Consider the following 72,089-nt stretch of genomic DNA (forward strand, 5'->3'; position numbering starts at 1 on the left):
GGCTTCTTAATGCATTTCCACCATTAAAAATGTGGTGATAATTCCTAATTAAAGGATATCTACCGGATTTATTGGATAATTACATTTAATTATGGATTAATCAAGTTTTGAGTGTACTGCCGGAGCTAGGACGCTAGAAGCTACATGAAAACATTTAGATTAACTTTGGACACATGGAATGACTTATCAAAACGTGGTTTTCTCGTCAAGTAAAGTAGTCCAAAATCTAAGAACTACATGGGACTTGAATTCTATAAATATAGGATATATAGGCACTTTACAAGGGTTGGCAAATATTGATTCTTACTTTATTTTACAAGAATCACGTAAAAAGTGGAACAATAGGCATTTCTAGGCATCCCACGACCGTGTAGGACTTACTCCGCCTCCTATGCCCGGAAACCTTACAAACTCAATGCTGATACTTTAAAATTAACCAAGTAAAATGTTTTTTTTCTTTTCTGCCGCTAAATTCAAGTAGAAGTATTACCTTCTCAACAACTGATTCAACTATTATAATAGCCATGTGTAGAAGCTCTCACTTGAATTGCATTAAGTGCATTTGAGAATAACATAACTTTCGGTCACTGACAGAAGAGCTTAGAAACAATAACCACTCGGCTTTAACAACCCAACCCAGATAGTAACAACAGTAACTTAAACAAAGTATCATTAGAACCAAAAGAGCCTGCAGATATGAGATTGAGACGAAGTTGAGACTTGCGATATAAGTAATCAACGCTTGCAACTCTCACTCTCAGTCAGTATTTGCCTTGCACTGTGTTACCTGTCCCGTCTCTTAATAAAGATTGCCTTGCCACATTCTTTTCTAAAAATTAAAAGACTGATCCTAAAAAGTTCTAAGGTTAAGAAATGAAAGAATGTAATTTCTATTTGTTAGTGTTCTAAATCTTCTAGCTGGGCTATTGTTAGAAACTTGGAGGACCTGAGATGCTGTTACTGATCCTAAAAAGTTCTAAGGTTAAGAAATGAAAGAATGTAATTTCTATTTGTTAGTGTTCTAAATCTTCTAGCTGGGCTATTGTTAGAAACTTGGAGGACCTGAGATGCCTGTGACAGCTTTGCTGATGAAATAGACAACTACCAACAAATTGAGGCAGCTAAATGCCGGACAGAGAGGATATAACCAGTTGCTTGCAGGTATAAATTTCATGTTGCATCATTAAAATTTCTTTTTGTCAAGAATGAACAGTCTGTTCAGAACAGAGACCTGTTCATCCTAAGCAACCTCGAATCGCCAATCCCAGCTAATTTTTAAGCTTCTTCTTAGATTGTTTTATTTAACATGTTGTTGATTCATGGAAAATATGGCTCACTTGACATATTTTTACTTTTTCTGTATATAACTAAAAATTAATTTTCATCTAAACCCTGCTAATCTCAATTTTGTCCTACATATCCCAATTTTTGTCTAAAAACGTTAACATGAAAATATAAACAGGATAGTTTTCTCTCATTGTAAACCACATGAAAGGATTGAATAATTATGATACAAGCAAGGGTCATCTTCAAGTAAAGATTTCATAAAATAAGAAAAAACATCGATAAATTACAATTAGAACATTCAAAAAGCAAAAATATTAAATATCTTCCTAAACATATAGTCTTCACTGGAACTTGTGCCCTAATCTGATTTTAATTTTTCATACATAGAACTATCTTGGAAGCGGGACAGGAAAAAGCCAAAGCCATGTCTTTTACGCCTGGGACGCTGATGCAATGGACTTGGAGACTTAATACGAATATAAAATTTAGCTTCAATCGGATACACAAAAACACTTGAATCGCCACTAGAACCATTACCATTCCTAGGCGTTAATGTAATGTCGCCCACAGCACGATACTCTCTTTCGACGGAGCCATCATAATAAGTCTGCTTTTCATACTCAAACATTCCATCCGAACCATCGTTAGGCATTACTGTTATATGGCAATGATTATCATCCTTTCTCTCCAGCTTTAGTATCTGACTCAAACCATCCATCTGCATTACTTTTACATAACCAACCCACCACACTGCTTCAATGGACTGACCATTGAAACAATCACTCTGCATACTTAAATCAGATGAGTACATGCTTACCCCTCTCCACTCGTAGGAACCAACCATCTTTATATTGTGTATAACAGTTGAAAGATTATCATATGAGCATGCCATGATAACCTGTCCGCAGAAGATTGATTTTAAAATTATCGTGTTTGTAAATTTTACCTTGAGACCCTTTATATAGATCGTCGCCTTTTGCTATACTTCGAATAGGTATAGGACTGAGATGACTGGTCAGTGTGGAAGTTTAGTTCCTAGTTAGATTCTGACATGGTGTCTAACTGAATCCTGCTTTACTTCATAATTTATAATCGGGCTTGCCTTATAAAATATCTCTTATATGAATAAATATTAAAATTATTTAACTTAGAACATATATTTACACATTATATTTAGAAAAAAATTATTCAAGTTAAATCATGAGAATTCTTTCCCTCGTATGAACAAATACTTTTCTCCTAAGCCAACTCCAAAATATTCTGCTTTCATACCGAACTCCAAAACATGTATATCCTGTGTCAACTCCTAAATCCAGAGTATAAATAACACTAGGAAATTTTAAGCTTCTTTTAAGATTTTTTTAACAGGTTGATTTATGAAAATCATGGCTAGCTCACATACATATTTTTACTTATATATAAAATTTAATCTTCCCCTAAAAAAAATCGACCACTTAGATCTGCAAAGGTAACATGTAAACATGTTAGCTAAAAAGATCATTGTCTAAAATTTGTATCGGCTATATTCAAAAAATTATTTTTTTATTAATTTTAACTATACAATTAAAATAAATTTAAGTTAGTTTTAATCAATAATATTGAAAATAAAACATGTATTTTATAAAAAGATATTCAAATATTAATATTTTTATATTTTCATATTTATGTAAATATTTTTTAAGTAAATATTATAAATAAAAAATATTACAATTATAAATATATAACATATTTAAAAATAGAAAAAAAATTGACAAACATTACTTATATAAATTCTAAAATATATAATTAAGATATAATTTATTATATAAGAATTTTAAAATTTTTGTTAACAATTAAATAATATTTAAAAAAAATTGAAGTAGTATTTTAATTTTAAAAAAAATAAAAAGAGCACCCGATAGGATTAAGTTAGGTTTACAAGAAAAGTTAAACAATAACGGTGTAGATTATTTTAGTTGATATGAGCAGAGTCAACGGAGGAGTATCTTATGTGATAGTTTTGGTGATGAAATAAACAACTACCAAGAAATTGAGGAAGCTACACGCGGGATTTGTTTCCAGGTATTAAACTCACAGTAATTTTCTCTCACGGTGAACCCTACAAAAAGAAGGATCACTTGGATATAAAGATAATAGTTCATTCGCCAATAACACCAACAATTTTACTGAATAAAAAAGCACTAACTAACAGCATATTGAAGGAAAAACAGATAACTGTGTATTTTATTAATATCAAAAAATGTCTATTAAGCTTAAGTTGAGCACCCTCTGTATATATATTAATATGACCTCTACATATAAAGGCTATATCTCTAAACTTGCAACTAACTAACAGCTGTCAAAACTACTCTCCACTACTCTTATTTGCCAGCTCACTCTCTTGACTTTCCAGATCAGCTGTTGTTTGACTTGAGTTAGAACTATATACTGTAACATCCCCCCTCAAGTTAGGAGAAGAGAATAAATTCGAAACCCCCAACTTGGACAACAGATAAGCTAATTGCCGAGATGACAATGTTTTAGTAAGAAAATCAGCTGGTTGCTCCGCAGAACGTATATGAAATGTTTCAATAAAACCTTGTTGCAGCTTTTGACGAATGAAATGACAGTCAATTTCTATATGTTTCGTTCGCTCATGAAACACCGGGTTAGAGGCAATGTACAACGCAGACTTATTGTCACAATGCAGAGAAATGGGAGCAGTAATAGGACGCCCAAGAGAACGAAGAACAGAGGTGATCCACAGAAGCTCACATGTAGTATCTCCCAAGGCACGATACTCAGCCTCATTGGATGATTTAGAAACTGTATTTTGCTTTTTACATTTCCATGAAACCAAAGCATTACCCAACATCACACAATAACCAGTTAATGAACACCGGGTGTTGACACAACCCCCCCCCCAATCTGCATCACAGTAGGCAAGAGGAACCAGGTCATTGTTAGAGGGAAATAAAAGACCTTGACCAGGAGATTGCTTTAAGTAGCGAACAATCCGAAAAGCAGCATCTAGATGATCTTGTAAAGGAGAGGCAATGAACTGCGCTAAGGTATGCACGGCATAACCGATATCAGGACGGGTGATAGTTAAGTAGATAAGACGGCCAACCAAACATCGAAACACTTTAACATCAGCAACCACTAGCGAACACGATGTAGATTTTTGTAAATTGTGATTTTGTTCGATTGGAATCAACGAGGGTTTAGCAGCTTCAAGTCCAGTGTCCTTAAGAATGTCCAGATAATATTTTCGCTGATGTAAGTATATACCAGAGTCAGACCTTGTAATTTCCAACCCAAGAAAGTAGTGCATATGCCCCAGATCTTTAATATTAAACTTTGTTTTAAGAAAAGCCTGCACTTGAGCAATAAGAGTAGGAGATGACCCAGTAATCATGAGATCATCCACATATACCAATACAGCAACAAAATGACCCTCTTTGTGAATTATAAACAGACTATGATCAATAGGACACTGTTTTAAACCAAAGCCAGCAAGAGCATTAGCAAGTTTTAAATATCAAGTACGAGGAGACTGTTTAAGTCCATAAATCGACTTAATGAGCTTGCACACCCATGGAACAGAAGCAGCAGCTGGAAAAGAATTACCAGTTAACTGAGATAGACCAGGAGGCAAGCGCATATAAAGAACTTCTTGAAGATCACCATGAAGAAACGCATTGGTGACGTCCATTTGATGAAGAGGCCAATTATAAGCAGCAGCAAACGCTAATAGAATACGGACAGTGGTCATTTTAACCACGGGGGCAAACGTCTCAAAGTAATCGAGACCTTCAGTTTGCGTGAATCATTTGGCTACAAGACGAGCCTTATATCTCTCCACTTCACCACTTGCTTTATATTTAATTTTATAAAGCCACTTACAATCAACAATATTAGTGTTGGCAGGCATAGGAACTATCTCCCAAGTTTTATTGGATTCCAACGCCAAAATCTCCTCTCGCATTGCTTGACACCAAACAGGGTACTTAACAGCTTGAGCATAAGTATAAGGAGTAGGCACATTAGCTGTAGCAGTAAGAAAACTGGCATAATGAGGTCGAAACACATGATACGACAAGTAATTTTGTAATGGATATGTAACAGCATGAGCAGCTTTATCCGAAGAAGAAAGAAAAAATGGAAGACCTGTATAATCACCAAACTTGGCAGGAATAGTGCGATGTCGAGTGGGACGACCAGATGGAACAATAGTGGAAGAGTTATCTGGTGAAGATGCAACTGTAGGTAACTCCTCTGTTATAGACAGTATAGGAACCACCACATGATCTGTAGATGCAGATCCATAATTATCAGCATCAACAGGGGTAATAACTGTAGAAGGCGAAGCAGACAAATCCAAGAATGGAAGACTATGTTCCACAAAATAAACATCCCTGGAAATGAAAGTTTTCCTGGTTTGCATCTCCATAACCCGATAACCTTTCTTACCAAATGGGTAGCCAAGAAAAACACAAGTAACTACTTTAGGAGCTAACTTGTCTTTAGGACCAGCAACTTGAGTCATGTAACACAAACAACCGAAAACCTTAAGCTCATCATATTTAGGAGGATTTTTGAACAACGTTTCATATGGACACTTAAAATCTAAAAGCTTTGAAGGAGTACGATTAATTAAATGAGTTGCAGTTAATAAACAATCTCCCCAAAGAGAATCAGGAATGTGAGCTTGAATTTTGAGAGCTCTGGCAACATTCAGGAGATGTTGATGTTTCCTCTCAGCAACCCTATTCTGCTGAGGGGTATATGAACAAGATGTTTGCTGAATAATGCCTAAATTCAGCAGATGAGTACTTAAATCTTTGTTGATAAATTCCATTCCATTATCAGTACGTATAGTCTGAACAGTAACAAGAAACTGTGTTTGCACATAAGCAATAAACTGTTTGATCAACAAAGGAACCTGAGTTTTATCAACAATCAAAAACACTCATGTACTTTTAGAAAAATCCTCCAATATAGTCAAGAACATATTACATTTGCCATGAGTACATGTTTTGTACGGCCCCCAAAGGTCACAATGGATTAAGCTAAACAAAGAGCTACTTGTAGAAGTACTAGTAGGAAAGACTAATCTGTTTAGTTTAGCCTAATGACACCCACTATAATCTTTAAACAAAGTAGTATCACACTTAGGAAATATCTATAAATGAGTAAGAACTGAAGTGGAAGGATGCCCCAATCTTGAATGCCATAACTTGCACTGATCCCCACCAGATTGTTGAACGGACAGAGTAATATATGGGTTGACAGTAGAATCAGACTTCAGATGCCATGGCAGAATCTTGTACAGACCCCCAGAGAGCTCACCAATCTCTATCATCCTCTTCTGGGGTTGGGCCTGCATAATGCATTTATTCACAGAAAAACTAACATGACAGTTAGAATGTGCTGCCAGTTTAGGAATGGATATAAGGTTGCACCTGAAGTTAGGTACACACAAAACTTGTTGAAGCATAATATCATTGGTCAATTTCACAGATCCATAATGAGTAATAGATGTAATTGTGCCATCAGGTAAGTACAAGCTAGCTTGCATTGGTATAGGATCAACTAACAAGTGTAACTGACATGTAATATGATCAGTTGCACCTGAATCTAAAATCCACTCAACAGGTTGAGAAGTATTCAAAGCTTGTAAAGTATGCACAGAAGAGACAGAGCAAAACACGTTACCTTGTAGTAAAGTAGATGAGTTGCCAGTCAAAGGTGTTGTTGAAACGTGATGACTCTGCCAATGAGGAAGAGTCTTGAGACTTGCCTGGATCATAGCGGCAATTTGTTGACATTGAGAATCAGTAAAACCAGAAACAGAAGCATCAGATGTAGCACCTTGAGTAGCACCTTGTAGGGAAACTTGAGCAGCCTGTTTACCAGAAGCAACAGATGCAGGTCTAGTACTAGAGTTGTAAGAATTGCCAGTAGCAGAACGTGGCTTAGGCTTAGGATGTCCAAATAACCGATGCCACTCCAGATATCCATGAAGACGGAAACATTTCTCTTTAGAATGTCCATTAAGATGACAGAAATCACAATATAAGAGAGTCTGAGGCTCATTGATAACATTAGGCTTCCGTGTACCAGTAGCAAAATTGTTTCTGAATTTGTTGTTATTAGTCTTAGCATGCATTGCAACATTCCCAACAACAGGAGTACGACTATGACACTCCCTCTGCACTTCCTCTTGTAACAACAAAGAGTATGCCTGACTTAAACTAGGCAAAGGCTTCATCATTAGTAATTGCCCCCTCACTGCAGTAAATTGATCTTCGAGTCTCATTAAGAACTGACTCAATTTGTGAATTTGTTTATACAAATCCAGTTTTCCAGAAACATCACATTGACAAGTACTATCCACACAAATACAGCGAGGAATAGGAGACAAATCATCCATTTCATCGATTAGAGATCGAAACTTAGTGAAATAAGTAGTGATAGACATAGAACCTTGAGATAATGACATCAATTCCTTTTTCAATTAAAAAACCCTAGGTAAATTGCTCTGAGCAAATCTTACAGCCAAATCATCCCAAATTAGCTTTCCAGTATTCAAGTAAACAACACTTCCTCTAATTTCAGGAATAATTGAAGTCAACAACCATGATACAACCATATCATTGCAACGTTTCCACATAGCATAAAGAGCAGAAGTTTATTCAGGTTTAATAAGAGATCCATCAATAAATCCTAGCTTGAGCTTAGCAGATAATGCAAGAGTAATTGCATGACTCCATTGCGGATAATTATGTTCAGTAAGGAGTTGAGAGACAATAGTCATACCTGGATTATCACCATTATGTAAGAAAAATGGATGATTCACATCAATAACAGTGGAAACAGATGTTGTTGAAGATGTTGAAGAGGACGTCGTTGAAGCTGATGAGTTCGTCATGTTCGTCGGAACAAATGAAGCAGTGTGAATGATATTAGATCGAGTTACAGCGGAATAAGAGCGATTATTCATGTGACATGATGTAATTGAAACCCTAGATGATCGAGAAATTGCTCTGATACCATCTCAGAATATATGCATATTGAAGAAGAAAAACAGATAACTGTGTATTTTATTGATATCAAAAAATGTCTATTAAGCTTAAGCTGAGCACCCTCTGTATATATATACTAATATGACCTCTACATATAAAGGCTATATCTCTAAACTTGCAACTAACTAACAGCTGTCAAAACTACTCTCCACTGCTCTTATTTGTCAGCTCACTCTCTTGACTTTCCAGATCAGCTGTTGTTTGACTTGAGTTAGAACTATATACTGTAACAATTTTCTCTCACGGTGAACCCCACAAAAAGAAGGATCACTTGGATATAAAGATAATGGTTCATTCGCCAATAACACCAACAATTTTACTGAATAAAAAAGCACTAACAAATTACAATTTGAAGTACACAATAAATAATTATATAAATATATTATTGATTAAAACAAACTTGTGTTCTAATGAAAAATGTTAAAAATAACATTTTTTTGATGCAAAATGATGAAAATACTCATTTTGGTATTGTTGTGCTGAAAATACCCGTTTGGATACCCATTTGCCATTTGGGTATCCTATTTTGTACTAGATACTCATTTGTCAAATGGGTATCCAGTTTTTTTTCTGTTTTTTTTGTGATACGTATCCCAATGATAATACCCTAATCAGAAATGCGTATCTTTAGTAATTTTTTTACATACCCAATTCTCAAATGCGTATTACACCTACCTAATTTCAAAATATATAACCAAAACGGTATTTTCAGCATATTTTTTGAAAATGGGTATCTTGAGCAAATTGAACCCCAAAAATGGGTATTTTTAACCATTGTCCTGTTCTAATCTAATTTTAATCCTTCTCCTTTGTAGTTGAAAGAGAGGACCTGAGAAAGCGAAAGAAACGCAGTAGTAGACTTGGATAACAGATATAAAACTTAGCTTTAACCAAATCACCACTAGAACTATGGCTAGGCGTTACTGTCATATGGCCAACAGCATGACACTCTCTTTCCAAGGAGCCATGGTAAGGCCAACTCCAAGAGTGGCCTAAAGGTCCAAATTTTGACCGATTTCGGTCCAAATTCACCCAATAGTGGCCTAAATCTCGGTCCAAATTTGGACCGAGATTAAAATAACAGTTTTTAATGTATTTCTTTTAATTTTTTACGTAAAGTTTTGATTTCGAGTATTTATAAATGCAATTAACCGATATTAGGATATTATTATCTATTTAAATAATAATTTAAATTAAAAAATATTTAAACGTAAATAAATATCATTGCATTTCTTGAATTCAAATTACGAATACATTCAAACATTAAAATAAAGATTACAACACATAAAATTAATTTAAAACACAACATAAATGAAAATGCGATGAGAACTAAATTATTAATTTAGTCCGATAAATTAAATCGACTTCCTCCAAAATAGTCAAAATATTGCCCGTAACTATGTGTTTACTATTTTTCATATATATTTGAAGTTTATTTAGAATTCTATTATTCATTTATTAACAATTTTAAAATAAAACAAGTAATTAATAATAATAATAAAATATACAGATAATATCTTACATCATACAAAAATAATATATTTATTATTATAAGACCCTAAAATAATTAAATAAATATTTTGAGATTTGGACCGAAATTTAGACCAAACTATTGGAGTTGGAGAGGGGTTCGGTCCAAATTTGGACCGAGGTTTTCGGTCCAAATTTGGACCAAACTCTTGGAGTTGCTTCAATAAACCCGCTTTTCATCGTCTCCCTCACCGCAACCATCACTAGGCAATACTGTTACATTGCCCTGATGTGCCTCCTTTCTTTAGCATACACACACGACCTTGACCAAATCAACTTTTAGCAATGAATGAGCTTGAAGGAATGTATTAGTTCATAGATAAAGCTGAATTATACCAAATATCGTTGCTGTCATCAGTGTACCACTGGAATTATAAAATAATGAACTTAGTCTCAGTGTAGCTTCATCCATGTACAAATTGTGTTCTGTATACAAAATGAATGGGAAAATAATTAACGAAAATTGAGTTTGAAATAGCCTTACAAAGCACCAGTATGCTTGCAGTTCTCTGAAATGTGTGAATTCAATCAATACTGACACTTGGTATTTTAACCAAGTTCTATTTTTCGTTTTTTGCTGCTAATTAAATTCAAGTAGACGTATTACCTTCTCAACAAATGATTCAAATACTCCCTCCATCCCGTTAAACGTTCCCCCTTTTAACTTTTTGTACTGTTCAGGGTAATTGATTGACTACTAATTTACGATTAATCTATAATATCAAACATAGTCATGAGTGATTTTGTTGGATTCGTATTTATAAGTACTTTAATAGAAATGAAGTTTTTATATTTAATACTAATACGAACTTAAAGATATTAACAATCAAAAGTGTGCATTGGCAAACGTGTCCAACACAATTAGGAAACGTTTTTAGGGACGGAGGGAGTATTACAATAGCCCTGTGTAGAAGCTATAGCTTGACTTGCAATTAAATGTAGGGGTGTACACAGTTCGAGTTGGTCAGGTTTAAAGATTTTAACAACCCAAACCAATTAAATCGGGTTTATAAATTTCCAAACCAACCCATAAAATATAAATTTATAATCCAACCCATTTAACGTACTTCGGTTTGGATCGGTTTGGGTTGGAGTGTTCGGGTTAATAAACAAGTAACAAACTTTTATGGAACAATAAATAAACTTGAAATTAATAGTCAAACTACAAGATAACTAAATTATCGACCACAAACAAGTCTCGAATATTAAACCATTACATACCAAAACACTGAATAAATATTGAACATAATCTTTAGATTTAAAGAGAAAATAGTCTTTAGCTTTAAAGAGAACATAACAGTGATGAATCACTCATCAACTTCAATTATGCTAATGCTCCTGGTCTTCTTGATAGCCTGATCCTCCATCTTGTTCTTGTCTTCGATGTCTACAATATATAAATATAAAATACTTTTCAGCCCCTTTATTAGGAATAAAAGTTACAAGAATTTTTTTATGAGAATAGCTTAATCTATACGAATTATTATATAGCCCAGTCACATACCTTCTTCAAGAAATTGGTAAGTATGTGTTTCATCAACAAAGTTATCTAATTTCAGTAGTCCTCCATTCTGACCTTTCAACCAACTTTGTGTACATACTAAAGCCTCTAGCATTTTCGGACTCAGAGAACTCCTTAAAGGGTCCAAAATACGTCCACTAGTGCTAAAGGCAGATTCAGAAGCAATGGTAGAAACTTGAATAGCAAGTACATCTCTAGCAACGATTGATACAATTTTATACCTTTCAAAATTGTCCTTCCACCAAATTAAAATATCAAAAGAAAAGGTCATCGGATTAATAGGTTCATCAGCCAAGTAGCGATCAACATCGTTCTTCTTTTCAGTAATATCCATCTTTTGTTGATGCAAGTAGCTTTCCAATAACCTCCTCTTATTTGTTTCATTGCCAACATTTGGTGTCGTTTTGCTTTCATGAGTCTGTTAGGGATAAAATAAGCAGGGGAGTATATGAATTATTAAACAATTTAATGATGGAAACAGATATAGCAGATACAACAATTAGCTATCACAGAACATCATACTGGAAAAGGTATGTCAACTGTGACTAACGTACTACTACAATTTTTACACAGTAAAGCTTTGTGTTACTTTGAGCGTGCAGTTCAAGCTGCTCCAGAAGATAGGTACATTGTTACTTAATGCTCCCGTAAAATTTACGTGTCTTGCTAAAAAGTTCTTGATTCTTAACAAGCTGGTGATTTGTATTCAGCCATGTTCTAGCAGCATATGCTAGATTCTCTGGGAAACTGATGACGCAGATGAAGATAGTAGTCTACAGAATGGCATCACCCTCCACAACTCTAAATGCTTGTTCGTCCTTCACCACAAATTTAGCCAATGCAGTTCGACACATCACCTTGTTAAAGGTAACAGCCAACAAATTTGAAGCTCCGTTAGTCTCCTTTTTAAAGCTAAGTAATTTATGCTTCTTATCCACCACCCTTTCTGGATTCTTCTTGCATTTTCTTAAGTGAGCCCATAAACTACTCGTTCCATTGGTACTGTGACAAGCATAATCAGCCCCGCAGTAGTTACAATTGCATCTTGGATTCAATGGATTTCCTCCTAGGACTTTAGTAAAATGCTCCCAAATATCTGACGTCCTTGTTGGCTTCCGCTTTTGTGTGAGAGGTTCATCATCAACTTCTTTTTTAGGTGATTTAAGCTCAATTGAAGTGGTATTTTGGATGGGTTCTGGGGTTATATTTGGGATGGGATTCGTTGAAGTGTCTGGGTCCTTCGAGAAGTGATTTGGAGGAGTGTTTTGGATGGGATTGTGAGGAGTGTTTAGGTTCATGTCTGAAGAGTTGAAGAAAGGCGCGAGAGAGATAACTAGATTAGGGTTGTGAGGAGTTTAAGTGATAGTCAACAAAATTAGGGTTGGATATAAATGGGCTGTGACGCTGTGTATTGTAATACTAACGGGCTAAACTCTAAAGTCCAAAGATGTGTAGGTAAACTCAGGAAAGTGGTAACAGATTAATGTATATATATTTTCTAATCGGGTTGGGTTGGTTCGGTTAAAAAAAATCGAAACCCATATCCAACCCATTTAATTCGGGTTTACCGTTTTTCAATCCAATTATATTCGGTTTAAAAATTTTCGGTTTGGATCGGGTTAAATAGTGTCGGTTTGGATCGGGTTGGTCGGTTTAACCCGAACCGTGTACACCCCTAATTAAGTGCATTTGAGAACATCATTAAAACCAACAGAACCTGCGGCTTTTGAGATATAAACTGAGGTAGCTACATGCAGGACATAGTAGATACAACTAGTTGCTCCCAGATATAAATTTCATGTCACATCATTAAAATTCTTAATTGGCATGAACAAAGACATGTTCATTCTAAGCCAACATAGAGACTTCTTGCTATCAGACCAAAGTCCACTCCGAGACTTGTTTATCCCGTCTAATATAAACTTTTTTCACTTTCTAATTTATCCAACAAATCCCAGTTTTTGTCTAAAAACGTACAATTGTACCAATAACACCAAAATAAAACCAGATAATTTACTCTGATGGTAAACAAAATGAAAGAAAGGAAGGATTGACTCTAATATTAAAATAATTTCCTAAAAATAGTCTTGATTGGGCTTTGTGCCCTGATCTGATTTTAAACTTCATACACCGAAGCAGGCCAGGGAAAAGCCAAAGCCAAAGCGACTTGGATGCTTAATGTGGATATAAAACTTAGCCTCAACCGGATACACCCTTATACCAACATTAGGAGAATCAGCAACAGGTGTAACTGTCATCTGGCCAACAGCATGAAACTCTCTTATAATGGAGCCATCATTAAAATTCTGCTCTCCCTGCCCGGAACCATCATCACGCAAGAATTTAATTCTAACCTGATTCTTGTTGATCTTCTGTATCTTCATTCTCCGAGTAGAACCATCCGGGTACTTTATTGTCAGAAAAATAAGGTACCACCCTGTTTCTTCGAAATTCTGGATTTTATTAATAATCTGTATGTTTAGAGCAGAGGCACGAGATTTCATTGCCATCTGAGGCCTACTATTCTTTGTTTTTCCTGGTACAAAATAATACGAAAAATGCATTTTTATATCATATATAACAGACGATGGATTATCACATAAGCCTGCCATGATAATTTAGAAAACTACAGGACTTGTTCGAGTAGGAAGATTTCGTATGAGTTGTTAACAAGATTTTTCCTCATTCTTTACATAATTTACATACTTTACATGCTCCCTCCGTCCCACTATATTCTTTACATACTTTTTCCTCATACTTGGCACGCATTTTAATGCTACTATAACACTACATGAAAAACTGGAATAGACATCACACTTTTTATATCGGTTACAAAAAAACCAATATAAAAACAATTTTTGACATCAGTTGCTCTCTTACTTTATACTTACTATTCCGTCTGGTTTTTGGTTCCTAGTCTGATTTTATTAGTAGCCATGATTGGGGCTATAGTACTGACTATGCATAGGACTACTAAGGTCCGATATGAAACAGCATTATTCACATCAGTTTCATGGCCTACCGTTGTATATAACTGCTTTTTAAAAAATTAAAAAAATATGGAACAAATTGTTCCCCCTTTACAACTAAAAAAACACGGGGGAAATTTTTACTTAAACAAAATTCATTTCCCCCCTTCTCTCTCACTGCTCTACCTCCCCGACCTCTCTCTCTCGGTACACTCTCCCTCCCCGACTTCTCTCTCTCTCTCTCCATCTTCGTCTCCGTCTCTCACCTCTCAACTATCACTCTCCCCTCTCTTTCACCTCTACCCGTTACAAGCCCTAAAACAAAGTTAAACCCTCTAATTACAGATCGAGCAAGAAGGTTGACATGCAGCCCTGAGAAGTGTTCATACAACCCAAATCAAGCAAGTTTTACACAAATCGAGCTTTGTTTCACCTAAATCGAACCCTAATTTGTAAGTGTATTTTCAATTAAATTTGATTTTTTGGGACTTTCGATTGGTGTGTATGTCTTACGGTCAGATTATTACTGAATTTGTGTATCTTTGTGAATTGATGTGTATGCATTGTTTTTAATTGTGTGAAATGGGGCTTTGTTGATATATTTGTGCTAATGTTATTTAAAATGATTGTAATCCTCTTTCTTTTTTGATTGTATGTTTTAAAATGTGTATGTATTTTAGTAATCCTCTTTCTGTTTTGATTTTCTGTTTATGCTGATATGGGACTTTACAATTTTTTTATTTATATAAACTGTGCAATTTATGGAAGGCAGTTGTGTTGTGTATGAGCTTGTGAACAAGTTCACAAGCTTAATTAGATATTTGTTAAAAAAGGTATAAAATTAGTGAAATACAGAAGAGATGTTAATGATTTTGAGGAGAACTAGTCGTAATTGTAATTTAGGTATTCGTTAAAAAAAGGTATAAAATTAGTGAAACGCAATGTAATTGTATATGGTATGATAGGTTTATCATAATTTGTTAAATGGTTAACCATGATAATTTAATAACTGCCATTATCCAAATAAAATTATGCGTAGTTATTATATACTCAAGAAAATGATTAGGTGTTAGTAAATTATGAATTTTTATTTAATATTTGAAATTATGATTAGGTAGGTTATATGGATAAGTCATGGATATCTGCAGATAGGGATTCATTAGACTATGAAATTGGGGTTAAAAAGTTTTTGATATTTGCTGAAGAAAACTGTAAGGATCCTAAGATGATACCCTGTCCATGTGCACGTTGCTGCAATTTTAAGAAATTTTCAGTAAAAATCATTAGGGGGCATCTATATGAAAAGGGTTTTAGTTTAGGGTACGTCGATTGGATTTGGCATGGAGCTAAAGCTAGCTGTAGGTCATCGGCTGGTAGCACAATGCCACCTCCGTGTTCGGAAAATATTGAACAGAACGTTGAAGAAAATTTTGAGCATATAATAACCGGGGTAATTTGGGTGATGATTGTGCTAAGGATTCAGAGGAGTTTAAGAGGTTTTTGGCCGATGCTAAGCAACCTTTGTTTGAAGGCATCGATTCTAGTAAATTAGATTCGATACTCAAGTTACATAACTGGAAAGCAAGATTTGGTATTAGTGATAGTGCGTTTACGGATTTACTTTCTTCCGTTGGCTCCTTACTTCCTAAAGATCACGTCTTGCCAAGTAATGCATACATAGCTAAGAAAACGTTAACCGATTTAGGTCTTGAATATATTAAGATCCATGCATGTCCGAACGAATGCATTCTATATAGAGGTGTAAATTCTGATTTTGTCGAGTGTCTCAAGTGCCACATATCTTGCTGGAAGTTAGGCAAGGATGGTAAAGTGAGAGTTAACGTCCCGGCTAAAGTTATGTGGTATTTTCCAATCATTCCAAGATTTAAACGGATGTTTAAGTCAAATTCTACCGCTGAGCTTCTGACTTGGCATGCTAACCAAAGAAGTCAAGATGGGAAAATGCGTCATCCAGCCGACTCTCCTTCATGGCGGAATGTCGATTATAAATGGACAGAATTCAGTAATGAGTCGAGAAATCTTCGATTAGCCATGGCGGCAGATGGTATAAGCCCCCATAACAATGGCATGAACAATAGGTATAGCTGCTGGCCAGTAGTGTTGACAACATATAACCTTCCTCCGTGGTTGTGCATGAAAAGAAAGTTCTTGATGTTAACAATATTAGTGTCTGGTCCGCAAGAGCCAGGTAATAATATTGACGTCTTTTTACAACCACTTATTGATGATCTCAAAAAGCTCTGGAAAGAAGGTGAACCACATGTGTACGACGCTCATACTAAATCTTCTTTCACTTTGAGGACAATATTAATGTGGACAATAAATGATTTTCCCGCTTATGGGAACTTGTCTGGTTGTGTCAACAAGGGTTATATGTGTTGTCCAGTTTGTGGCGACGATACCATAGGCAAGTATTTACCTCATACCAAGAAAATGTGGTTTCAAGGCCATCGTCGATATTTACCTAGGAATCATCCTTATAGGAGGAAAAAGACGGCTTTTAATGGTGAGCAAGAGTAAGGAAATGCTCGTCAAATCCTTTCTGGAGAAGAGGTGTTAAGGCAGCAGGAGCGAATTAAATTTGCTTTCGGGAATGCAATAAAGAAGTCCAAAAAGGTCGACTGTCCGTGGAAGAAAAAGTCAGTTTTCTTTGAGTTAGAATATTGGAAGTTTCATCATGTTCGTCACTGTATCGATATTATGCACGTCGAGAAGAATGTGTGTGACAATCTTATTGGGACACTCCTAAATATGAAATTTAAAACTAAAGACAGCGAGGCCTCCCGATTTGATATGGTTGAAATGGGCATTAGGACAGATTTGGCTCCACAAAAAGTAGGAGCACGGAGAACGTACCTGCCCCCTGCTGCTTATACTCTTTCAAAGGAAGAAAAAAGAAAACTGTTAAAGTCATTGTCATCAATGAAACTTCCTTATGGACATTCATCAAATATAAAAAATTGTGTCTCGATGCCTGATATGAAGTTATTTGGGTTGAAGTCTCACGACTGTCACATACTACTTCAACAGCTGCTCCTAGTTGTAATTCGTGGAATTCTCCCAAAAATGTCTGGGTTAGCATCATTAGGCTGTGTTTCTTTTTCAATTCTTTGTGCACTAAAGTTGTCGAGGTATCAAAATTGGATAAATTACAGTCAGATATAATATTAACCTTGTGCGAGCTGGAGAAAATATTCCCTCCCTCTTTTTTCGATGTAATGATACATCTTACGGTTCACTTGGTTAGAGAATTGCATTTGTGTGGTCCGGTTTTGTACAAATGGATGTATCCATTTGAACGGTTTAATAAGGTGCTGAAAAGTTATGTACGAAACCGTTTATATCCGGAAGGTTGTATAGCTGAAAGCTATCTCGGAGAAGAATCTGTAGAATTTTGCAGCGAGTTTGTTCGGCAGAGTTGCACAACTACAGGTCTTACGAAGGACAAAGCCAAACTTGATGGTTCGTTATCTCCTGCAATAATAAAGTAAGTCGAAGAAAAAGAGCGAGATGAGGCACACCTACATGTTCTTCAAAATAACTCGGAAGTGTATCCATACATCACGTAAGTTAAATTAATTAACCCTTGTCTCAATCTTCTTTTAGCGAGTATTTATGGTATTTCCTTATCAATACTTTTATTTCTAGGATGCACAAGGAATTATTAGAAGAAACCTATCGAGGAAAAAAAAGATCGTGCAATGGCTAATCGGAGAGCACAATCGGTTATTTTCTAGTTGGTTTGAAAAAAAGGTCAGTGAAATGATAAGGAATGGAGAAGATGTTCCTGAAACGATAAGATGGCTTGCAGCAAACCGTCTTTTTCCGTATTGACTTATGAAGGCTTTCTCGTTGATGGGGTTCGATATTTCACAAAAGACCGAGATAATGCGTGGGTGGTCCAAAACAGCGGCGTGTCGTTAGTTGCTAAGACTGTCCAAGTGAGTAGTGCCAAGGATTTAAATCCCGTGGAGAGCGATATGACATTTTTGGTGTTATTGAAGAAATTTGGGAGTTGGATTACCGTGCATTTAAGGCTCCGCTGTTCTTGTGCAGATGGGCAGATAGCGATAGAGGTGTCAAGGTCGACGATCTCGGCTTCACACTTGTGGACCTTAGTTGACAAGGTCACAAAAATGATAAGTACGTATCGGTTGACCAGGTCAAGCAAGTTTTCTATATCGACGATGCAGTCGATATTACCTGGTCAGTTGTATTAACTTCCACGAATCGAGATTACCATGAGGTGTATAATGACGACGATTTAGGGGACACAACACTGGAAAATCGTCCATTCTGCTCTCAAATCCCTAAAGTAGATGTCCCAGTAGATGTAGATCATGGTGCAGATGAGCCTAGTCTTGGAAATCAATGAGAGGATGTCGAGGGAATTTGGATTAGAAAATGATTACATTTTGAATTTGGATGTCGATGTATTTTTAATTAATTTCGATATTTGTATTATTGTGAGAGACGGAAGTATGGTTTTGGGACATGTTTAAAATTGTACTTTTGCTAAACCCTGGATAATTTGTCTTTGATTTTCGGTTGTTTCAAAGTTATAATGCATTTTACATTTGTTACATTCGTGTTATTTCTATATAATTGTCTGCTCTTTATTTTATTTATTTTTTTATGTTTTACTATAATGCATTTAGAACGCTTATTCCCACTGTTGATTATTATATATAGCTAATTATGTACACCATGTATTTCAGGAATTGCAAGCACAGGAATGGGGAAGAAGCAACCCAGAACACTGATATCTAAAAAAGCAGTGACAGAGGAGGACGGTGAGAAAAATGAAGAAAAGCAACTGGAAGTGAAGCAATTGACACCTGAAAAGAAAACTGATGTGAAGCAATTGACACCAGAAAAGCAACTGGATGCCGCACAACCTACAGATGACCCTGGAGAAGATGGAAAAAAGGTAGACTCTGATGTACCACAAGAGACGGTTACAAATACAGAATCTAGGAAAAGAAAAACTGGAGCAGCACGTGTTGTTTGTGCTATGCACAAGGTCGTGACAAAGAAAGCTCAAGGGTAAAAGTTCAAAATCAGATACAACAGAATCGAAATTCCCATTGGTGACACAAGGCACACCTTGCAGTCTTATATTGGCATGTTGGCGAGGATGATGGTGCCAATTGATCTTGAAAATTGGCTAACAGTGGATGAGGAGTTAAAAGCGAAGATATGGAGTGATGTGCAGGTAAAATAAATCATGTTTATTTTACCTAAATATTGTAACTTTTTTAGTATATGAGTTTTTACCTTGTACATGGTTATTTTTTTCTCTCAGGATACTTTCAAAGTAGCTCTGGAAAGTAAGGGGTTGGTCTTAAAGTCAGCGGGTACGAAGTGGAGACAATTCAAGTCTGAATTAACCTGAAAATTTGTGAAGCCGTATATTGGAAAGAAGAAGAAGCTAAGCAAGCCCCCTCCAAAATATGCGTATGTTGGCAAGGACTGTTGGAGAAGATTTGTGGCTGTGAGGACCGGTAAAAGCTGGGAGGTATATCTTTCATATTTATATCTTTCACATTTATCGTGGTTTATTTGAATTAGTGTTGAATTTAATATATCTTGTGTGCAGGAGATTAGTAAAGTGCAAAGCGAGCGAGTTAGCGAGCGAAAATATCCACACAGAACCTCAAGGAAAGGATATATTGGTTTGGAGGAAGATGAAGTATGGGTTTTTTGCTATCTCTGAAATTTAGTATAGTATTGCACTTATTTTTTTAAATATTTTTATTTCTTCATTTTGTAACAGATCAAAGCAGGGCGGCTGGCCCCTGAAGAATTACCTGATCGAGCAATTTTTCGGAAAAAAGCTCGTACGCCGCTAGACGGAGTTATTGATGAAGAGTTGGCTAAGACATTTGAAAAAATTGTAAGTTCCAGATTTAATTGAACTTCTTTTTATTTTAGTTGCACCATTTTTCAATTTAATTACATTTTTAAATTCATATGCAGTTTTAAATTTAATTGTACTACCTTTCAATTTAATTGCATTTTTAATTGCATCTGAGTTCAATTTAATTGTATTTAAAAATTTAGTTGCAATTTTAATTTTAATTGCGCTTCTTTTTAATTTTATGTGCACTTCTTTTTAATTTTAATTGCACTTCTTTTTAATTTACTTGCACTGCTTTTTAATTTACTTGCTTTAATTTTAATTGTACATGTTTCCAATTTAATTGCATTTTTAAAATTTAGTTTTAATTGCACTCAAGTTTAATTTGTTTAATTTTAACAGGATGAACTACTTGAAAAGAAACGCAAGGGTGAGTTTGTACCGTCTGGAAGCGAGGATGTGCTTTATGTTGCACTGGAAACTCCTGAACATTCTGGTAGAGTTCGAGGAGTTGGAAGCTTTGTAAATCCATCGACGTACTTTAATTTACCGAAAGGGAAAGACAAGAAGAGCAGAGTGAAGCAGAGTTTGAACAAACAAAGAATGACTTTGAGAAAAGAAATGAGGATCTTATGTTGCAGATTGTTGAGCTGAAGAATGCGATGAAGGAAATGGCTAGTGTAGCCAAACTCCACTCACCGATGTTGTCTGATAAGGCAAGTTATCGAGTAGAAGAAAAAGAAGGAGTTGCTGAAATGAAGCAAAAGTGTGGTCTTACTGCTGTACGTGAATTGATGGTTGAAAACAATAATGGTAATGGTGATAACTGTGTGGACATTAATCATTTTGACCCTCCGCCTGGGAAAAAGGTAAAAAAGTATTGTACGTATATCTCTCAATACTTTTGCAATTATTGCCAGACTTATTATTTGACAATGCTTATAAATGTAATGTAGGATCCGCGAAAGTGCGAGCTGGCAGTGGATGTAATTGAAAATAAGGTAGCTTTTGGTATGGTATTCTCCGAGGATGGAATGTCTACGTTAGTACATTGAGTGCCTCTTGAGCCCAGATATGCTCGTGTCCAGGGAGACGGAACCATCAAGGAAGACGCCTTAGTTCCGGTACCAATAGCTGGTGAAATCGAGACAGTCCGCCAAGCGGTTGGCTCCCTTGTAGCATGGCCTAAAAATTTGATCATCTTCAGTCCCCCCACTGCTGAGGTATTTTCTTAAAAATCAGAGAATTATAAATACATTTTCTAAAAACTGTTAAGGTTTATGGAATACTTGTTTATTTGTTTATTTGTTTGTAGAAAAAGAAGGAAGTGAAGCCAAGGAAAACAAAGATTGTCAATGCGTATCAGAAACTGTCGGCTGAGATGAAGAGTGTGAAACCTACTGACAATGTTCCTCGAAGGTTTATGTTGTTGTACAGACATGCCATGGTCATATTGAAAGAAAGTGGAGACTCAATACAAATACCGTGTGGTGCTGAGGTGTTTGGAGTCGAAAAAGTCATTTTTTATTGCACGAGAATGTTATGGCCTTGTTGGAGTTTAAAATGATTGGTCAGGGCATAATATCCACATATATGGCGTATGTATTTTTTCCTTTTTATTTTTCCTTTTCAATTCATTAATATTGTTTTATTTTATTTTTTCATGAGAACAAATTATGGAGAATGTTTTATTTTTATTTGTAGGTATTTGTATACCGAGGTTCGTAAGAGAAAACTATCTGACATGTATGCATTTGTTGATCCAACGACCACTTTTAAGCTCAATGACGATTTTGAAGCTTATATTGTCGAACAGATGAATACAGGAGATTCTCGCATATTCCTCATGCCTCATAATGAGAAGTAAGTTTTAGCGTTTGCAAAATTATAAAAAATTATAAATTGTCTCTATATTTTATAATTTCTTGTTGATTTATTTAACATTAAACAGTTATCACTGGATTTTGATTGTGATTTGGGAATCGGAAATCTTCATTCTCAACCCCTTGGCCCATCCGACAAATTTTCCAAAATTGGATGCAGCATTAACGCGGTAGTGTTAATTGAACTTTTTTTTATATATGTTTGCTGTCTATTTTTTTAGAATTTTTTATTTATGTATACTGCATGTTTACTCTGTACAGAGCAGTGAGATCTTATAATGCTCATAAAGGATTGGTAAACAAAAACCCCAAGATTAAGAACCTTAGCGTAAGTATTCATTTGTGCACATTTGACTGTAGTAGGGTTTTTTTTGTAAATTCTTTCTTGTTTGGGATTGATTGATTGTTAATTTTTTGTTGGATTAGGGATCCCCGAAACAACCGGGTGGATACGAGTGTGGGTACGTTGTCATGCGTTACATGAAAGACATATTCGAAGATAAAGAAATGAAATTCATTACCAAGGTAATAAATGTACATTTAGCGCAATCTGCAAACACCTAAAATAAATGTACATTTATCAGGGCATATTTATATTTATAGTATAGTATGTTAATTCGCTGTTTTTGCACTCTGTAAATTTCACAGTGGGCAGCTAAAACTCGAAAGTTCTATAAAAGGGAGGAACTTGATGAAGTGCGATTCGAGATTCTTCAATATGTCCAAGAGTTTGTTTAGTTTTCATTTTACCAGGGAACAATATTTAGTTTGATCAGTACACTGTCATCTAGTTGGTAGTTCGTTCGTTTGGTTGGTCTTGTAATCTGCTTAAGTAGTCTGCTACCACGCTAGTACCACGATTTGCTGGAAATGACTTGCATAATTAGACTAGTTATGGCAGATCATGAATTGTGGATATTCGGTCTGACTTGTTTAAATGATTGTTATAACTTTTGTTGGATGATTTGCAAGTTATTATATAAATTTTGTTGCATTTTCGTGCTTGTTTGGTGCTTGATATATAGCTAAAAAGCTTTTAGTATTTCAGTTTTGGTTTGCGATTAGTCAATTTCAGTTTTGATAGTTTTGGTTTGTGATTGGTTTGGTTTGTGATTGGTTTGCGATTGGTAATTTTTGGCTAGTTGAATATGTGAATAATACACATCACTGAAAATGTAAAAACCGATGTCTATGCTAATCAAAAACAACAGGCATATTGTGTTCTTTTGTACCCAAAATTGATGTATATACAACTCAATAACATCAGGCAAAGCAATTACAAACTGATGTTAAATCAAATAAATAACGGTTATGAACCGATGTCTTTGATTTTAAGATAAATTATATACTTTAGACAACGGTTCAAAACCGATGTCTTTGACCTTAAGAAAAATTATATACTTTTTATATCGGTTACTAACTGATGTGTAAAATGTGTTTTAACATCAGTTGAATGAACAACCGTTGTAAAGTATAGACATCGGCTAAAAACCGATGTCTATCTTAATCTTTAACATCAGTTTTTAAACGGGGGTGATGTTAATAGTCTTAATAAACATCATTTTTTAGAAAAAAACTGATGTAACAGTTTATAATCTCACTGTGTGTGATATCTTTAAATTGATTATAATCTCTTAGTTTGCAAAATTAAAATGCTGTTAGGTACTTATATAAGATAAAGGACATCAGTTTATTGCCAAAAAATGATGTGGAAAGCTATGTTTTACATCGGCTAAAAACCGATGTCAAAGGGGGGGACCTTTCTCTACACCGACGAAGACATCAGTCAGGATTTTTTTTACATCGGCTAATAACCGATGTCAATTCCAGTTTTTCATGTAGTGTAAAGTATCGTTCTATAATTTATTTTTAGCATTCTTTTTTTCCGTATAAAAGTTTAAACAACATATTTTTATTTAAAAAAATACTTAAAATTATTTAGGGAACCATACTTTACGGGAGCCTTAAAATGAGTGTTGATCCTCCTTCTCCCATTGTAAAGAATTCAGTGGGACGGAGAGAGCGTATTTAATTGCTTCACTTAGTAATTTATAAGTTGAACTCCATCTCGCGGGAAAATCATTTTTTTACACACTTATATAGTCTCTTTAATGCGTCTGATATACGTAAATACTTAATAATTTTTCTAATGAGTTCTAAAAATTGAGTCATTTGTCAAACCCTCTTTTGAGACGATAAGTTAAATATATGTGTACAACATCTAACATATAATAAAATATCATCTAATATAATTGGAATATCGCTCCTAATACATTCCATAACTTTGTTGTTTGACAATATGACGCCCTCGATCCCGAAAGTCCCAATTTGGACCCGCCCCGGGGTTCGTCAAATCCAAACCTTTCCTCAAAATCTTACTCACAGAAATTTAATCAATATAAACAATGTTATCCACAATTTCTTTCATTTCTATAAATCTGACATCTCAATATATTATAAATCTCAATACATACCTTAACCAATATTGTGTTATCAACTTTACATCGTTCAGCGTATCTTCACCCAAGATACGTATTCTCGAGTCCATCATATTCTAAAAATTTCCTCAAAGTTGTAATAAAATATAGGGGTGAGCTACACAACTCAGTAAGTCTATATCATACAATTCAACTGAGGTTTATTTAATAAAATATAATTCTTCAGTTCATCAAAAATACCAATTTTTTGAGGAAAAAAAATATCAATAATTCATCAAATCATCATGTATTCATCATCACAAGATATCACAATTATTAAGAATTCATCAAAATATTTTTACAAGTTTAAAACAGAGTATTCAAGCATGATATGTTCATCAATTCATCAAATTGGGATCTAGGTCAGCTAAACAATTAGTTTAGCTTACTTCCGACAAGAAAGCGTCATCATAATTTCATCAAGTATCAATGCAAGAATACTCATTTTTCACGTGTGAATCATCTGTCAAATCAATTCAATCACCATCTAAAGATCAAATTATTAATAGTGAAACAGTAAGTACAGTATATACTTACTAATCTCATCGACAACCGGCCGCTATTACTCGCAAATCTTCCGCTTTTATCATATAAACAAGTATGACACACACAATTATTTAATACCATCTCTTTAGATTAATTTACTGAACTCTAAATGCTAACCAACATAATTTTTGAATTCCTAGGTCTATTCGGAACCAAACTCTCAACTAGTTCAAAATTGATAATCAATACGTCTATTAAAATGTCATTGCGCACGCTGCATTTATGTATATTTTTAATAAATCGAAAAATAATGTTCTTAACAATATATTCTCCATATTTCATACTTAATATCATCCAAATAATTAATAAAAATTTCATCTCAAAATTAATCTACGAACCAAGCAAACCGCTTGCTAAAACTTGCAACATAATCCAGAAATTTTTGCGTTGCGTTGCCTACGCAAAAACATTTTTCTTAAATCGAAAAATACTTATTTCAATACCAAATTTCAACAATATCTCCCTGAATATCATAATAATCTATCATAAAAATATTGAATCGAGACTCGGTCATTACATAACCAAACAATTTATCTTAACAAAACTCCAAGAAAATTTAAATTTTAAGTCAAGATTTTAAAGACAAAAATGACTTTAAAATATTGATTTTACATTTTTTGACTTTTTAAATATAAGTTGCATATTTAAAAACTTGACTTTCATTCGATAAATTACTCCTACAACGCTCTGTTATTGAAACGGGCCGGGACACATGATGAGCAAAAATTTCACCTAGTTGATATCGGCCAATAAATTAGTACTCCGCCAAGTACTCCGCGGACATATGATCCAACAAAAAAAATTATTCAAATTGCTCATATTTTAAGCAGATTATTAATGCATTGAATTCGGATTTTTTAAACATGATAATTTTCATTTACCTTGTGCTGTCACCTAAGTCGGGAAAATTGAATCCAAGTACGCACACTAATTAGGTGAGGTATAATCTTCAACACGAACAATATGCAGTATGAATTAAATTGGAAAGCCTCTCCCACCGTTTCACATCACGTAATTAAAGGCCCTTCTCGTAACATCGTCACGTAATTTGGTTATGTAATTATTACTTTCATTTCGATACTTCACGTGATCTGTTTAATCTCTACCCGACATTATTAATTATGGAGCTAGTAAACTTATTTGGTTAAAATTACCTAAATTGCTATTATTTGCCTCGGACTAGTATCATCATAGGTTGATAAATATTCAATTATTCATTAATATTTATTAGTTGATCATAAATTGATGTTGAGTACTAAACATGCAGTGTTTCCGGCGAGTCAAAAGGTGAATTATGCAGTGGTTAGCAAACGTAATTAAGAAATTAGAATGTGTTTAGTATGATTGGAAATGACCGACCTCACTTGAGCACTCGAGTATAGAACTGTGGAAAATAATTCAAAACTAATATCTGCGACTCACACAATCACACGTCTGCGAGAGAACTCCTTGGCTTTCAGCTCACGATACTTCCAGAAATGCTAAAAATGTAAATTTATAACTTAGCTTTATTTATCTATCACTGTTTAACTTAAAAGGATTGCTTATAGAATTGAACACACTCACACAATTAATACGGTTTTATAAGATTTTAACTGATCAACAGATTTCGACAATTTACAATTCTCCCCAAGCTGGCTGGCTCGGTGAATAATGTTTATATAGTCTGAATAATCGTGCAAGACTTCCGACATGCGCCCTTGCATGAATCACTATAGTGACAAATGCTGGAAGAAATATTCGGCCATCGTATATAAAAAAAAAATTGCAAGATATGTGATTATTAAAACATGAGTAGTGCTTGCTAGACACCCAAAATTGAGTATAAAATTTAATTCTAAAATATTATGATACTAGTGATGTGTCATTTTGAACTCTTTAATTGATGAAATTGATATGAATATACGGAGATCAATATTATTAATTATATAATTACCGATCAGAACGTGACACATAACATTTTAAAATTGTTTTACAAACCAATTCTGGGTAGATAGCATTTATGTTAAAACATTTTATAAATTTAAATTTTCATGCTAGAATGAGGTAAATATAGGAAGCAGATGAAGCAAGGATGTTGTATGTATCCTCAGAAATTGGGATAAATAATAACGTAATGAAGCAGAGACAGCCGAACGTTAACCAAAATAAGAAAGTGAATCCTGTCTTCAAAAAGGCAAAGATCTCGTGACCGAATCAGAATACTTATTATGCAAGTTAATACCCATATAAAATATTAAAATCAAATACTATGACAAACTTGACACTCTCAAACTATCATGATCTCCACCTAAACATGGATAATGAGAAAAGTGTAAAATTCTAACTTCCCTACTTACCCGCAACTATTTTAGTCAATCGGATTATCTTATTAGAATATATAACGCATATATCACGTTATAATTGCTCAAAATTCTAAAATCCTCCAAATATTCATGACACGAGAAAATGAAATACATCGATTTTCTTTTATTTGATTTTGATTCTACAGCAATTAGCATCTCATTAATTACTCGTTACACATGTGAAGTGTATTAAACTCATTAAACCTTCTATTTTCTGCCTCAAAATCGCATGCAAAATAAAATTTAATAAAATTGGAAACACGCAATTGAGTTATTTATTGTGATCGCCGGAACTGGATAATGGTCGCAAAAGTCTCCGAGAACATGGGCTTGGCAGCATTTTCAGACACACAATTTTAAAAAGTTTGTTTCAAGTAAATAAGGATAACGAATGACACGCCACTAGCCTGTCACTGCACCCACTTTTATTTCATTTTATCCACCAACTGCATTTCGATATTCAAAGGCGGTGGACCACGTTCGCCGTACTATGTTCTTCATGTCCCCACAACTACACATTTTGGCGGGTAAATGTGTCCATGTTTTCGATTTTCCCGCCGCGTCTTCTCGAATGTGGAGTATGAAAGGGCAGCAGTAGCACCTGTCTGCGATCCATTTTTAAACATGTTCATAAATCTTAATTTGCCAAATTTAACCCCACCAATCATCGCTTAGCAAAAATACAAGTAAGTCTTAACAAATTTAATAAAAATTTGAAAATCAGAATTAATCAATTGAGTTACTGATTTAATATTTATTAAACAATTTTTAAAAAATTATACTCCCTTTGTCTCATTCATTTTAATCACATTTCCTATTCAGTAAGTGCCAATATATATATATATATAATTTAAGTGTTAAATATGTTAATATATTTGAAAAATAAAACAATTTTTTGATAACTATTAGTTGTTTAATAAAATTAAATAAAATGTGAAAATTTTATTACACGGAGGAGGGAGTATAATTTAAAATTTATGTATCAATAATTTATGAAATCAATCAAATATTATTAACGAAATTATCGATAATTAAACGGTTTTTATAATATTGCTCCTCACCGAAAAACATTAAAGAGTAAAGCACGGGAGTTGGCGGGAACGTGACCAGATCTAATGGATTGTAGAGATGATCGGACGGCTAGAAATGTCGTAGGTATCGTATTAAGTTGTAATCGAACGGTTAGGTGCTAAACTGGGGAGGAGATCCAACATAACCATCGTGTTTTGTGGGACCATGCACGTGATAAGGAGACAACGATAATGGGACCCCACGTGGAAGGATTAAATTAAAATTTAAAGATTGAGTACTCTTTTTATTTTATTTTTGGAAATGTAGTACTCCGTTAGTTAGTAATGGTGACATGCTTAGCCCATAATTCTTCTGACTTGAAATTTTCTTATGATGAAACATTTTACCAAATTGTTACCTACTTTAACAGTTGACAATTTATGCTTTCCGATTCATGATCCTCTAGAAGATTCATTATTTTACGCTAATATTTTGATCCATTATGCAGTTAAAACATGATTCTCAAATCAAATCCATAATAATATACATACTTAACGCCCAAATCACAAATGACCAATCTAATGTACACGATCGCTACTAAATTAAAATTTGGATCCAAAGAAATTGAAAATAAAGATAACACCAAACTAATAATAATCTACTTGTGTGTCCCCGGGAGGTCTCTTTAATTATTCGTTTTTTCTACGATACATAATAATCATAAAATTTTATTTATAATTTTAATTTATTTTAATTAAAAAACATTTTTTAATAACAATAAATATTCCTGCATTCATGATAACTACACTAACTAAAATGAGTTATATTTAAGAATTTTAGTGCAAGTATGCCACAAAAGGTTAGGAAAATGCTAGAAGTCTTAAAAATTGTAACAAATGTTTTTCCCCAAATACTATATTGATAGTAACTTTCCTCATAATAATATGATATCACACGTGTCATGTCATATTATTTTGTAATTATTTTGATAAAAAATTTGAATTAGCTAGCGTTACTTTAATTATTATCCTTAACCGTGATAAAAACAAGATGTTTGCAAAATTAAAGCAGTGAAAATTGTAAATAGAAGAGGACACTAAATTGATAAGCAAACGCGTTTATCAGGAATTTAACAAGGCAATTACGAGAAATACAAGAAAACCGGCCAGAACCATGACAGCAGATAAGCCGATACAACCGGCTTTTCTTAATTTTCATCACTACGGTAGTTGTGGGTCGGCGCCAAAGCCATTACAGTGGAACCACGTGCCACGTGGCTACTCCCCCACCATGGTTTTGTAATAAATACATAAATTCATACAAGTTCCAACACATTGAGTCCAGACGAAGCAAAGGACATTATACGTGGCGTGCCACGTTAGTGAAAGTGGACCATGTTGTACGCGTGTAAGAAGGTGTAGTTGACTTGGAAAATAATCAAAGGTCTCTTGCTAGTGGACCCATAGGACCTCCACTAGGTGCAGTCCTTGCATTACTTGATTTAAATTTAATTTAATATATTATACTAAGACCAAATTCAAATGTTCCGTTCATATTCTTAAACAATTCAAAATGAGCTGATTTTCATAAAAATTGCTCATAAATCGGTCAAATTTTAACTGTTTCATTAATTTTTTAATAAATTATCTAAAATTTTAAAAAAATTCCAATAAATTTGAAATTGATTTCTTGACCGATTATTTTTTATTTTCAAAATTTATAATTATGTTCATATTTGATATTTTTAGTTGTAAAATATATGAATTTTGCCTCTATAACCGGTGCTATTTTGAATTTTATTAGGAAGCTAAAAAAAATTCAAATATTTTAACAATAAAGATTTTTTTGTTTAACACTTGCTTGAGCTTGAATCAATTTTGTTAGTTATTATCTATAGGATCCTTCTATATAAAATCAGTTCCTACTGTAATTTACTCTTGATTCGTTAGTGATTAGAACAATAAAACTAAGTAATTCAAAATAAGTACCTTAATTTCTTAAACTACTACTAAACGAGCTAAAAATCAATAAAAACTGCCAACTTGAAAATGATTTATTTTTCATTTATATTAAACAACAAGGTCAAATAAATAAATTACCTAACGAAACTGTATCTTCCACATTAATAAAGTGATATCGTGAATAAATAGAAAGTAAGAAGAATAAACCATATAAAACACATATATATAGAAACTTTTGAGACAAGAAGAGAAGAGGGTAGAACAAACACTTTGCTCCCCAGACAGAGAGTGTCTGAAAATCTAGAGAGAGAAAACAAAAGCTTGATAACCAGTAAACAAATTTACAACTATACATATACATAAAATGGAGAAGATGGAGTGGCCTGCTTATTTAGATGAATATGAAAAGCTTGTGATCCGCATGACCACACCCAGGTTTTACTTTCTTTCTTTTTTCTTGTTTTTTTTCATATTTTTTGTGTGATCTTTCGATTTTTTCGTTTTTATTCATCTTGATTTTCATGGTTTTGTAACCATGGTATAGTTTCTTGAACTTTGTGTGCAATTTTAAAGATTTTTTTTTTGGTATGTTGTGTTTTTTGGTACAAATATTCTGCAGAAGGGTTGTTTGTTCATCATGGTTGTGTCTATTTTTGACACTGTTTTGAATGGTTACTATATTAATTGTGTAATTAGTACTAGGTGTTACACTGATTTTAGTTAATATATTTTTTAACTGTTTTAGTTGTTTTTCTAGGTTTTACATACTAATTTTAACTGTGGTAATTTGATTATGCATAAAAAAATTGTGTAAATTGAAATGATTTGAAGATGCCAGAAGGCTGACTTGTATGTGAATTTGTTTCAGGGTTATTGTTGATAATGCTGGTTGTTCGAATGCCACCCGGGTTATGGTAAGAACTATCTTAGAAAACTGATCTAGAGCTTGTTTTAATAAGTTCTTTTTTTCTGAGTTATGAGTTTTTTTTTTTGCTTTTTTTGGGGCTGATTGAATTATTTTTTTCCAGATTGATAGTGCTAGGAAACATGGGATTCTTTTGGAGGCTGTTCAAGTTCTTATAGATCACAATTTGTCGATTAAAAAAGCGTATGTTTCATCAGATGGAAGATGGTTCATGGATGGTAATTTCTTTGTTTCCCACTCAGATTCTCTTCTTTTTAGGGTAGTATGGGATTATTATTTATGATTTCAAAGCTGAAAATGTAGCCCTTGTGTTTGTTATTTGATAATTCTACAGTTTTTCATGTGACTGATTTGGATGGGAACAAGATAACTGATGAAGGTGACATTAACTACATTGAAAAGGTTAATACACTAACTCCGAACTTCAACTAGTTTAATTTGTTATGTTGATTGAATGTATATTTACGTTGGCTTGTTTGTTACAGTCTCTTGGTACACTTTATTATATGCCAACGACATCGAAGTGTGTTAATCGTTTGACAGCATTGGAATTAACCGGAAATGATAGAGTTGGCTTACTTTCTGAGGTCTTTGCGGTATTAGCTGATTTGCAAGTTAATGTGGTGGAATCTAAGGTGTGGACACACAATGGACGCATTGCATCCCTCATTTATGTTAAAGATTGTGATTCAGGTTACCCAATTGAGGATGAGCAGAAAATTGATACGATTGTGACACGGCTGAGGAACGTACTTGAAGGGGATACTGATATCAGAAGTGCTAAAACTGTAGTTTCTTTAGCTGTCACTCATACAGAGAGAAGGCTCCATCAAATGATGTTTGCAGATCGTGATTATGAAAGGAAGCCTATAATTTGGACTAATGGCGATTCCCCAATTGTCTCTGTTCAGAATTGCTTCGAGCGTGGTTATTCCGGTGTAAATATTCATTGCAAGGATAGGGCCAAGCTTATGTTTGATGTTCTCTGCACTCTGACCGACATGGAGTACATTGTCTTCCACGCAACTGTAAAAACAGGGGGGGACCGAGCAAATATGGTATGCTTCCTATGTTTTTTGCCTGTCCCTGTAGAAGTTTCTCTTTGTTCTTTTTTGTTCGTCATAGCTATGTTCTATATACTCGGTTCCAAGAAATAATAATCAATTAAATGTGACAAGTAATTAATAGATTATGTCTAATTGTGATCGCAGGAGTTCTTCATTAGACATATAGATGGAACGCCAATTAGTTCAGATGCAGAAAAGCAACGTGTGATTCTCTGCTTGAGGGCTGCAATTGAAAGAAGAGCATCTGAGGTAATATTTTTTTTTATTTGTATCTTATAGGCTATGGCACAAATCTGTCCTTTATAGGAACTTGTTAGTTAAGTGATGTTTGTTCCTATTAAAAAGTTCTACAGGGTCTTAACTGATTGGCTAAATTGTTTCATACAGGGTATTCAACTGGAGCTCTCGGCAGATGACAGGCCAGGACTATTGGCGGATGTAATGCGGACATTTCGAGAGAATGGTATCAATGTGACAAGGGCTGAGATAGCCACTAAATTCGAGACAGCTCATAACGTATACTTTGTTACAGATGCTATTGGGAACCCTGTTGATCAAAAGATCATTGAAGCAGTTAGACAAAAGATCGGTATCGACAAGTTAAAAGTAAAGGAACTTCCATCGATATATAATGACAACGAAAGGAGGGATGATGAAGCCACAGCAGGCGTTGCTGGGGCAGTGCTGGTATCAATAGGGAGCTTATTCAAGAGGAATCTATTCAACTTGGGACTGATCAAATCCTTCACTTGAAGGAAGAACAAGACAGGTTGTAAAGGGTAAAAGTGACTGGCATATAGTAGTAGTAGTACTTAGCTAGCTTCAAGGTTAAACATGTGTACATAAAATAGGTAGCTATTATTGTTAACTTGGGAGTTGAATAGGTGGAGATATATTAGATATTCCAGAGTACATATTAGTCAAGCAGTAGAAGGTAAAAGGGGCCATCCCCACTAGTTTATACTACTATTTTGGATTTGAAGAATTTCAAATGGTGGAGGGAAAGTAAGAGGAGGTTGCTTTAGAAGGTTGTTTTCTGTTGCCTTTCATTATCCAGATTGAGATGGATTAATTTGTAAGCAGAATTAGATATATTATTATTATAACTGGTACTATTCAATTGCATCCTGTATATAGAGACTGTTGAGGACTTGAGAGGTATATAACAATAGTAATGTAATATTTTCTTCTGCACAACTGTTCCAGAATATATGACCATCATGTCTCTGGTTCTAGTATTTGAAGTTTTTTTTGGTTCGAAGAAATTGTATTCTTTTGATGTGCCTCTTCAATTTTCCCCTTTATACGATATTTGACATTTGGAACATGAAATTATAACCCGAGGGGAATTAATTAAAGAAACAAATTTGTCATAGAGTAGTCAAAAATGGGGTGAAGAGAAAGACTGCTTTATGTGTTCAAACTTGAAAGAGGAGTTTTAGTAAAATAAATTAAATGAAATAGCTACCTTCTCCTTTATCTACTTGTGAGATATTTGTCCTTTCTATTCAAGACAGCTGTTAACTTGAAAATCACAAATTCTATCATTCTTTGTCCCTTTCAAGATCTTTGGTGACATCTTGGTGCACCTGTTCCCGCCAATAACTACCAACTCCTCCTATACATTTAAATAATTTTCGGGTTTTTCGAGTTTCAAGCAGCCTCTAATTTATCTTATATGGTATTGCATCACAGAAGTTCAAATCAAATAGTTGTCGTAGTAAACTAGGGATTTACACATTGATAAATCACGCTGCGACCAATTAGAAATTCTAGGGAGTTTAAAAGAATTACATTTGTAAAAAAAAAAGAATTATTCAATTATTATTCAATTATTGGCCCGCCTTAAAAGATGGTTGGTCACGAAAATACGAACGTTGCGACATAGCATATCGCGGTTATGGAAACTCAATGCAATATGTTTACATTAGGATTTTTTTGATAGAGAGGCATGTGGGGCTAGCTTTATATATATTGCGGAAAATTTTCGCAATACCATATTTTATTAATAATCGTTTGCTCGTGAGTCGTGAGTCGTGAGACCATCCCCGTTGCAAAATCAACAATGTAGTACTACACTACTGCTACATACATGTGGACATCTGAAGATTGCAGCAGGTCTGGTGGGTAGGGAGTAGTTGCCATTAATTTTTTTTGTAACTAATTGTAGTAGTCAACTCATGACAGTAGCATCCTAGTCGAAGAAGTATTCCAGAAGAACAATAAACCATAATGTCCAAGTTGTTTCGAAATACCAATGAAATAGATCATTTAATAAGTAACACATAAATTAATCTATTTATGAAACGATGTAAAACCAATGTCATGGTTAAGGAAGCAAAGAAAATGACAGATGGCAGTGGAAGATATTTATGATGCACGGTAATTCTGATGATCAACTTATTATGACTTAAAAATCACTATCACTGTATGTTTATGCAACTGCCTGGAATTTTAAGTATTATGAAGTTGTCATAAGAAACAACGGCGCACTGGTAACGGGGAACAGTCGTAAGGGGATAAAATTGAAAGTGCAGTCAACCAAGATTACATTGTTTTTTTCGATAATCTTGCGAGAAAATTCTAGTTTTGTCATTAACATCGTTGGTTTCGGAGATGATTTATGTATTAGGTATGACAGAGTTTATGCATTATGAACTCTGCAGGAATTTAATTAAACGAATGATTGCCTAGTGCAGACAGGGAAGGAATATACCAGAGAATTATGTGCTTAATATGTTTGTGTTGTAGCTAGTGGATTATCTAGTTCTTGAAATAGAGAATCTGCAATGCTGGCCTGCAACAATTCCGCCTGTAACAAGTTGTTAATGCTGACCTAAGAGTTGACTTGTTGGCTTATGTATGCAGCTCATGCACAGTGACGGAACCAGAATTGCTAGGGAGGGAGCTAAGTTTAAATTTCGTCGTATATTCAAATGAAACAAAATATATGTAATAATTAATATCATATCATCGTTAAGCATGAACAACATCTGGCTCCGTCCGTGTGTACGTGTCTTTATGGAAGATCGAATTTCTTAGTATACATTATTCTGATTCTTCTGTAAGGATGCACCTGTCTTGTAATGGCATTCCAGATTCTTGAGTGACTTTTGAGTTGAGAATTGGCATATTACTTTGGCCTGCACACAACTTGTAGTTATCCAAACATCCGGGAGATTTCATGAATGGACTTGGATTAGTATACTGCGCATATGTAGCACTATCTTCTTAATCTCGAATCATTATTTTTAATGAATTTAATCTAATTGGAGATTACTGTTATAAATTCCTAATTCTAAAAGCCGTCCAATTGATTCCCAATTCTAAAAGCGGCCCAATTTATGTTACTTGAAGTAAAATGGTATGCAGTAATTTAGCAAAAAAATGGTATGCAGTATGCTGGTATGATTCATATTAGAACGGACAATTTAATACACGACACGTGAACACGGCACGAAACGACACGAACATTACGGATATGGGTTTTAATTTTTGGTACACGAAACACGAATGTAGACGAACACGGAATTACACGATAGATTTAGTGTCGGATATGGGTTTCAATTTAGGTACACGAAAATACACGAAATTACACGAGATAAATATATTTATAAATTAATATATATAACACATGCATATATTTATGTATATAATATAAATATAATATAAATATTTACAAGTTTTTATAGAATACTATGTAAAATATATATATTTATATATACACTCTCCATATTTCATTAAATTATACATTAAAATAGATTTTTTTTATATATTATATGCATATATATATTATATTAATTTTTTATTTAATATACACGAAAAGTACACGGAAAGTACACGACACGATTCGAATCGGATATGGGTTTCACATAGTACACGAAATCATTTTGGGTCGGATATGAGTTTCATGTTTACGTACACGAAACACGAAAGTACACGACATTCTTCAATTAAAATTTACTAGGTAGAGATATAAAAAAAAGTGTGTAGACATTTAAAACAAACACAAAATAAATCAAACCTACCATATTCAATGTGTTCTTTTTAAATAATCAAAGATAAATTTGAGACCTTTGTTAAAATATAATATTTAAATAATCAGCTCATTTAAATTTTTTACATCGTGAATTTTGATCATAACTAAATTTTCTATTATATACCAACCAACATGTATGAGTGGTATGAGGTGCTAGCCGCAAATATCACTATTTAGGACAGAATGACCGTTAATGTCACTCTCTAAAAATATGTCCTCAAATATTATTCCAAAACGGACGATAGGGTTCCGTTTTTGTTATTAATGAAAAACAAAACTCACGAATGGGTTTTTCCTTTTTTTATTTTTCCAACATTTTAACATGTGATTTCAATTCACGTTTTTTATGCCAAAACATAATTTCAAGTTTGGTTTTCAAGGTGAACGCAATTTAGATTAATGTTTTCAATGTTTTTTTTGTTTTTTTTAATTTAAAATGCAAGATAAAGTATATTTTCAAATTCAAAACTTGTTATGCAAGATGTTAGGTCACACACACTGTAGAGGGGGGTGAATACAGTGTATATCACAATCAAATCGAACTTTAATAACTCAAGTAACAGAAAACAAATTTTATTCAAAACAATAAACTCTGTTACAATATGGAACTGTCCTCTCTCAGTGATGAACAAATATCACGAGAGCTGCTAGGGTTACAATGAATAATCTTCTCGATAATGATAACACTTATAGTGTAAACCCTATGTCTGTATTTATATACTACACAGTTACAAGATAATCGCTAATTGATATGGAATATAATTCCGCTTCCTAAAATATATCAATCAGATATCTTTTCTTTCAAGTATTCCATTCTTCACTGAATTCCTTCTTCATGCATATCTCTTGTTACGTTTGTCTAGATCTTCTCTTCCTGTAAATCAGCTGCCTTCCTTATCTGAATATTTCCTTTAAGTCCTGATATTATCTTCTGATAAATATCTCCTGAACTTTAAGTACTGACGACTTAAGTTCTGACTTTAGTATAAGTGCTAATTTCAGTTAAGTACTGATTTGTCCTGTTTAAGTAAGATCTGAAAACTAAACATAAATCATATTAGACATGACATTATCAAATATATCTAAGAATCTCCCCCAACTTGTAAATTAGCATAATATACAAGTTAACAGATATTTGATGATGTCAAAAACATTAAGTACAAATGCATGAGAATTTGACTAGATAACTACAACTTATAGTCCTTAAAGCTTTACCAACTTTAACTTCTGATAACAACTTCAGTCTGTATTCATATCAGGATTTGAGCAGTTGTAGATCTTGACTTGGCTATATTTTCTGATCTCTCTTATGCCAGGAGTTGTTCAGAGATAATTCTTTAACAAACATCTCTCAGCATATCTGAGTTCATCAATCATCCTCCTTTTAGCATCTTTAAGTTCTGCAGAATCTTCACCAGTTTGAAAAATTGCAGCCCTGAGATCATTAATTTTAGATTTCCTTATGTCTTGATCCAATCTGATCAAATATGCCTTGTCAGACTCAAGATTGAATTCCACAGCCTTGTAACCCAAAAAGGTAGTTATGATCTTAGCAGAGTTAGGCTCCATCTCAACAATATCACCCTTGTGATCTCTGTACTTTGGAAGATATGTGCTGTTAGACTTAACAGAATAAAGCCTTTTCTGTCTCTGAATTTGACTCTTCAAATAGTTTGCAGCACTTTGTGTTATTTTGTCATTCACTTGAAGTAAGAATAATACATGTTCCAATTCTTCAAAATACTTCAGTGGAATGGCATTTTCCCTTATATGATAAACCCTACCATCTGTCATGAAGTACAACAAGATGTGTTCTTTCAAGTAGGTATGGTAAACCATCTGTACAGATTCTAGTTGATTCAATCTTTCAGGAGTTGTTCCAATACCTGGTTCACTTAAGGAAGTTGGATCATTGGTTGTGTTCTGTATTCTTCTTTCATCAGCACTACCCAATCCAGTTTTATCTCTTGCTTCCTTTCCAGTAACCACTCTTGCTTCAAAACCACTTACAGCAGTCTTCAAAGGTTGAGTCTGTTTGGCTTTGGTGAATCCTGGTAAGAGTATCTTTGAAGGTTTAACATGAGCAATCTTAGAGGTTTCCTTTGATTTATCTTCTAATATCAAGTTAACTTGAGCTATGTCAGAGGTTACTTGCTTCTTTGAGATATCAGAACTAACCATATCTTGACTCTGAACAACTTGAGCAATGTCAGAGGTTGTCTTAGAAAATTTTCTTTAAGTCAGAGCAAGATCAACATCTTCAACAGTAATTTCTTCATTCACAGGAGGTACATAAACCTTGATAGTTTCACCAACTTTCTCTTTGCCCTTGGACCTTGGATCTATCTACAATTGTGATTTAGCCTTGGTTGCTTCAGGATTTGTTCTTTCTTTTATCACAATGCCTTTGACCTTTGGAAGTTCCTTTTTACGAACAGAAGCTTCAGATTTAGATTTGACTTTTTCTGACTTAAGTCTAGCTTCTTCTTCCATCAGACTCTCAAAGTCCATTCCTGGATTCTCCTTAAGAAATAACTGTCTTGTTAATTCTTCATCAAGATCCAAAAGTTCATCAGAACTTATCCTTTTACCAGTAGCAGAAATAATTCTTTTTCCAGCATCAGAACTTGTCCTGTGACTTGTAATTTCAGCTCTTCTTGATGAGAAACTTCTACCTTGACCACGACCTCCACCTATTCCAGAGTTTCCCTGGTCATCTTTTTCATCATCCTTCCCCTTCAGTGTCTGATCAGTTTTGCATTTGGACTTAATTACTTTCTCCCCCTTTTTGGCATCAGCAGGTAAGAGAAGAGAGACAAGCAATTCCACTGAGGCTTGGATTTCATCGAGTTGAGATTGCTGAGAAGCTTGATGTTTCAAAATATTATCAATCTGAGACTGTGGCTTCTCTTGGGTCTTCTCAATGTAAGCAACTCTGTCAAAGGTAGGTTGGAAATTTTTTTTCTTATCAAGTTTCCTAGTCATATCTTGCTTGAGCAATTTTTCCTTAACTTGACGTAACTCTGCATGAGTTGTTGAATGGAGACCTTGCAGATGTCTAGTACTCAATGCAGTGACTCGAAGCTGTGTCTTGAAATCATCATTAATTAACATTTCATCAGCTTTTGCATAGTGCTCAGCAAGAATCTTTTTAGATGGAACAAAGGTAACTGAGTTCCATTCCTTAGTCCCCTCCTGTCCTCTAGGAGTTTCACTCCAAGGTACTGGTGCTGCTCTTGTCACAAACTTCTCAAGTAGTTCAGATTTGTGAACAGCATTTAAAGCATCAGAACTCTGACAGAATCAGCATCTTCTGATAAAACAACAGTATGAGAAGCAATCGAGGCTTCAACATCATCCTCTAAGTGCTGATCTGTTTCCAAGTTCTGATCAACAGCCATATCCTGATGCTCACCTATATTCTGATCATCAACATCTAGATGCAGAGAAGGTGATGTAGACAATTCTGGAGTTTGAGTAGCATCAATAACAGGTGTTGTTGATGGATTAATTGATGTTGGAGCTTCTAAATAGAGAACCTCAGGCACAACCAGGTTGTGAATATCAATTTCAGCACTTGTGCCTGGGTCTACAGGAGATACAGTTTCATGTACAGGAGACACAGATGGTGTGTTTGCCTTGTCTGTAGCAGCTTCCTGAGTTGGGGACAATGGAGAGGGAGATGCAGTAGCTTCAGTAAATTCTGGTTCTTTTGAGATCAGAGATTCCTGATCTCCTTCCTTAGCTGCTGCTTCCTCATCATCTGAAGCTGGCCTTTTAGCTCTCTGTTTCTTGTATCTCTTTGAAGGTGAGGATTCCTTGGGAGGTTCAGCAGAAGTCATTCTTCTAAGCCTTTTAAGAAGCTTAGATCCCCCAATTCCAGAATCCTTCTGAAAAGGAACCTTCTCAGCTTCAGAATTTACAACATCTCAGAGACAAAATCTTGCAAAAATAAGAAATTCCATTAATATATTAAGAAAATACATCCATGAAATTGAAATTACATCAGAACATTACAAGACTGTCCTAAGCTACTAATACTATCAGCATCAACTATTGTTCTAAGCTAAGAAGTCTGACAAAGCTGATGGTGAAGAGAAACAGGGATCATAAACTATTTATTCTTCCTGCTCTCATCAAAGAGAATAGCGAGTCTTATGATTCGCTCCTGCTGTCGAAGACGGCGGAGATGAAGTTCTCTTCGAACTGTCAACAAATCACGTTTAATAACCTCTGGAAATTGAATCCAGAGATTGTGAGGGATGTTGGCGATAGGGTATGGAGTTGGAATTTCATTTATAAAGACATGTACAGTCTCATCGCCATAATTGTAAAACCAACCAAATGCAACCATTTCTGGTGTGAAGAATAAAATGAGAGTGAGTTTATGAGGAATTTAGAGATGTGCTGGCTGGAGTGAAGTGTTGGTTTATATAGGCAAGAGAATTCCAGGAGACGCAAGTAAATTTAATGCTGACAGGTAGAAATAATTCTACCTCGTCTTCCTAGACTGGGAAGAAGAAAAACAGTCATTTGAAGTGTAAAACAGGGTTTAATGCGCACAAGAAACAAGTAAAAATTACTGTGCATGTACGTGTTCCACTAACCCTAATTGTATTGACTGTTAATATCTCACCCGTACATATTCTGATTTAAAATATGACTGTTTCAGATTTTAACCACAAATAAGTCATATAGAGGATCAGAATTTAATATCAGCACTTAGACTTATATCAGAACTTAACAATCATCAGAACATGATTTCTTAACTCGAAAAATGAATGTCTATCTTTGTGATTCTTCACACAAATTCTGATTTCGGTGCTTCAAAACTTATTTATCAGAACTTCCATCAGAACTTGTCCTCAGAATTTATGCAATCTGACACATAAACTGTTCATCCAAAACAACATTGAACGCCACAGTAATTTTCATCATTCATATGGAGTGTAAGTATGTGCATTAAGCAAAATATCAGACAAGGAGTAAAGTCTGATTCACTTCAGTACATCTTAGAAATAAGGCATAACTAAGAACTTTACTAAAAATCTGTCATTATTCTGAAGTTTACTTTTGAATGAGTTCATGCACGAGTCCACCTCAATGTTTTTGCTTATTTTATGCATCTTTTGAAATTCCATTTTACAGTGGCTTCTCAGTGTAAGTGAATCACGACTACTTATCAGAATTTATGCTATTATCAGAGTATTTCTCCAGTAATCATAGAGTGTGAAAAGTCACCAAGAAAAATAATTATTTGCTTTTCTGATGCATATTACTTAATACCAGCAATGCACTTGGGTCGTCCCTTCCACATTTTTACTCTAGATCTCAAAGGAGTACCTGATCGTTTATTCTCTTTTCTTTTACCTTTTCTTTTGATGAGTGAGGTTTATCAGCACTTAGTACATCCATCAGATTTACTAACATCAAAACTTAACCGATGAGAAGCATTATTCTAGTTTTTGACTTAGTAATAAGATAGACAAAGTAAACGTGACTAAGCTCAATATCAGAATTTGCTTGTGTCAATAGATTTCCACATAAATAATTACTTCTAACATGAGATCTCTAGTATGTTAAAGACTACTAGGTCAGCATCTAGCACAGTTATCCTCATAGGATTGAATAGTCACATAAACAGTCATATCACTATCAGAGTTTAGAAATTCACATCAGACAAGAATCAGTACTTAAGCAATTTTCAATGAAGCACAGAATACACAAAGAGAGTAATTTCTGTAAATACTGATCATAAAGTCTGATGCATCAGAACAAAAACTAAGCAGATTAAGAGAAAGAACCTGAAACCATTCCAAGTTCATTTACCAATCTTGTAAAAGTAGCTTCACATAGTGGTTTTATGAAGATATATGTTGGTTGTTGATCTGTTGGAATAAAATGCAATTCCGCTGTACCTTCATCCACATGTTCCCTTATAAAGTGGTACATAATGCTGATGTGCTTTGTCATTGAGTGTTGAACTGGATAACCTGTCATAGCAATAGCACTTTGATTATCACAGTAAATAGGGATTTTAAAATATTTTAACCCATAATCCAGTAATTGATTCTTCATCCAAAGAATCTGTGCACAACAGCTTCATGCAGCAATGTATTCTGCTTCTATAGTTGATGTGGAAATTGACTTTTGTTTCTTGCTAAACCAAGAAACCAATCTGTCTCCAAGAAATTGGCAGCTTCCACTTGTGCTTTTCCTGTCAATTTTGCAATCTGCAAAATCTGCATCTGAGTAACCTATTAGTTTAAAATCTGATTCTCTGGGATATCACAACCCAGATCAGCTGTTCCCTTAAGATACTTGAAAATTCTTTTTACAGCTGTTAAGTGAGGTTCTCTTGGATCTGCTTGAAATCTTGCACAAAGACAGGTAGCATACATGATATCAGGTCTACTAGCAGTTAGATAGAGTAGGGAGCCAATCATACCTCTGTAATCAGTAATATCTACTGATTTACCAGTATCCTTATCCAGTTTTGTTGCAGTGGCCTTGGGAGTGGATGCATTTGAACAATTTTGCATTCCAAATTTCTTCAGCAAATTTCTGGTGTACTTGGTTTGACAAATAAAAGTGCCTTCTTCATTCTGCTTGACTTGAAGGCCCAGAAAATAGCTAAATTCCCCCATCATACTCATTTGATATCTTGACTGCATCAATTTGGCAAACTTCTTGCAAAGTCTGTCATTTGTAGAACCAAAGATGATATCATCAACATATATCTGAACTAGAAGTAAGTCCTTTCTGTGGTTGAGGTAGAACAGTGTTTTGTCTATAGTTCCTCTGTTAAATCCACTTTCCAGAAGAAACTGAGCTAAAGTCTCATACCATACTCTTGGAGCTTGCTTAAGGCCATAAAGTGCTTTATCAAGCCTGTAGACATGATTAGGATATTTGGGATCTACAAAGCATGGAGGTTGTTCAACATATACTTCCTCCTCCAATTCTCCATTGAGAAAAGCACTTTTCACATCCATTTGAAAGACAGTAAACTTTTTGTGAGTAGCATAAGCCAAAAATATCCTTATGGCTTCCAATCTAGCAACTGGTGCAAATGTCTCATCATAATCAATTCCCTCCTGTTGAGAATATCCTTTTGCAACCAACCTTGCCTTATTTCTTGTAATTATGCCATCACTATCAGTTTTGTTTCTGAATACCCACTTTGTACCAACAACAGATCTGTTCTTTGGTCTTGGCACTAGGGTCCAGACTTTGTTTCTTTCAAATTCATTTAACTCTTCCTGCATTGCTTGCACCCAATCAGCATCTTGAAGAGCTTCTTCCACTTTCTTTGGTTCAGTCTGAGAAAGAAAAGAATTGTAAAGACATTCACTTGAAGTAACTGTTCTAGTTCTGACACCTGCATCAGGATTTCCCATTATTAAGTCAGGTGTATGTGATTTAGTCCACTTCCTTGCAGATGGAAGGTTTTCTCTAGTACTAGATGCTCCCCCATGATCCATGCTATCTTCATCAACATTTTTTTATGCTTCCCCTGAAACTATGCTCTCTGAGTTGGATTCTTCAGAATTTAAGTTTTCAGAATTATCAGAACTTGGCTTATCAGAGCTTGAAAAATCAGAACTTGAAGAGCCAGATGTATGTTCTGATGCTTCTTGAGATGTGGTTGTATCTTGAGTATGGTCCCCCTGCATAGGTGCATCTTCCTTTGGCGTAGTCACCACAGTTTCAATAACATCAGAGTTTAATCCATCAGAGATTGTAGTATCAGGATTTAGACTGTCAGGATTTTCAGTATCAGAATTTAAGTCTTTATTTTCAAATCTCAGCTGATCATGATCATTGAAATCTTCAAGTCCAGTAATCTTCTTATCATCAAAAGAGACATTGATAGATTCTATGACCACTCTTGTTCTCAAGTTATAGACTCTGAAGGCTTTTGTGGAAAGTGGATATCCAACAAAGATTTCTTCATCAGGTTTTAGATCAAATTTGGATAGCTGTTCAGGATGAGTCTTAAGAACAAAACACTTGCATCCAAATACGTGAAAATACTTCAGATTTGGCTTCTTTTTCTTCACCATCTCATATGGTGTCTTTCCATGCTTGTTAATTAGTGTTGCATTCTGAGTAAAACAAGCAGTCTGCACAACTTCAGCCCAGAAATAGGTTGGAAGCTTTGCTTCATCAAGCATTGTACGTGCAGCTTCAATGAGAGTTCTATTCTTTCTTTCAACAACTCCATTTTGTTGTGGAGTTCCAGGAGCAAAAAATTCCTGCTTGATTCCATGGTTTTTGCAGAACTCTTCCATTAACAAATTCTTGAACTCAGTACCATTATCACTTCTTATTATCTTCACAAAATCTTTGACCAATTTATCCAGTTGCTTGACATGATCAATCAAGATAGATGCAGTTTCACTTTTTGTGTGCAAGAAATACACCCATATGTATCTGGTGAACTCATCCACTATGACCATAGCATATTTCTTCTTTGCAATAGACATGACATTTAATGGACCAAATAGATCAACATGCAGTAGGTGATAAGGCTCAAGAATTGATGATTCAGTCTTGCTCTTGAATGAGGATTTCCTTTGTTTAGCCTTCTGACAAGAATCACAAAGGCCATCAGGAGCAAATACTGACTTTGGCAGTCCTCTCACAAGATCTTTCTTGACTAGTTCATTTATATTGTTGAAATTTAAATGAGAGAGTTTCTTGTGCCAATTCCAGCTTTCTTCAATTGATGCTCTACTCATCAGACAGATTGCAGAACCATCAGTACTTGTTGAAAGCTTGGCTTTATAAATGTTACCACGCCTGTATCCTTGCAGAACAACTTTGCCTGTAGATTTACTTACTACTTCACAGTGTTCTTCAAAGAAATCCACATGATAACCTCTGTCACAGATTTGACTGACACTCAGCAGATTGTGTTTAAGTCCTGAGACCAGAGCTACTTCTTTAATGATGAAATTCCCAAGATTGATATTGCCATATCCCAATGTTTTTCCAATATTGTCATCTCCATAAGAAACACTTGGGCCAGCCTTCTCCACAAAGTCTGATAGCAGGGCTTTATTTCCAGTCATATGTCCTGAACATCCACTGTCCAGAACTAGGATGTTTTTCCTGTTGCCCTGCAATCACAAAGAGCACTAATGATTAGTTTTAAGGACCCAACCTTGCTTGGATCCTTTGGCCTTATTAAGTTTGTTAACATTTGCAGCGGATTTAGCATCAGAGTTTATGTTAACATTTTTCTTATCAGAATTTATACTATCAGACTTTAAATCAGAACTTACACTAGAAGGAACAATGCTAACTTTCTTTAAAGAAGGTTTTATTTGATAATAATCATAGTACAGACTATGATATTCCTTACAAGTATAAATGGAATGTCATAAACTACCACAATGAAAACAAGGATTTTGTGGCTTATATCTAACAGACTGACTCTTAACTCCTGACTTTGAAGGTAAGGAGTTAATTTTCTTATTCTTCCTGCAAAAAGAAGCCAGATGGTTAGAACTTCCACAGTTATGACATGTTTTTCTAGGAGCATCAGGAACAGGTTTATAATCATTATTTTTATTCACACCTTCCTTTCCATTCCTATTTTTCCTAGGTGATTTTACCTTGTTTTCATTCTTAACATCTTTCAGCTTATGCTTAAGCTGCTTCTTTGTCATTAAGCCTACGTTTACTTCAGTTATCTTTTCCTGTTTTAGTTTGTCAGAAGTTAATTCCTTTTTAACTTCTGATTTCTCAGTATCAGATTTTACAGCTACAAACTTAACAGGTTTTAACTTTGGCTTTTGTTTAACAACTATAGACTTAATATCTACAGTTCCTTTATCATTCTTATCATCTCCATAACCTAAGTCCTCTTTCCAATTTTCACTACTTAACAAATTCTGAGTTGTTCTGCCAGAGTTAGTCCAAGTCCTGATAATCTCTCTTTCCTTTTCTAACTCAGCTTTTAGAGATTCATTCATTTTAAGCACTTCATCCCTAACATAGAAAGCATCATCTCTATCTTTCTGAGTTTGATGGAACATGACTAACTCTTTTTCTAAATAATCATTCCTCTTTTTATAAGCAAGATTTTCAGAAGTTAATCTTTCACATGTTAAAGTTTGATCTCTATAGCTAATGAACATGGTTTTAAGATATCTTCTCAACTCATTAATATCATCAGTATGAAAGGCATAAGTAGTTTGAGGTACTTTTAACTCAGCAGCTTCAGAACTGCTTTCAGCACTTGCCATATCAACATTTGTCATCAAGGCATAATTCTCCTTACTTTCAGAATCTGAGGTATCTGTCCAGCTTTTATTCTTTGTGACAAGAGCCTTGCCTCTCTTCACTTTCTTGCAATCATGAGATATGTGGCCTTTCTCACCACAGTTGTAGCATTTGACATTTGTATAATCTCCTCTGTCAGACTTTCCTCCTTTGCCCTCAGATTTTCTGAAATTCTTCTTATCAAAACTTGCACCTTTCCTGGAAAACTTCTTTCCCTTCCTGAACCTTCTGTATGCAATCTTCGTGATTCATTTCACCATAAAAGCACACAGCTTCATCATCTCTTCATCAGCATCCGTCTCAGGCAAGCTTTCAGATTCTGAGTCATCATCACTATCAGAACTTGATGACTCAGTATCGGACTTTGTGAAGAGCGCTTTACCCTTGCCTTTCCTTGAGGTGGCTGCCTTAGGGGATTCTTCTTCAACCTTAAGAGCAACTGTCCTTGACTTTCCTCATTTCCTCTTGCTTCTTTGTTCCATCTCAAGTTCATGAGTCTTGAGCATCCCATAAATTTCATCAAGAGTTGTTTCATTAAGATTATAGTTGTCTCTTATTGTCGTTGCCTTCAAATCCCAGCTTTCAGGAAGAGCCAACAGGAATTTAAGGTTTGAATCTTCAAGATCATACTCCTTATCAACTAGTGACAAATCATTCAAGAGTTTGACAAATCTATCATATAAATCAGTCAATGACTCATTAGCCTTTGAGTCAAAGTGTTCATATTCTTGAGTGAGTATTGTCTTCCTGTTCTTCTTAATCGTATCAGTTCCCTGACATCTTGTTTCCAAGGCATCCCATATCTTTTTTGCAGTCTTGCAGTTTATTACCATGTTTGACATTACATTATCAATGGCACTATGCAGTAAGTGTCGTACCTTCGCATCCTTAGCAATTGAGGCGATGTCTTCAGCAGTGTAATCACTCTTCTCCTTTGGTACAGACTTTGCTGCTTCACCTGCAACTGCAACAGCGAATTTGGTTGGTTTGTGCGGCCCTTCCTTGATTCTATCAAGATATTCTGGATCTGTAGCTTCCAGAAACATGGTCATCATCACCTTCCATATGGGATATTCAGATGGTCTCAATATGGGAACTCTAATTGTCTCATATCGGCTTTGGATTTGTGTATTTGGAGGTTCTTCAGTTTTGGTGGGCTTAGTTGGAGTTTCTACTTCAGACATGATTGTTTTTGGATCTTAAACTGTTTGTGTGTTAATATATAGGCTCTGATACCACTTGTTAGGTCACACACACTGTAGAGGGGGTGAATACAGTGTAAAGTACAATCAAATCGAACTTTAATAACTCAAGTAACAAAAAACAAACTTTATTCAAAACAATAAACTCTGTTACAATATGGAACTGTCCTCTCTCAGTGATGAACAAATATCACGAGAGCTGCTAGGGTTACAATGAATAATCTTCTCGATAATGATAACACTTATAGTGTAAACTCTATGTCTGTGTTTATATACTATACAGTTACAAGATAATCGCTAATTGATATGGAATATAATTCCGCTTCCTAAAATATATCAATCAGATACCTTTTCTTCCAAGTATTCCATGCTTCACGGAATTCCTTCTTCATGCATATCTCTTCTTACGTTTGTCTAGATCTTCTCTTCCTGTAAATCAGTTGCCTTCCTTATCTGAATATTTCCTTTAAGTCCTGATATTATCTTCTGATAAATATCTCCTGAACCTTAAGTACTGACGACTTAAGTTCTGACTTCAGTATAAGTGTTGATTTCAGTTAAATACTAATTTGTCCTGTTTAAGTAAGATCTGAAAACTAAACATAAATCATATTAGACATGACATTATCAAATATATCTAACACAAGACATGCATGTACAAGACTATTGACAGCCCTAAAGTTAAGTTGCATTATAATTTATATTTGTATTATGTAATTGTATTCATTGAGTCTGTAAAAATGTTTAGTAAATTGGGCTGGAGGATTTTCAGTGAACAGCTTTTCAAGCTAAGGAATAAATTCCGAAAGAAGATCAATTCCTGATCATACTTCGGAGAGAAGTGTATCAGCTTGGATTTAAATAATAATGTTCTAGGAAAAATGTTCTAAGTCAAATATCGACAAGTCACAGATCAAGGGATATCGAAAAGTTTGTCGAGAAGTCCAAAATGACTTGTAAAGAAATATCAGGAAATATCGACAAATCATTTCTATATGTAAAGATCTCAGATATCGACAAGTCAAATGTATATGTAGAAAACTGGATATATCAAAGTCATTTCCTCACGTAGAGATCTCAGAGATATCGGCAAGTCAAATTTTTCATGTAGAGATCTCAGAGATATCGACAAATTATTTATGCATATAGAGATATCGAAAAGTCAAAATCTTAATGTAGAGAACTCAAGATGTCGACAAGTCAAAAGCATATGTAGAGAACTGGAGATGTTGACAAGTCATTGTACATGTAGAGAACTAGAGACCTCGATAAGTCAAATATACATGCAGAGAACTCAAGATATCGATAAGTCATTTTACTTATCGATATGTCACTTTTTTATAGAACAAAAAGAGATCTCGACAAATTATCTCAAATTCAGAATACAGAGAAATTCATGATTCAAGATTATTAGGTCAACAGATAATTTATTCACTGAATTGGAAAGACTACAAAAGCAGTTTGAAAAATACAAGATCAAGGGTCAAGATTCACTGGACAGGTGATGGTTACAGACCTACAAGATTCTGCACAGATTTGCTAACACCAGAAAAGGAAATAGTCATGTTAGCTTTAGAAACTATGTCAGTACATTTTAATGCAAATTTTGTAAACCCGTGTTGTTAGTGTATAAAGCATGCATGGGTACTTAGTTTAGAAATAACAAACAGATCTAAAAAAATCTTGTATTCACTCTCAAAATTTGTAGTTGAGTTCTTATTTCAAAGAACACATATTTTTAGCAAGACAAACTTAATTAATACAATTAAGTGAGTTTTTGATAAATTGTTCTGTGTATTAACAGTCAGATAATTTATCTCAACAAAATCATATTTGCTTTGTTCAAATTAAGCTAGACACTTTCAAAAGAGGATTAAAATTCAAGAAACACATTCACCCCCATTTTGTGTTATTCATTGCACTCAATAATTAACAAAACTTTATTGTAAGGGGTGTTTTGTTCATATTTTATTCATATCTATAAATATTTTTAATATTTTAAAATTCAAATTGAGAATTACTGAAACTAAAATATTATTAATTATTAATAATTAAAGTTTGGTACCTAGATTAAATTAGTGTTTAGGCTCTACGCCGTATACCTTACATCCGAAACCCTAAATCGGTGTACCTTTTATTAATTTATTTTTTAATATTTTTAAAATCCAAAAGGGGATTGTTGAATCCTAAAAAGTTAAAGACTGTTAAATATGTGTTTTATTTAATTTTTTTATATTTTTAAAACCCAAAATAGGATTATTAAACCCTCAAAAATAAAAAATTGTTGAATTAGGGACCACGCTTGAATTTTAAAAAATTAATTTTAATATTTTAATATTTTTCAAACTCAATAAAAAGGTATGAAAATATAAAATATTAATTAAAAAAGTATTTTTAAATGTGTTTTGTGTTTGAAAACGTAAAATTAAGTGTTGTTTATGAGACCTAAAATGTTACTTTAAATTATGTACACAATTAAAAGAAAATTATAAAAAAAAGTACAAAAACGACAATCGAAGTTGCGTTTTTGTTATACAGAAAAATGTGACACAAAATCTTTTTTTAAAGTGATATTTAGAGCTATTTTTTCATAAAATGACAATGAAAATTATTTGTCTTAAAATAGCGATATTCAGAGCTTTTTTTTGTAATATGAAAGCACATTATTTCATACCTGCCCGAAAAGATTTAAAGAAGTGTTTATCCGACTTTAATAACCTTTATTAATAAGCGAAACCTCTTTTTAATTGTACTTGATTTGACTTATTTTTTGATACCACCACATTTTGGTTTCACTTTTCATTATTCATGTTATAACTATAAGTGTATTATTTTTATCCTTTTTTATTCCTATATGACTTATAATTCTATATATATTATTTTTACCCGTTTTTCTTTATTAATAAATTTTTAAGTGATACTTTGTTTTCACTTATCTTTTGGTTTTATCACCTTTTATTTTCAGTTTTTATGATTCATATTATAACTGTAAGTGTATTATTTTTATCATTTTTGATTCCTATATGATTTATAATTCTATATGTATTATTTTTACCCGTTTTTTTTATTAATAAATGAAACCTATTTTTAAGTGGTACTTTAGTTTCACTTAGTTTTTAGTTCCACCACCTTTTGGTTTTACCTTTTATGATTCATGTTATCACTCTATGTGTATTATTTTTATCTTTTTTATTCCTATATGACTTATAATTATATATGTATTATTTTTACTCATTTTTTAAATTTTATAAGCCATGATTTTTTATTATTTTTATAGGTTTGAATCCTATTTTTAATTATATTTTAAAATAAATAAGTTCATAAATTGGCTCAACTAAATAGGTTCCGAGAAATATAAACCATGACCAATTAAATAGGCCATGTGTTTAAATTGGAATTTTTTAATTTGTTGGTGGAATTCCATTTTAATAAAATGGTATGAATATTATAAAAACTGTATTTTGGTTTCACTATTAGAAAATAATAAAATTGTTAAAACCGTAATATGATTACTGTTTTATTTTCGTAGAACTCTAAATTATTTCTTGATAGGGTACTTGGTTTTATCTTAGCACGGTTACGCCGTATTTTGGTTTCACCTCTATATTTCTCTTTCATGTAGAGTTCTATGTTGTTTTAACAAAATATTGATTAGAATCATATTATAATTACGATATTTTTATTTTTCGTAGAATTATTTTTTATTTTTTATTAAAATAATAAAATAGAATCCTTTAAACAATTTTATTATTAATTAATAAGGAAACCATCTTTTAAGTGATACCTTGGTTTCACCCATTTTCGGTTTTACGAACTTTTGGTTTCAGCCCTTTTTAAATCTTACTATAACTCTAAATATACCATTTTTATTCTTTTTTATTCATATAATATTTATAATTCTATATGTAATATTTCACCCATTTTTTGATTCTTATATACCACATATTTATATTATTTTTATATAAACGAAATCGCATATACATTGTAATTTCTAAATTCATACCTACAGAATTCTATTTTAGCACCAAACACAAATTTATACACACATAATGAATATTTTATTAGAAAAAAATTATGTAATCACAAATTATATAAAAACACAAATTCAGCTAACAATAAAAAATTTAATATGCAATTACTTAGTAATGTTGATTTAATTTTTGATATATTATCCATCAATCGTGTTGCGACTAAAGTTTCGATTTAAAATATTAGTTGTGTCTTTTTGAACAAAATTATGTCTTTTTGAACAACATATACATAATAACGTTGAGTTTATTTTTCAAATAAGATTTGAGTTAATGAAAAATACATATAATTTAAAAAAGAAAAATTGTAATTATCGTACAATTTTATTATATATATATATTATAAAAATTAAAATAAATTTTTATAATCATTATTAATATTGATATTTTGATCTCCACCAATTATCTACTAATTTTTTAAATAATACAAGTGAAACCTATATTCTGCTCCGTGTCATTAGTCGCACAACTAAGCTTATGCGTCGAGGATCTAACCAAAGATTGTGGAACTTTAAAAGCTGTAGAGCATCTACATTTAAAAAATGTAAGCACGTTTTATGCTCGCACCACCAATTCATAGCACGCCAACAATGAAAACTGAAAAATATTCATTACAACTGGCCTATATATATATAATCCATAACCTTGTTTTTTGAACATATAATCTTAAAGTTTCCGTACACAGTACACGACACGAGGAATAAACACTTTAACCAAAAGCTTAGACTATAGTGTACAAATTAACCCCATTTTTATCAAAGATATGCCAATTCAGGGTATCTAATAATCTTAATTACACTAAGAAAAGCATAATCATCACTTGTTTATTCAAGCATATATTTAACTTTATACTTTGTTAAAAGTTATTTTATTTTCGTAACTGTTTCATTTGAGTTCACATTCAAGTATTCTCTCCGTCTTATTTATTAGTATTGTTCAAATTTATATGAGTAAATATTTGAATAATGTTAACGATTCAATGAGACGAAAAAAGTACTAATCAGACACCATTGGATAATTCACATAGGTTATCCCTCCGTTTCGACTCTCCTATCCATGTTTCATAATTTTTTTTTTCATTTCTTTAAATTAATTTTAATATATGCAAAACCTATGTATAAATAGACTAGATAATAGATCATAAAATTTAATAAATAAGCTTAGTTGCGTTACCTCCTTGTTACGGGAATCGGGATACTTGGTTTGGGCATATTGAATTTTTTGGTAGCTGAAGAATTGGGGCCATAAAATTTAAATATCAAATTACAAACTTTCCAAAAGAGATTTTACACAACAATTTGAAGAGTACAATTTTTCTTTTTCTTTTTAGACAGGGACTATGAGATCAATTTATCCATAAGCCCGAGTTTGGCATTGAGCCCAAGTTTGACATTCTGGGTTATCGGCCCACACTTTGATAGACATATTTCTTAAACTTTTGAACCCCTTAATTTATTCTAGCCCATGAGTCCATGACTTCTACGTTATATTATATCATATCCTATATATAATTAGAAAAGGAGTTTGAGTGGTATGGTTTGATCGTCACAAAAAGTGGGTTGCACGTGTTAAAGTATAGTATAATATAATGGGTTGCACGTGTTAAAGTTTAGTATAATATAATTTTTTATTTATTCTGTTATTCAGTTATAATATCTAACAATATGTATAACAGACATTAATTAAGAAACTGAACTATAATTATATATATAATACAAGTAACAATTATCTTAATAAAAAAATATAAAAATAAATATAAGTAACAAATAAAAAATCATTCATAATCGGGTTAAAGTAGTATCATTTTTTAAAAAAACATTGAAATGGTAAGTTTGATTTAAAATATTTTTGAATGATAATTTTCATTGGTGTCCTATAAAATAAGGAAAATATTTAGATTATATTTAGGTACATATATTATAATTTTTTGTTTCATTTTGTAAAAGGGGGAAATTACAAATTGTCTTTTATTTTTTTTGGAGAAATTGAAATACAAATCTAATAAAATACATTAGATATTATATTATATATATTATATTATTATAATATTTAATAATCTTTAACAAATACAATAGTGTAAATCCTTAGTTTTGATGATCACAACACAGCAAGCCATCATGTTGTTATTTGAGAATGTTTGCAGGATATAACAGCTTAATGTCATTGCTGTTTAAGTATCATGACAGCAAGCTATCATAAGACAGTAATCTATTTCAGCAAGCTATGATCACGATTGTCAGAATAACAGTAAGCCAAGATGCACAGTTCAGATTCAACAAGGAAGTCGAATTTCATGGAGATTTTATAGGATCTTCATATATATCAGTTATAAGGACTTCTCTAATAAATATATGTGCATTATATATATAGAGCTCAATTATAAATCGTTTTTAATCATTCAAATTGATTTCCTAAAGAATAGGAGTTTGTTTTTCTTTCAAACTCTATCTTCTATCTACTGATTAAAACGTTTTATACTCTACAAAATAGAAGAGATATTTTCTGTACGTTGAACATCTTTCTTTCTCTTCTATCTAAATTGGAAACCATCCTAACGATCTTACACGGTACAATTGGATTCTAGCCGTTGTAATTTGTTGAGGCTGTTTTCAAATGTTAATGTGTGGTTATATAAGAGGTTTTCTTGCAGTTTTATGGAGGACAATTTTGCAAGCAAGAACACATTCAACTCCTGATCTTTATTGATTTCAAAATACTCTCGAGCTCTAAATATATACACGTGTTTCATCTTAGAGAGAGTTTATAGTTTGAGTTGTAAACTTTATTCACTGATTTGATTTGTTCAATTGTATTGATTAGTTGCTGGATAAGTTGGCTAGGGAAACAAGGGTTTAGTGGTACTTGCTAGAGGAGTTTGTACTACGGGGTAGTATAGTACTTAGAGAGCAGGTTCTTAAACAGGGTTTCAGCAAGCCATTATCAGCAGCTGGGATAAAGGGAGATATATTGTTGTATCTTGTAGTTGTAACCTTCATTGATCAATAATATATTCTCTTACCAAGTTGGTAAGGGACCAGGACGTAGACCATAGGGGCTTAGGGGTCGAACCTGGCTAAAATTCTTGTGTGTTCTATTTACTTTCCTGCACATTATTTTCTGCATTGCATTTAGTCATCTCAGCTTACTATCATTGTCAGATTATAGTTCAGTTGGTAAAATCTCAGTAAGCTATTATCGGGTAAAATCTAAAAGTAATCCTAGTTAGCCATAATCACCTATTCACCCCCCCTCTAGGTGTAATTTCAGTTGGTATCAGAGCTTTGATATACTAATCTTTCTGTATCAGGAATAGTATTCGATCGAAATGGCTGACAAATATCCCGAAGGAACCTCAGATTACCGAGCACCTCTCTTGCTTGGTACAGAAAACTATAACTGGTGGAAAGGTCGCATGGAAGTGTATCTATCCAGGGAGCCACTAGCTTTGAGAGTTTTTCAGAAGGGTCCTTTTGAGTTCAAGGACAAAGAAGGTAAAGTGAGAGACGTTGATGATCTCACAGAGGCTGAACTAATCAAATACAGCTTCAATGGAAAGGCTAGGAATTCTCTCATGAATGGGTTATGTCCTAGTGAATGTGATAAAGTCTCTTCATGCAAATCAGCTAAAGAGATATGGGATACTCTGGAATTGTATCATGAAGGATCCAAGAGTTTAAGAAAGGTGAAATTGAGTAAACTAATGAATGAGTTTGGAAATTTCAAGCTTCAAGACGGAGAAACTATTCGAGAAAGTCAAGCTAGATTCCAGATAAATCTGAATGCCTTAAAGCAGCTTGGCAAACATATCCCACAAGAGGAAATCAACATGAAGATACTTAGTGTTGTGCCATTTATCTATGAACCAAAGGTAACAGCTCTAGAATCCTCTCCAACTATAGATACTATGGATCAATTGGCTGTTTTTGCAGAATTGGAACAATTTGAAAGCAAAATCAAGGAAAGCCAATCAAGTTCTATGCAAGCTCCAGTTGCTCAAATGAAGCAATTAGCTCTTCACACTAATGATAGCTTACTGGAATCTGAAGATGAGTCAGACGAAGAACTAGCTTTAATATCCAGAAAGATCAGAGAGATGATCGAGAAGAAGAACAAGCTGAAAAGAGATAAAGGCAGATTTTCCAACAACAAGAAGTTCAACAAGGATTCTAAAGATCAAACATGCTTTGAATGTGGAAAGCCAGGCCATTATAAGCGGGACTGCTACAAATTGAAGTCAAAACAGCAAACTGTCTTCAAGGATAAGAAGAAAGCTAAAGCTCTAATGACTTGGAGTGATGATGACTCGATTTCAAGTGATGATTCAAGTGGAGACATGGTCAATCTTGCCCTAGTTGGACTTGATGATGATTCTGTTCGAGGAAATTCAGAAAGTGGATACCTAGAAAGTGATTCAGAAGAAGATCAGAGTGAGGTAAACTCTTGTAAATATAATTTATCTTCTGAAAATATTGTTTTAGAACCACTAACCATGCAGGAATGTAAGAATGTATCTATGGGTGAATAGTATTCTCTTAAAGCTGAAAATAGCAAGCTAAAAGAGAAGAATAATTATCTCAAGACTATGGTTCAAGATTTGATGAGCAAAGTAGATACTTGGATTGACAAGAAGGTACCTACACAAGCTGACAAAGAGGCTGAAATCAAGGATCTTCAAGCTAAAGTTAGTCATGTGGAAAACTTCAACAAAATTCTCCTCAAAAGAAACAAGACTCAATTAATGGAGATCACAGAGTTAAAGAAGGAGATTGAAGCAAGGGATGAATGTTTGGAGCTGTTCAAACTCAGAGAATCAATAGATGCGACACCTTCAAATCAAGCAGAAGAACCATCTCAGCAAGCTGAAATCATAAGTCAGCAAGCTGAAAAGATTGATCTGCTCACAAAGGAAGTGGAGGATCTGAAAAAGGGCATGGGATCGTTTGTTCAAGGAGAAGAAAGTCTCAAATCTATGATGAACAACAAAAATATTCCATTGGTCAGAGAAGGAATTGGAATGAATGCAAACAAGAAGGACAAAGCTCTAAGATATGAAGGAAAACATGGCATACCCTATGATTATGCTATGCCTTGGAAGATATGCAACAGATGTGGAAAGAAAGGGCATCTTGAAAAGCATTGCAAAGTTCAGAATGGACAAAAATCATACCATGGAGGAAACAAACAGAAAACAGCTTACTATGATCAGAATGGCAGAACAAAGACAGCTTACCATCATCAAGCTGGCAGAGTTAAATCACCTAGATTTATCCAAAAATGGATAAAGAAATCTGATTTACATGTTCTATATGTTTTATCTGCTAACCATGTCGGACCCAACAAACTTTGGGTACGAAAAGGTTGAGTTGTTTTATTTGTTTTGTAGATGTGTCTTGCCGCTCGAGTCAAATCAACTCAATGAATTTTAGATAGCGGATGTACTAGACATATGAGTGGAGACAAAGCACAATTCTTGAGTCTTCAGATGAAAAAGGGTGGAAGAGTGACTATTGGTGATAGCAAAACTCTTCAAATTCTTGGAAAAGGTAAATTAGGTAATAAACACATTTCAATTGATAAAGTTCAATATGTTAAAGGCCTTAAATATAATCTGCTTAGCATAAGTCAGTTATATGATGATGGTCATTCTGTTAACTTTGGTATTGATAAGTGTATTATTACTATTGGTACTAACAAAGTCCCCCTAGTTGCTAGAAGGGAAGGAAATATATATTTTGGACTTTGAGTTGCAAAAAACAGCTTGCTGTCTTGCTGCAATAGACACTGATCCCTATGTTTGGCATAGAAGATTGGGTCATGCTCACATGGACTTACTTAACAAGCTTTCAAAGAAGAAGCTAGTCAGAGGTTTACCCAAAATCAAGTATGTCAAGACTGAGGTGTGTTCGGCATGCCAATTAGGCAAGCAAATTAGAAGTACTCACAAAACAAAGAAAATGGTATCTACTTCAAAACCCTTAGAACTTTTACATTTAGACTTATTTGGTCCAGAAGCTTATAAAAGTATAGGAGGTAAGCAATATGGTTTTGTAATTGTTGATGATTATTCTCATTTTACATGGGTATTGTTTCTTAGAACTAAAGATGCTGCTTTTAATGAGTTTGAGAAACTAATTAAATTACTTGAGAATAAGCTCAATACAAAGCTTGTAGGAATAAGGAGTGATCGAGGTGGTGAATTCCAAAAAGACTTTGTTACTTATTGTGAAGAAAGAGGAATATCACATGAGTTCTCGGCTCCAAGGACTCCACAACAAAATGGTGTGGTGGAACGCAAGAATAGGTCACTGCAAGAGACAGCAAGGACTTTGTTGAAATTACACCTAGAGGGGGGGTTAATAGGTGATTATGGCTAACTAGGATTACTTTTAAATTTTACCCGATAATAGCTTACTGAGATTTTACCAACTGAACTATAATCTGACAATGATAGTAAGCTGAGATGACTAAATGCAATGCAGAAAATAATGTGCAGGAAAGTAAAAAGAACACACAAGAATTTTAGCTAGGTTCGACCCCTAAGCCCCTATGGTCTACGTCCTGGTCCCTTACCAACTTGGTAAGAGAATATATTATTGATCAATGAAGGTTACAACTACAAGATACAACAATATATCTCCTTTTATCCCAGCTGCTGATAATGGCTTGCTGAAACCCTGTTTAAGAACCTGCTCTCTAAGTACTATACTACCCCGTAGTACAAACTCCTCTAGCAAGTACCACTAAACCCTTGTTTCCCTAGCCAACTTATCCAGCAACTAATCAATACAATTGAACAATACAAATCAGTGATAAAGTTTACAACTCAACCTATAAACTCTCTCTAAGATGAAACACGTGTATATATTTAGAGCTCGAGAGTATTTTGAAATCAATAAAGATCAGGAGTTGTATGTGTTCTTGCTTGCAAATTCGTCCTCTTATAAAAACTGCAAGAAACCATATATATAAATAACCACACATTAACATTTGAAACATTCTCAACAACTTACAACGGCTAGAATCCAATTCTACCGTTTAAGATCGTTAGGATGGTTTCCAACGTTCATGTGTACGTTAGAAAGAAGAGAAAGAAAGATGTTCAACGTACAGAAAATATCTCTTCTATTTTGTAGAGTATAAAACGTTTTAATCAGTAGATAGAAGATAGAGTTTGAAAGAAAAACAAACTCCTATTCTTTAGGAAATCAATTTGAATGATTAAAAATGATTTATAATTGAGCTCTATATATATAATGCACGTATATTTATTAGAGAAGTCCTTACAACTGATATATATGAAGATCCTATAAAATCTCCATGAAATTCGACTTCCTTGTTGAATCTGGACTGTGCATCTTGGCTTGCTGTTATTCTGACAATCGTGATCATAGCTTGCTGAAATAGATTACTGTCTTATGATAGCTTGCTGTCATGATTCTTAAACAGCAATGGCATTAAGCTGTTATATCCTGCAAACATTCTCAAATAACAACATGATGGCTTGCTGTGTTGTGATCATCAAAACTAAGGAGTTACAATCTCCCCCTTTTTGATGATTACACACATTTAGGAGAATTATAAAAACTCCCCCTAAATATATGTAAATCTCAAAATTGTATAACCTGTTACTGCAATTAAAATATAAATGACACACATGCATATCCAAAATAACCAACATAGCAGCATTATATCATTACATCAATTCTTAAAAACTAAAAGATAATTATGTCTTAAATAACAGCCAACATAAACCAAGTAGCATCATAAACCAAGTAGCAAACCACAGATTAAACATAAGCCAACTAGTCAACAGAAATTCTTAACCATAAGCCAACTAGTCAAACAGAAATAAACATAAGCATCATAAAATAAGTCTCTTAAATTTCTCCCCCTTAAAGCATCAAAAAGATTCAGGTTGAGGGCTGATCAAAATTATAAGATAAAGCATCAAAACACACAAATAAGTAACAACAATAAACAGATAATGACATATCATAATTAAAAAAATTACATTAAACACAAAATTGCCATTTAAATAACCAATCATAGTAAGCTAATATGAAAAATGATAGTAAGCCATCATTACCAAATTTCCAAAGATAGCTTGCCATTATACACTGCACATGCCAAGTTCCCTTCGAATGGTTGAAAATCTTGCTTCACCAAGGGGTTTTGTAAAGATATCTGCCAATTGATATTCAGTAGGTACAAAAACTAATTCAATCTTACCTTTGGCAGCATTATCTCTCAAGAAATGATGACGAACATCAATATGCTTTTTTCTTGAGTGATTAACCGGATTCTTTGATATGTTGATGGTGCTAGTGTTGTCACAATAGATTGGAACTTTGCCACACTTGATTCCAAAATCTCGTAGAGTCTGAATCATCCACAAAATTTGAGAGCAACAGCTACCAGCTGCCAAATACTCACCTTCTGCTGTGGATAATGCAACTGAAGTTTGTTTCTTACTTTGCCAAGATACGAGACTTTGTCCTAAATATGTACAAACACCACTTGTACTCTTTCTATCAGTTTGACAACCTGCATAGTCAGCATCACTATACCCCACAAGATCAAATGTGCTTGTAATAGGATAAAATAACCCAAGATTAATAGTCCCACTTAAATATCTAAATATTCTTTTAACTGCATTTAAGTGTGATTCCTTAGGCTTAGCTTGAAAACGAGCACATACACAAACACTATACATAATATCTGGCCGAGAAGCAGTAAGATATAAAAGACTACCAATCATACCTCTATACTTCTTGATATCAACATCTTTACCTTTTTCATCCGATGTCAGCTTGCTATTTTGATTCATTGGAGTAGATTTCGGCTTGACATTGTCAAAACCAAATCTGGTCAGCAAATTCTTGACATATTTTGATTGATGCACATAAATTCCATCTTTAGATTGTTTAATTTGGAGCCCCAAGAAATAATTGAGCTCACCCATCATGCTCATGTTAAATTCACTGCTCATACACTTAGAAAACCACTCACACATAGAATCATTAGTGGATCCAAAGATTATATCATCTACATATATCTGGACAATCAAAATATCATTACCATTTTGCTTAGTAAATAAAGTAGGATCAGTTTTACCTCGAATGAAGCCATTTTTGATCAAAAACTTACTAAGCCTCTTGTACCAAGCCCTTGGTGCTTGCTTTAAGCCATATAATGCCTTCTTGAGCTTGTAAACATAGTCAGGATGTTGTTCATGTTCAAAACCAGGGGGTTGCTTGACATAAACTTCCTCTTCCAGAAATCCATTAAGAAAAGCACTTTTGACGTCCATTTGATGTAGCTTGATCTTCTTGTAGCATGCATAAGCAAGAAGCATCCTAATTGATTCCAATCTAGCTACTGGAGCATAAGTTTGATCAAAGTCAATGCCTTCTTGTTGGTTGTACCCTTGTGCTACGAGCCTTGCTTTATTTCGAGTAACAGTACCAAATTCATCCACTTTATTCTTGAAAATCCATTTTGTACCAATGATTGAAGCATCCTTTGGTGGCTTGACCAGTTCCCAAACATCACATCGTTCGAATTGATTGAGTTCTTCTTGCATAGCCGTGATCCAATTTTCATCTTCAAGTGCTTCTTTGACATTCTTGGGTTCCTCTTGAGCTAAAAATGCAGCATAAGCACAAAAGTTTGCAGTGCCTTTTCTTGTCTTGAGACCATCAGAAATATCACCAATAACCTGTGATGGGGGGTGATTCTTCACTGTCCGTGTAGCTTTTGGCAATGAATGCTTTGCAATATCTTCATGTGAAGTCTTCCTTATCTTAGATGGATGAGCTAAGTCTTCACCATCATAGATTGGCATTTTATCCTTTGCTCTATTTCCTCTAGGACCATCAAGAGTCATCTTTGCCATCTTTACAATTGCATCATCAACTGGAGTAGAAGGTTCTGCTTGCTGATTTCCTGAGGCAGTTTCAATTTCAGCTTGTTGTTTTCCAGAATCAGTCTCTGTTTCAGCTTGCTGTTTTGGAGTAGCCTTCTCTGTTTCAGCTTGCTTACAACTACAAGATACAACAATATATCTCCCTTTATCCCAGCTGCTGATAATGGCTTGCTGAAACCCTGTTTAAGAACCTGCTCTCTAAGTACTATACTACCCCGTAGTACAAACTCCTCTAGCAAGTACCACTAAACCCTTGTTTCCCTAGCCAACTTATCCAGCAACTAATCAATACAATTGAACAATACAAATCAGTGATAAATTTTACAACTCAACCTATAAACTCTCTCTAAGATGAAACACGTGTATATATTTAGAGCTCGAGAGTATTTTGAAATCAATAAAGATCAGGAGTTGTATGTGTTCTTGCTTGCAAATTCGTCCTCTTATAAAAACTGCAAGAAACCATATATATAAATAACCACACATTAACATTTGAAACATTCTCAACAACTTACAACGGCTAGAATCCAATTCTACCGTTTAAGATCGTTAGGATGGTTTCCAACGTTCATGTGTACGTTAGAAAGAAGAGAAAGAAAGATGTTCAACGTACAGAAAATATCTCTTCTATTTTGTAGAGTATAAAACATTTTAATCAGTAGATAGAAGATAGAGTTTGAAAGAAAAACAAACTCCTTTCTTTAGGAAATCAATTTGAATGATTAAAAATGATTTATAATTGAGCTCTATATATATAATGCACGTATATTTATTAGAGAAGTCCTTACAACTGATATATATGAAGATCCTATAAAATCTCCATGAAATTCGACTTCCTTGTTGAATCTGGACTGTGCATCTTGGCTTGCTGTTATTCTGACAATCGTGATCATAGCTTGCTGAAATAGATTACTGTCTTATGACAGCTTGCTGTCATGATACTTAAACAGCAATGGCATTAAGCTGTTATATCCTGCAAACATTCTCAAATAACAACATGATGGCTTGCTGTGTTGTGATCATCAAAACTAAGGAGTTACATTTGTTGCAAGAAAGCAAGTTACCTAGAAGTTTTTGGGCAGAAGCAGTCAACACAGCATGCTATGTTCTGAATAGAGTATTGATAAGACCTATTTTGGACAAGACTCCATATGAATTGCTCAAGAAAAAGAGGCCAAACATCAGTTACTTCAGAATCTTTGGCTCAAAGTGTTTTGTGCTCAAGACAATTGGTAATGATGGTAAATTTGATGCTAAAACTTATGAAGCTATTTTTCTTGGTTATTCTATGAATAGTAAAACCTATAGAGTTTATAATTTGTCTAAGCATATTGTTGAGGAATCTATAGATGTTACTTTTCAAGAACCTAACAATGATCTTCCAAGAGACGAGGAAGATGATGCAGGTGAAGCTGGACAACAGCAAGCTGAAACAGAGAAGGCTACTCCAAAACAGCAAGCTGAAACAGAGACTGATTCTGGAAAACAGCAAGCTGAAATTGAAACTGCCTCAGGAAATTAGCAAGCAGAACCTTCTACTCCAGTTGATGATGCAATTGTAAAGATGGCAAAGATGACTCTTGATGGTCCTAGAGGAAATAGAGCAAAGGATAAAATGCCAATCTATGATGGTGAAGACTTAGCTCCTCCATCTAAGATAAGGAAGACTTCACATGAAGATATTGCAAAGCATTCATTGCCAAAAGCTACACGGACAGTGAAGAATCACCCTCCAGAACAGGTTATTGGTGATATTTCTGATGGTCTCAAGACAAGAAAAGGCACTGCAAATTTTTGTGCTTATGCTGCATTTTTAGCTCAAGAGGAACCCAAGAATGTCAAAGAAGCACTTGAAGATGAAAATTGGATCACGGCTATGCAAGAAGAACTCAATCAATTCGAACGATGTGATGTTTGGGAACTGGTCAAGCCACCAAAGGATGCTTCAATCATTGGTACAAAATGGATTTTCAAGAATAAAGTGGATGAATTTGGTACTGTTACTCGAAATAAAGCAAGGCTCGTAGCACAAGGGTACAACCAACAAGAAGGCATTGACTTTGATCAAACTTATGCTCCAGTAGCTAGATTGGAATCAATTAGGATGCTTCTTGCTTATGCATGCTACAAGAAGATCAAGCTACATCAAATGGACGTCAAAAGTGCTTTTCTTAATAGATTTCTGGAAGAGGAAGTTTATGTCAAGCAACCCCCTGGTTTTGAACATGAACAACATCCGGACTATGTTTACAAGCTCAAGAAGGCATTATATGGCTTAAAGCAAGCACCAAGGGCTTGGTACAAGAGGCTTAGTAAGTTTTTGATCAAAAATGGCTTCATTCGAGGTAAAACTGATCCTACTTTATTTACTAAGCAAAATGGTAATGATATTTTGATTGTCCAGATATATGTAGATGATATAATCTTTGGATCCACTAATGATTCTATGTGTGAGTGGTTTTCTAAGTGTATGAGCAGTGAATTTAACATGAGCATGATGGGTGAGCTCAATTATTTCTTGGGGCTCCAAATTAAACAATCTAAAGATGGAATTTATGTGCATCAATCAAAATATGTCAAGAATTTGCTGACCAGATTTGGTTTTGACAATGTCAAGCCGAAATCTACTCCAATGAATCAAAATAGCAAGCTGACATCGGATGAAAAAGGTAAAGATGTTGATATCAAAAAGTATAGAGGTATGATTGGTAGTCTTTTATATCTTACTGCTTCTCGGCCAGATATTATGTATAGTGTTTGTGTATGTGCTCGTTTTCAAGCTAAGCCTAAGGAATCACACTTAAATGCAGTTAAAAGAATATTTAGATATTTAAGTGGGATTACAAGCACATTTGATCTTGTGGGGTATAGTGATGCTGACTATGCAGGTTGTCAAACTGATAGAAAGAGTACAAGTGGTGTTTGTACATATTTAGGACAAAGTCTCGTATCTTGGCAAAGTAAGAAACAAACTTCAGTTGCATTATCCACAGCAGAAGGTGAGTATTTGGCAGCTGGTAGCTGTTGCTCTCAAATTTTGTGGATGATTCAGACTCTACGAGATTTTGGAATCAAGTGTGGCAAAGTTTCAATCTATTGTGACAACACTAGCACCATCAACATATCAAAGAATCCGGTTAATCACTCAAGAACAAAGCATATTGATGTTCGTCACCATTTCTTGAGAGATAATGCTGCCAAAGGTAAGATTGAATTAGTTTTTGTACCTACTGAATATCAATTGGCAGATATCTTTACAAAACCCCTTGGCGAAGCAAGATTTTCTACCATTCGAAGGGAACTTGGCATGTCCAGTGTATAATGGCAAGCTATCTTTGGAAATTTGGTAATGTTAGCTTACTATCATTTTTCATGTTAGCTTACTATGATTGGTTATTTAAATGACATTTTTTTGTGTTATGTTATTTTTAATTGATATGTCATTCTCTGTTTAATTATGTTTAAATATTTGAATGATTTGCTGATTTAATTGTTAAATGATTATAGTACTAATTGTGGTGTTTTAGATATATTTAAGATGTTATTTTGATAAGTGTTAGAATTAGGATAATTATTATTTGTTTTTAAATCTTATCCTAATTTCTCCCCTAAAAAGGCTATCAAAACACGGGTTAGGGTTTTCACTTCCTATTTCACCGCCACTCAGTCATATTTCTACTTACCGTCTTCTCTCCAACATTATCAATTTGATCTCATCATGGTTCGAGCAACAAGGAAATCAAATCTTCTCGCAAATCATTCTGTCTCTAAACAAGATAACACCGTGGTTGATTTGGGTCACGAAAGTGATGAAGAAGTCTCTCACACCCCTGATTCGAAGAAACTCAAGCAATCTTTGGCATTTAATTCTCCTGATCTCCAACAACGATTCACTGAAAATGCTTTGGATGTTCGTTCTATTAATCTTGGTATCCCGATTGTTGGTAAGCTTTTTCAAAACTCCGGAGCCTTACTTTTGTTTCAGAATTTGGGTATGGATTCTTTTATCATCGAAATGCCTAAAGTCTACTATCCTGATTTAATTCGTGAATTTTATGCAAATTTGATTGAAGATAAGTATGGAAACTGTATTACCACTGTGCATGACAAGAAAATTAGGCTTAATCCTCCCATTTTAAGTTCTATTATCAAGTTTGAGAATCCCTCTGAGATTGATATTTTTACTGGAAAAGGATATGTGTCATTCCCTGATTTCTCTGTGATGGATCAGTTTAAGTTGTTATTAGGATCTGTTAATGATATTGAAGAAAACCTTCAGCCCCCTTCCACTACTCAAGTATCTCCTATGGCACATTTGTTGTTTAAAATCTGTAGGGCTAATGTTTGTCCTAGGGGTGGGAATAAATCAACCTTTAGTTGTCAAGATGTTACTCTGGTTTCTATGCTTCTAGCTGGCAGGGCTTTTGATCTATCAAATCTGGTTTTAAAAAATATGATTGCTGCTGTTAATCAGAAAAAGATTGGACTTCCTTATGGTTTAATGCTTACCAAGGTATTTGAATTCTTTAAGATTGAACTTAAGAGTGCTGTTAAGGTGAGTGTTAAAGAAGTTTTGGATGCTAAAGTGTTAGCTCAGTCAAATTTACAAATTGAAAATGGAGAGTTAGTTAGGATTTTGCCTACCATTGTTCCTGAGTCTCCTGCTGTAGCTGAGCCTTCATCTTTTTCTCCAACTGCTGAGATGATGCACCTGCTTAAGGGTATTCAAGAGGACAATATTCTGCTTTTTGGACATATGGATGCTACTACAGAGCAAGTGAATCAGCTGAAGACTGAGATTAAGGGATTGAAAGATATTATGCTTAACTTCATATCTGCTGCAAAACCTTCAGCTTCTCAGTCAAATGCAGATTTAGACACTGGCTTGGATGATCTTGTGGATGCTGCTGAAGACTTGGAACAACAGGAGAAGCAAGATGAATTTCTTTCACCAAAAGAGAATGCAGCTGTCAATTCTACTTAGGAAGACTAATCTGTTTTTGATGATATAAGGGGGAGAACTTAGGAGAATTTAATTTCTTTTAAGTTAATTTCTTTTAAGTACTTAGTCTCTGAAGAACTTGATTTAGTTTTTGTTGAAGTATCTGTTGGTTTTAAGACTTGTTGCATCTGGTACTTGATTTGATCTGTTTAAGACTTGTTGCATCTGGTACTTGATTTGATCTGTTTATTTGGTGTGGTAAAACTTGTTGATGGATGTTTTGGTTTAAGACTTGGTTATGCTGATGCTTCTAATATTTGAAATATGTTTAATTGTTTTTTCATTTAGAAGTTTATTATGCTAATTGTGATATCTTTAGTTTTATTTTGAGATATGCATAGATTTAGGGGGGTTTTTATAATTCTCCTAAATGTGTGTAATCATCAAAAAGGGGGAGATTGTAAATACTTAGTTTTGATGATCACAACACAGCAAGCCATCATGTTGTTATTTGAGAATGTTTGCAGGATATAACAGCTTAATGTCATTGCTGTTTAAATATCATGACAGCAAGCTATCATAAGACATTAATCTATTTCAGCAAGCTATGATCACGATTGTCAGAATAACAGCAAGCCAAGATGCACAGTCCAGATTCAACAAGGAAGTCGAATTTCATGGAGATTTTATAGGATCTTCATATATATCAGTTGTAAGGACTTCTCTAATAAATATACGTGCATTATATATATAGAGCTCAATTATAAATCATTTTTAATCATTCAAATTGATTTCCTAAAGAATAGGAGTTTGTTTTTCTTTCAAACTCTATCTTCTATCTACTGATTAAAACGTTTTATACTCTACAAAATAGAAGAGATATTTTCTGTACGTTGAACATCTTTCTTTCTCTTCTATCTAACGTACACATGAACGTTGGAAACCATCCTAACGATCTTACAAGGTAGAATTGGATTCTAACCGTTGTAATTTGTTGACGCTGTTTTCAAATGTTAATGTGTGGTTATATAAGAGGTTTTCTTGCAGTTTTATGGAGGACAATTTTGCAAGTAAGAACACATTCAACTCCTGATCTTTATTGATTTCAAAATACTCTCGAGCTCTAAATATATACACGTGTTTCATCTTAGAGAGAGTTTATAGTTTGAGTTGTAAACTTTATTCACTGATTTGTATTGTTCAATTGTATTGATTAGTTGCTGGATAAGTTGGCTAGGGAAACAAGGGTTTAGTGGTACTTGCTAGAGGAGTTTGTACTACGGGGTAGTATAGTACTTAGAGAGCAGGTTCTTAAACAGGGTTTCAGCAAGCCATTATCAGCAGCTGGGATAAAGGGAGATATATTGTTGTATCTTGTAGTTGTAACCTTCATTGATCAATAATATATTCTCTTACCAAGTTGGTAAGGGATCAGGACGTAGACCATAGGGGCTTAGGGGTCGAACCTGGCTAAAATTCTTGTGTGTTCTATTTACTTTCCTGCACATTATTTTCTGCATTGCATTTAGTCATCTCAGCTTACTATCATTGTCAGATTATAGTTCAGTTGGTAAAATCTCAGTAAGCTATTATCGGGTAAAATCTAAAAGTAATCCTAGTTAGCCATAATCACCTATTCACCCCCCCTTTAGGTGTAATTTCAAATAGGTAATTAATTAAGAAATTAAACTATAATTATATATTCTTAAAGAATATAATTAATGTTACTAAGAAATAATTTGTATAAATATAGTTGTAAATAAGTTTAAAAAAATTAGGTCACTAAAATAGACGAAAAAATTGTTCTATACAACATAACAATGATTCTAAGAAATAAATAAAAAACTACAAATTTTGTTAGTTTCAAAATTACAAAAATATAAAAATACATCAAATTTACATCACTACACAAATATTTCCAATATTTATGCTAAAAAATTAAACACAAATCAATAAATATAATATAAAGTTACACAAAAAGTAAATATTTAGATTTATTGAAGTTAATAATTTGCATAAATATAGTTGTAAATAAGTTCAAAAAATTTATTTCACTAAAATAGATGGAAAAATTGTTTTATACATCATCACAATGATACTAAGAAATAAATAAAAAAACTACAAATTTTATTAATTTCAAAATTACAAAAACATAAAAATACATCAAATTCACATTTTAAAATTAAATAAAGTAATATATATATATATATTACTACAACTAAAAGGAAACAAAATTTAATTATAAAATTAAATTAACAAACATAGTAATTTTAAAAGAATATTAAAAATAATAAAAATAGTATAAAATATTTATAAATCATCCCGCTGGTATAAATTTAGTTTTTATAAATTTAACAAAATATGTATAAATTTCATTCCTTAACCCTACAGAGCCAATTACAACTTACTATGCGCTTTGGATTTTTTTTATTAATTAAACTTATATGTCTTATAATTTAGTATTTGTTCTAATATATTTTGGGGAGTAAAAATCAACCTATATGAGATGACAAGATATAAATCATTAGTGGAATTAATTTTTAGAGTTATGTAATTCAATTTTCCATGAACATGGAAAAGGGTAATATTTTATGGGTTGAAAATTTTACTACAATTTCATTTAAATTCAAATATTTAATTTAATTAAATTTCTAATAAGTTTATAGTTTTATTATATTTAGATTGTTACAATATAACATTAACAAAATTATCACCCTTATAATAATTTATTATGTTTAGATTGTTCATGCTGAGTGTACATATTTACTATTTCTGGCATTTAATTGCAAGGTTGGGTTGAGAATTGAAATTGATGAAGCAGTGAAGCAACTAATTTGTTGCAAAATGTGTCATTTAATCGGCAATTTGGCATTAATATGTGCAAGGGCCCGTGTTCAACCATTTGCAATCAGAAGACACTTGTTCACTGTTTCCTTTAACTTATTATTCATTTCTGTACAATGAATATCGTCAAATCATCATCACCCTTTGACTAATACAGCCTTAGTTATTTCATTAACTAATTCATTATTATTGTTATAATTCAATTAATTTATAAATCAGTAATTACAGAATGTAAGATCATACTCTGTATATTTAAAGAGTAATAATAGAAGTTATAAGTGAATTGAAAGAAATTTATCTCATTTAATTTGTTAAAATCAATTAAAACATGATATGCAAAACGTAGGGATAACTGCAACATCAATTGCATTCTAAATTGTTGTTATAAATATCTCTTCATTTCAAAATAAGTATTTTTTTTATTATTTTAGGGATGGAGAAAAGTAATTTCAAATATTTTTAAAAAAAAAATTGTAAAAATTAATATTGCAAAATAATTTTTTTTGTCAAAAACCGAAGCACACTAATTTCAGTAAATCATTAATGGTAACTGCTCGAGTTTTAGTAAAAGCAGCTCTATAAATGATTTGTGTTTCAAAATAAAACTATAAATTATATGCCATATTCTTCTTCGATTAAAATTGGAAAACCAGGTGAATTTGTTTAATCAGAAATTAAGTAAAATGAAGGGAATTATAATATTTTAGGAATGGCTTTTGAGTGGTGGAGGATTAAATTTGAACCAAAGAAATATTATATATCGTAATGCTATTTATTAATCCACACAAGTAGATAGTGGAATTTGAACAAATTCAAAGTCATTTTCGTTACCCGACCAAACTTGAAAAAAGATTACATAGAACACCAATAAATTTTTTAAATTAGTGTATAAACTAATTGGTTGTTCTTATCTATGCATATTATTCTATTTTATGCTTTTGTTTTACTTAATAAACTATTAAATTAAGCTTTACAACAGATGGAAACCGCTGTTCTTATATGCAATTACTATATTCACATTGCTTTTAGTTGTGTTATTTAGAGGGGTCCTCTCAAATATATTACTAATTTATATTTCATTTCTTAGTTTGAAGCAACCTATCTATTTATACTATTATATTAAAAACAAAATAATGAAAGTTTCGTGGATAGTCGGTCCGATCACCGTAATTATAGTAATATTTAAATAAACACTTTCGTAAATAGATAAATATTTATAACAAAAATATAATATGTTTAATGGTTTTTGTTAAAACAAATATAATATATAAATTTACCCGGCCGAGCTAAACAAAATTATAGTATTGATCCAGTTTTAAATAAAAAATAAATAGATATAGTTAGCTGGATTAGAAGAATCGGGCTAAAATAAAATAATAAATATTATTGATCCCGCTAAAAATATTATATTATTGAACAAGATTATAACAAAATAAAAAATTGGAAGGAAATTTGTGGGGTGTCGTCAAACTAAAACAAAATAATACATATTATCCATTGGGTGTAAAATAATAATCACCCCGGGTTTAAATAAAATTAAATAAAATGATAAATATAATTAACTCGAATTGGTTGATATAACGAGTCTCAAGCTAATATAATTTTTTTGTCATTAACACATAAAATTTTACCATTGATTCGGGTTTAACATATTACACTAACATAAATTTGAATATAATTAGTAGGATTTGGTCAGAATATTTGACCACGACTAAAATTTATTTTTTAATTAAACATAATATCAATAAAAATATAAATTTCAATAATTACATTCTTTTTTAAAACTGTATTATAACTAATTTATAGATATATTAATAATTGTTATCAAATCATATTATTAAAATTTCAAACAAACAAGTTTATTACTTAAAATTTTTACTTCAAATTAAATTCATAATTTTATGTAATATTAAAAATAATCCGTGAAATGCAAGGGTTTCAGGCTAGTATATTTAAATAAATTATACTACTATTTGTATATCACAAATACTGACAACTGAAGTATAAGAATAATAAATACTGATTTGTTTTTTATTTTTCTTCCTGCAATTTATGAAAGAGAAAACTTTATTATTTACTCGGTCAAAGCTTCTACAGTTGTACACGGAAGTATCTAGTAGGGCTGACCGTCCAGACTCGGACTCTACTCAGAGTAAACGTTTTTAAAAAACATTGCATATATTTTTTCTTTTAAGAATATAACAAGTACAAATAATCTAAGTTAAATGCACCAACTTTAAAAAAAAAAGTTTCATGCACGAAATAACGTGGTTGAATTATAATCCCTATATGCCTAAATCCATTGTTAGTTGAAACTTAAATAATTACTTTCATCCTGGTGATGA

At 33.4% G+C, this 72,089-nt stretch overlaps 1 protein-coding gene across 1 annotated transcript; it reads left to right on the plus strand.

Annotated features, from left to right (window-relative positions):
- The first annotated feature begins 30,722 nt into the window (after positions 1-30,722).
- Positions 30,723-33,689, plus strand: LOC141682451 (ACT domain-containing protein ACR8-like). Its single transcript, XM_074487152.1, has 7 exons — positions 30,723-30,914; positions 31,348-31,393; positions 31,508-31,622; positions 31,739-31,806; positions 31,890-32,462; positions 32,616-32,720; positions 32,859-33,689. The coding sequence occupies exons 1-7, from the start codon at positions 30,844-30,846 to the stop codon at positions 33,222-33,224; spliced, it is 1,344 nt and encodes a 447-aa protein (XP_074343253.1). The 5' UTR covers positions 30,723-30,843; the 3' UTR covers positions 33,225-33,689.
- The last annotated feature ends 38,400 nt before the right edge of the window (positions 33,690-72,089 follow it).

Source organism: Apium graveolens, chromosome 9 (assembly GCF_009905375.1).
Source record: "Apium graveolens cultivar Ventura chromosome 9, ASM990537v1, whole genome shotgun sequence".
Lineage (NCBI taxonomy): Eukaryota > Viridiplantae > Streptophyta > Magnoliopsida > Apiales > Apiaceae > Apium > Apium graveolens.

Excerpts from the sequence above, each read along its gene's own strand:
- LOC141682451 (XM_074487152.1), top strand. The coding sequence starts at position 30,844 with ATGGAGAAGATGGAGTGGCCTGCTTATTTAGATGAATATGAAAAGCTT. Across the intron at positions 31,394-31,507 it reads CGAATGCCACCCGGGTTATG|ATTGATAGTGCTAGGAAACA; the intron begins GTAAGAACTATC and ends ATTTTTTTCCAG. Across the intron at positions 32,721-32,858 it reads TTGAAAGAAGAGCATCTGAG|GGTATTCAACTGGAGCTCTC; the intron begins GTAATATTTTTT and ends TGTTTCATACAG.